The sequence below is a fragment of the Ochotona curzoniae genome, unplaced genomic scaffold (genome assembly GCF_017591425.1).
Source record: "Ochotona curzoniae isolate NIBS_2020 unplaced genomic scaffold, NIBS_Ocur_1.0 contig_517, whole genome shotgun sequence".
NCBI classification, from domain to species: Eukaryota; Metazoa; Chordata; class Mammalia; order Lagomorpha; family Ochotonidae; genus Ochotona; species Ochotona curzoniae.
This window is the reverse complement of record NW_024466454.1, coordinates 3,729,037-3,801,125: the sequence shown is the minus strand read 5'-3', so window position 1 is coordinate 3,801,125 and position 72,089 is coordinate 3,729,037. Positions and strand designations below refer to the sequence as shown.

The following is a 72,089-nucleotide window of genomic DNA, read 5'->3' as shown; positions in this document are numbered from 1 at the left end:
TTCCCTGCCTCCGAATAGCCTTCAGAATTTTCTTATGTGCTACCAGTCCAGTGGTCGTCCAGTGAATTCTTTGGCACAGGAGGCAAACTTATGTAAGTTTAAGAAAACTGAAAGAGAGGTGTGAAATTGGGTGACTTGGGGTGATGCAACTGGTAGGGGAGTAGCTGGCCCTTGCTGGGGGCCAGGGTTGGGCACCAGATTAAGAGGGAGGGAAGGAAGGAAGCAGGAGGCCCAATCCTGCTTTTCACGGTCCTCAGGCTCCAGGGCATGTCCACCCTGTGGGGAATGCCCTAGCCCCCAGGTGAATACTGTGGTGACCCCCATGTAGAGGACCCTGAGGTTGTGTGGGTGGGGCTGGCACACAGCAGAGGCCACAGCCCTCGCAGCCTCCTCTGTCAACAGGAGGGAGCTGATGTGTCATTTGTTGCTTCAGTCTCCTGGGCTGGCACAGAACTGGGTAGAGAAAGTGGGAAGGAGGGCGGGTGGAGGAAAGCATTTGTCCCAGCTCCAGAGCTGGCTAGGAAACATTGCTGGATGCAAGCAGTGGGCGTGCCCGCACCCAGCACTACCTCCACCCCCTTTGGAAGGCCTGCACGACTGCGTTAAAAAGACTCTGAGGAGACAGAAGGTCCTAAGGGTCTACCCTACGAGGACAAACGAGCTCCAGGCTGCACGCAATCCTAGGTAACTTCAAGATGGATACCTGGTGCCAAGTGACTCAGCCTAATCTAAGGGAAGGGAAGGGAAGGGAAGGGAAGGGAAGGGAAGGGAAGGGAAGGGAAGGGAAGGGAAGGGAAGGGAAGGGAAGGACACAGGAATTCTAAAGCTGTCATGTTCCAGACCCTTTCAGACTTGCAAGAAGAGCATTTCTATTTTTACAAAATCTAACATATGAAGTAAAACATTCAATGGTCCATTAAATTGTAATGTACTGTTTTTATAAGATGTAAAGAGGACTCAACTTCAGCACTTTGTAAACTATTGTTAGAGAAAACTTCCAGTCCCCGTTGGGGAATCAAGATGGGTCAGGAGTCCTGGAAGATTCCTGGCTCCAACAGGCGAGAGGCTGTCTTGGGAGACAAGGTGAGTGCTTCCTGAGAATTGTTGTCTAAGGGTTTATGGGCTGTGAACCTACAGTGGTGAATGCAAGCTGGGATAAGCCTGAGGAAGTTCACACTTTATTTCTATCACCCCTCATGACTATGTAGGACAGTCAGGATTTAGGAGATGGTTCTTAAATAAAGTGCATTTAAAAAATTGTTTACATGAAAGGCAGAACAACAGAGAGAGAGGGGAGATGAGGGCGTGGAAAGAGAGTCTTCCACTTACTGGTTGACTCACCAAATGGCTGCAACAGCTGGGGCTGGGGCAACATGAAGCCAGGAGCCAGGAACACTGTCTGGATCTTCCATAAGGATGTAGGGGTCTACGTGCTTAGGCTCCTTAAGTCTCAGGTGCATTAGGAGGGAGCTGGATTGGAAGTGGAGCAACCAGGATGAGAACCAGCAAATCCCCAAATGGGACGCAGGTGTCCCAAAAGGTGTCTTAATCTGCTGCATCACAATGCCAGTCCCTAGAATGCAAAGACAAAGCAAAGGTAGTTCAAGGATCTGGTTCCAACTTGAGCATGCCAGTTTTGAAAGAAGAGGGTGAATAAGGAAAAGAGAAGAAGGAAGAGAAAGAGGAAGGAAGAAAAAGAGAAAATAATATAATAAAATATTTAAGTATGGAGTTGTTACTAAGTGACTCAAGAAACTGTTGCCAAGTTTGGTGGATATAAAAATGGTCCCATGCTTGGGTTAAAAATGGTTAATATTTTAAAAAAAGATGCAAGCTAATGTGAGGGAGTGCGTTGACAGGAAAGCAAGGAATTGCATGAAAAAATAATAGATGAATCTGGTGAGCCACTGTCTGTGCTGATTGTTGAGCACACAAGCTCGGAATGTGTTAGTATCTGTTACAACTATACTGCTATAGTTGTATGTTTACATTTTTTGTTTCATTCTCAATTTTCACAGAAATGAACAGAAAACAGAACACCCAACATACAAGATTTCTCCCTTGATCTTTCTCGTTTCTCTTTCTAGCTGCTGTCAGACTGGGGTCACTTGGAGCCCAAATGTCAGCACTATGAAGCCAAAATGGAATGGTGAATTTCATTGCTGATCTCTAAGGCTGCTCTGTGATCCCTTACTGTAGATATTTTCAACTGTGTCTGAAAATAATGAAAACTTTAAATCTCCTTATCCTGGAGCTAAGCATGGTTTAGTCTGGTCAGAGGGGCAAGAAAAGGAAGAGAGGCAACTAAGGTCGGGGAGCAATAAGAGAGGTGGGCAGATTACTGAGCTTCCTGCTCTGGAGAGGCTGGCACAGGGTCCTCCGGGCAGTGTCTCAGAGGCTGGCTCTCAGAGAGGAGAAATAATAAGAAAAAGGACAAACACAAAGCCAGGTAGCTGTGAGACAGTGCAAAGGCACTGGTGTTGGGATGGGCAGTTGGGTTGGCTCCCACCTTGCCTGTCTGCAGCTGGGTGACTTAACCTCCCTCTGCTTCAGTTCCTTCACCTGTCAAGCTTAGACAAGACCACCCCCTCTCCAAGGAAAGCTGGGTGAGTGTGAATCCCTAGCCTGGGGCTGGACACTTGCAGCTACTCACTGAAGAGGAGTTGGTATGGAGGAAGCAAATATTTATTTACCAAGCTTCTCTCTTTTGCCAGACATTGGAGATTTTCTTTCTGCCATGGAAAGGCAACTATAGCTTCCTGAGAGCAGCTTTTAATTGAAGACGTGTTTGTAAATCCACTGTGCTGTCCCAGAACTCAATAGTAATCAGCACTTATGTTCACTGTGTCTTGAGTCTGCTCCTGTTGGAGCATGCCCGCAGACAGCGAAGCATGGGCCACACTTCAGGAAGAGATGGTGCTGAACACATCCCAGCAGTGGATCTCCCTAACTGCCCACTATCTCGGTGAGACTCAAGCCCGCCTTCCCTTTTCTTCTAAAGCTGCTACAGGTGTATCAAAAACTGCCCTTCAACGGGGTCCATACCAATCAATCTGGAGGTAAATCCAGTCCTCTTCTCCCTAATTATCTTGTGATTCTTGATGTATGTGTTTGGATGCGTTTAATTCGTGCTAAATCCCTTATCTTTGTTGACGTCTAGCCTCGATGCTAGGAATGCTGAGCAACGAAGAAGGGACCCAGAGCTGTGGAGAGGAGATGAGACCCTCTCAATCAGGACAACACAGGTCTCACAGTGGAGTTGAAGGTTCTGGGGGTTCCATGCCTTCCTGCCCTTTTTTCCCACGCATGTAATCTGTCAATTGAGAATCAGGCAGATGGGGTCAGCATTATCTTTATAGTCTTGATATGAGTGAAGCTGATCTTTGCAGAATAATCATTTCTCCAACAGCATGGGGGCCACCAGAGACCATTCTCAGCTGACAGCCCTCTCTGGGGACTTTTGGGTGAAGAAGACTGTCTCAGCCCAGCTCGTATCTTGCACAGGCAGTCTGCATCCAGGGTTTGATCCAATGTTGAACACAGCTGTGGGTGCCGAGTTCTCTGTTGGGGCTGAGTGGTTCTCCAGCGTTTCCTGCTGCCCTGTTTGCTTTTTGTCTTCCTTCTGTGGGCGTAAATCCTAAGGCATCCTGAGGAAGCCCCTACATACTCATTTCTGAATTTGTCTCCAAAGGGATTGAACCTGAGAAGTGTCCAGACAGGGCGGTAGTCCTGGAGGGAAGGTATCTTTGGCTGAGTTTTGAAATTCTCAGTGAGATAGGAAAGCAAATCATGTGGAATTTATTCAAAAAAATCTACATAAGTAAAGGGCCAGAGAGCTTCAACACTCAATTCCAGTAGCTCGTGCAGACCCTCCCCGAACCATCTGGCATACGGCCAGATAAAGTCCTTGTTAAGTGAGTTAATAACGGTGGGTGCACGTTTTTCATCTATTTCCGATTGTGGGTTGCATTTGTTTTTATTATTATTATTATTATTTTACAACAAAATCCCAGGAACAAGCCGTTTCCTGTAGGAATAATAACAGCTATGATGGGAGAATAAATTATCCTACTCCAGAAACATTTTCTTGGTATCTTTAAAATTTTTTTTCTCACACTGCTAGATATGTTTGTCTTTTATTTTTCCTTGACTAAACCCTTCTGAAATTAAAAGGGAAACTGCAGGGCTGAGATTTACAACTCATTAAAATCAGCAATATGTTGTAAAAACCATACACAATAAAAAAACAAAAACCAAAAACCAAAAATCAGGGCTGGTTAAATTGTCTACATCATTCCAAGTCCATATACCCAAAAAAGGTAAGGTCTCCAAGAAGGCTTTCCAGGGTCTGGGAAAGGCAGAAGTGAACTCTGGGGCTCATAAAACCAACCAACCAACCAACCAACCAACCAACCAAGAAACAAAACACGTGACATCAAAGCATAGCCTAGAAATTTAGCTGAGAACAAAAGAACATTCTGGAAATATTCACAGGAACAGCAGCAGCAGGGGGATTGTAAGGATGGAGAGCGATACTCTATAGAGACATGGAAGCAAAACTTTCCATTAAAATACCAAGTGCTGAATTTGAAAGTGTCCATGAGAGTGTGTACCCCATGACTCTCAGATGGTCAGAAACTGATCATAGGTAATGATTCTAAGGCAAAAACAGCCCTGACCTTTTTTCTACCTACCAAGCCCGACTTCATTGATGGAGTGCCCTCCTAAGGAGGTAGATGGAAGATGTTTCATTAGTACTGAATTCTGCACCAATAGAGATGATTTAGGCTGTTATGGGAGAGTGACGCACCCCAACCCCAGAGATTTCTTTGGCATATTTTTGGTTTGGTTATCCTGTGAAATGGCAGACCCCTGCAAAGACCACAATGGCTCTGAGAAGCAGTGATTTTGTAAAAATTTGTCTATACTAGTAAGCATCAGAAAAGCAGATGTTGGGCCCAGCACGGTGGCCTAGCGGCTAAAGTCCTTACCTCGCACACCCTGGGATCCCATATGGGCACTGGTTCTTAATCCCGGCAGCCCCGTTTCCCATCCACCTCCTTGCCTGTGCCCTGGGAAGCCAGTTGAAGATGACCCAAAGCCTTGGGACCCTGTACCCTCGTGGGAGACCTGAAAGAAACTCCTGGCTTCCGGCTTTGGATTGGCTCAGCTCTGGCCGTTGTAGCTGCTTGGCGAGTGAACCAGTGGATGGAAGATCTTCCTCTCTGTCTCTCCTCCTCTCTGTATATCTGACTTTGCAATAAGAACAAATAAATCTAATAAATACATAAATCACTAATATACATTAAAAGAAGAAGGAGAACAGAGATTTTGGTTTGTGATGGCCCACTCTCTGCCTAGGAAGATTTCTTCTCACCACCAGGAGGAAAAGGTTAGCCAGGGCCGGTGGGATGGGGGGAGGTGACACCTGACCTGACGAGATCTGTCACCAGTGACCCACCTGAGCAACTTCATCTGCATCGTGAGACAACCCTTACTGATGGGGCCTTGTGTTTGCTTGGTGTGTGACTCCTGTGTTTCCGCATGTCAATATGGTTGTATTTCCTGTTTATTTCACAGAGACTCAAATGATTACAAGTCTAGAGGGAAAAGATACCATTTAAAACTTGCCTGTGCTGTCACGTATGGAGCGCTCAGGATGTAGCAAGCACTTACACACACTCTTATTTATGTCTTGTAATGAGCCAATGAGGTAGATTTACTGTTACTCTAATTTTGTAGATAAGAGAGTTGAAGAATAGCCAAGTTAGGAAACTCAGGGTATGGTTCAAGGAGTCAGGGAGACTCCTGGCCTCGCATGGTGAACAGATTACTTGGGACAAACAGGCTCCGGCCATTGCGAGTTGCTGGGGCACTTGAAGGATTCATAGCCTCACTCCTGAGGGTCGCCAGCTCCTGACTCCACACTGGATCTGCCTGAGGCAGCCTGAGGCTGGGAGGTCTGAGCCCAGCTCCTTTCAGGGCAGTGGCACAAGGTGAGACAGCTGTGGTTCCAAAGCTGCAGACAGTTGCTTCAAGTCAAAGGACCAGAAACCTGACAGACAAGTTTTTCTGGCCTTTGGAGAAAAAAGTGCCAGCAGAAGGGCAATGCTTGGAGAATCAGGCAAAATGGTTTTTCCCCCTACCCTCTCCTCTCTTTTTTCAGGAAATGATTTTGAAGAAGAGTCTAGAACTGGGGAGGTCTAAAGGAATCCCTTCAAAGGAAGAAGGCATATATGGAATTTTGTGTTTTCCTACTCCTCCATTCAGCCCTCTATTCAGCATGTATCTATGAGGTACCTCCTGTATTCTTGCACAGTTCAAGGCACTGGGACCCAGCAGTGAACAAGGCATTCTAGCTCCCAGCTTTCTCTAGGGCTCATGTTCTAGTCAGAGAGGAAAGTATTCCCTGGGTCCCAGCTGTCTCTAGGATTTGCCCCGGTTCTGTAATAAATGGCCCCATTGCTTTCTCAAAGGATCATGACCGGAATTCTGCTTAGTCATGTTCAAGGATAAGCATGGCATACTTTCTGCCCCAACTACAGCCTCTTCATCTTGAGAAGACTGGGTTCCATCTTACCCCCTAACAAATGGTTAATGTCAAAACCATTGGCCTGAGAGGTCCCTGCCTTCAGTCCTTGGGCTTCAGATCCCATCAAACCCATGGCCAGAGTAGTGAGATGAGCCCAGATTTCCCTGCCATGAGTATCAGAAACTACTTTGGTGAATTTTTCTGTAATATAGGCAACAAGCTGGAGTCCTTCTGGGCTGCTACCTGTCTGGTGCTGTGGTCTCCACACTTAGTCTTATAGAGCTAGAGTTCTTTTGCTCTCCATATCAAGGACTTCTCTGGCTCAGGTAAATCAGCTTGTCTCAGAATTGCTCTAAGTCAAGCCCTACCTTGGGAAAATGCAAAGGTGGTATAGACAAGGGTGCTGTACCCCAGGAAGCAGGCTCTCTGGCCGGCCTTGCCACCTGTAGCTGGGTGACTGGTCAAGTCACTGAACTTCTCTGAATCACTCTTTTCTGTAAAGCTGATAATACCCTGTAGGCCTTAACTCCCAAGGTGGTTGTGAAGACTAAATGAGATAAGAAAGACTCAGAACCCTTGGCAAACATTTGGTCAACAGTGGGTAGATAACAAATATGAAGCACAAGGAAAATGATCCCCTATCAAAGTAGTAACCACTGTTGCTTGGCAGAGAAGGAACTGGAAGAATTGTAAAGCACCAACCCCACCCTCAAGGAATTTTCCGGAGATTTGTGTTGCAATCTCACAGTATGTTGTTCATGACAATGTCAAGTGCTCAGAATTGCCAACAGTAAGCATGTGGCTAAACGTGCAAATACAAGAACTTAATCTACATGTGTAGAGGGCAATTATAGAACAAAGCTGAAAGACCATTGAGTGAGCATGTGGGCCATTTCATAATGAGTGTTCCTCTGCTTTGCCTGCTAGGATTCTTTATTTTTAAAGATTTAATTATTTTTATTTTAAAGACAAAGTTAGAGTTACAGAAAGAGAACACACACACACACACGCACACACACACAGGTCTTCCATCTGCTGGCTCACTCCCCAAACAGCCTCAGTGGCCACAGCTGGGTCAGACCAAAATTCGGAGCCAGGAGCTTCTTTTCAGGTCTTCCATGTGAGTGCAGATGGCCCAAGGACTTGGGTAATCTGTTGCTGTTGGAACTTGAATTGGCACCCATATGGGATGCTGGCACCACAGTGGAGGATTAGCATACTCTGCCACAGCACTAGACACCCCTGTTAGGACTCTGAGGTTGTGTTCATAGAAGAAAATTTCTGAACAGTGAGGAGGGGAGGAGGCACCCACACTAATGGCCATCCTCTTCCCACAGGCAGTACAAGAGGACTCCAAAGCCTATCCTCAGAGCACGAGGAAAGCTGATCTCTGCCCTTTGGCAGGAGCCACTTGGCTAAGTGGTTTCCAACTGGAGGAGAAACACAGCCTATGAATTCATTTTTGTGTGTGTGGTTGGAGACACGAAGAGGGATGGCCAAACCCAGGGGAGATGAAGACGTTTCAAGCAGAAGGACCGAGAACTCACGAGTACTGTTTTGGTGCAGATACAATGGAAAGTGGGCTACCTTAGGGACCAGCCAGGTCATGGTTGGCACACTACCCGGCCCAGCACGCAGGATGAACTGCAAGGAATACTAGCAGAGAATCCATTACACACGAAAGAAAGAAAATAAAAGAAAAAAAAATAGAGCACAGACTGCCACAGTGCTTCCTGCTTCTGCTGGGGACAGACAAGCCACGACCACCAAACATGTGTGGTTGCTTTAATTGTATACTATCATTCTCCTGCTAGAACTAGATTTATGATTAAGTGTACCATGGTTTCTTTTTAATATGGCAATGACGCATCATATATTGTGAACTTAGTTCTTTTAAAGCAGTCCTTTTTTAAAAAGGAGACACAAAGGGCAAGCCCACCTCAATGAAAGTCTCTGGGTGTCCACTGTGGAGAGTGAGCCTGAAGATGAAGATGGGACCCCCTCTCTAACGCGGAGAACGATCAGCTGCAGGGGGAATTCACCATCCTGGCTCACTCCTAGAATTTCCTCATGTATTTTCTTTTCCTGGGGAAGCTATGATCAGCCCTGTTTGTGGGAGCTTGAGGATTTTCACTCAACAGAGTTTGCAGCAACTGACTGCTTGTTTTCTCTCTTTCTTTCTTTCTTTCTTTCTTTCTTTCTTTCTTTCTTTCTTTCTTTCTTTCTTCTCTTTCTCTCTTTCTCTCTTTCTCTCTTTCTTACTTTTTGTAATTGCTGAAACGTTTGACAAGTGATTTAACACCCCTTTGTTCCCTCAACACCAGAGACAAAACATCAACTTCATATATGATTCTGGATATGCACAGAAAATATACTTTTTCCTACATCCAATAAAACTTTCTTTCCAAGCTTATACTCAACTGGTTAACAAAGAAAAATGTAAGTGTTCAAATGAAAACTCAGTGTTACACCCAGTTTCAAAGTACATCTAGGTTCATCTCTCCGTTTAAAATGGCCCAGTTTTTCTCTTAACATTTTTATTAGTAATATTCCTATTTTCCTCCCAAGAAATGTGTTGCATTTTAAGCAACCTCAGGCATGGTTTGAAATCTTTGCTCCTGTGCCTTCTACTTTCTCTGGTCTCTGCTCAAGTGGCACTTACAACTTGGCCCCCAACAGCTGATCTGGGGACCAGGAGCATCCTTGGACCAACTCTCCCTGCAATTGGCTCCCTCTTGCATCAGGCACTCCTCTGATGTGATTTCTGTCTTACTTTGGCCTGGGTGCCGAGAGATATCCCTCATACCCATTGTGCTGCAAGCTCTCCTGGGCTCTCAGGTTTTCCTGAAACCTGTCCAGAAGTCTCTGAACCAAAGGTGACTCTGCCCAGTTGAGCATTAGGGCCTGCCCCTGCCTCTTATGCTGCAGCCACCTGCCATCTGCCAGCATGCTGTGGGCAGCTGCCAGTAGGCCTCCTGCTCCCAGCTTTCAGAGGGCTGCAGAACTGAGCTTCCAGGCGCCTCCGTTCTCCCAGACTTCTCTAACACATCTGCCCACCTTGGTCTGCCTGACCCACAGCTTTGATCTCCTACCTGGGCTAGAAAGTGGAAGGCTTATCTTTGACTTTGCCTGCTTCATGTCCTTCTTCTTCTAGCAGAAAGTGCAACTGGCTCTCATGAAGGAAACTGTCAATCAGGGCCTTGGTACTTGGACCCTCATAGCTAAAGAGGGAGACAAAAGCATTTGGAAAACGAATTCTCTAGACAGTAGGCTTGTGTGCAAAGCTAATGTCCTGCTGCCCAAATGGCGACTGCCAGAATGAAATGCCACCTTAGATAGCCTCTTTGTATTCCTCCTATCACCAAATCTCATCTTCCTCAGGCATTCTGTAGTAAACATCATACATCTGGAAAGCTACAAAAGGGTAACATTTTTAAAGAGTTCAGAGCATTCCTTATTTCTGTTGTATCCACCTCTCTAAATGTTTTCTTCCAGTGCTGTACTGTAGTTCTGGGTGAGGGAAATGCCAACACCTCTAGCTTCAGTCAGGCCGGATAAATCTGGGATGAATGACCATGGCTATAGCTGATGACACATGGAAAAGGAGCCCCTCAGGTAGAACTACACAGCGGGGAGGGATCTCACCCAACACATGGCAGAAAGGGACAAAAGGAAGCCGTAGGAAGCACAGCATATATGTGGCTAAGATAGAGTTCATCAAATAACTCCCACTTTCATCTACTCAAGTACTAACATGGACCGGCAATCAGACTTCATTGGATAGAAACACAGTGTTTTGATCACATCTTGCCTAGATCTAACATCCCCTAGCCACAACCTGCTCTAAATAGCTACCTTTGTGTCCTTGGCCTATTTCCACTGTTCTGTCTTACTAGGTATTGTTCACATGAATAGGACATCCTTTCTTCTTTAGGTGTAAAGGGTAAATGTGTTAAGTTTACCGGCCAGGTTCTAGGGAGGAGTCTGGTTGTTGGATCACAGGAGGATTCACCGCCAGGAGAGTAATTTAGTCCTGGTTCGCCCTGCATGATGCAAAGCCTGGGATGGAAGTGATCTGCTGGAAATATACTGTGCAGCCTGGGAATATCTTAAGGATCAATGTCAGAAACCATTAGCTGGGACTTAAACTCTGTACCTTCCATGCTTCCTTCCATTGCCTTGAGTAGTCTGAAGAGCACTGTAGCTCCTGGAAATAGGTACACCCAAGATGTCAAGACCACAAGGAAGGATCAGACTCATGGCTTAATAGAAGTTTTCAGAAACTGTTCATTTAATATGTGCTTTTTAGGCACCTTGTCTGTGCTAAGTCTTTGTTCAGCACTAGAAGTTCAGTTGTGTGCCCAGAAGCACAGGCTCTGCCCTCATGCGGCTTGTGGGAAGAAGCAAGAAGCAGCTGTGTTCAAAGATTTACTCTAAAAGATTACATATACAGTCACAAGTGGTGATAGAAGTTCTGAAAGAAAGTGCAGGTTTAATGAGTGGGCCAACTGACCTAGCTTGAGGGGTGAGCAGTGTAGAACTCTCTAGCAGGTGGTGGGGAGCATCCAACATGTGGGCATCCAGCATATAAGGCTGCCAAATAATTTGGTCCTGCCCTGCTGAGAAACCATGGGCAAAACTTGAAACTCAAGGCTAATTTTTAAGTTTGTACTTACGTATGGGCTCTGAATAGTGTCATGAATATCCTAATGGCCCTTGGCATAGAAGGGCCCATTTTAAACTGGGACTGAGAAAGTGAAGCACTTGGATAAGAGGAGAAAGGTATGAGGGCCTGGAGATAGGACACACAACAGCCCGAAGCAGGATGAGCAGGTCTTGAACAAATACTGGTGTTATTGGTTTGAATGATGTCTCTCCCCAGAAAAGCCAGGTTGAGATCCTCACCTCCAGGGGCTCAGCAGGTGACTTTATTTGGAGATAGGGTCATTGCAGATCTCATTAGATTGGATGAGTCACCAGGGATGTGGGGAGGGCCCCAACCCAGTATGAAGAAGGTTGCATGAGGATAGAGACACAGCAAAAGCAACAATGTGACAATGGACTCTGGGGTGATGCATCTAGATACCAAAGTGTACCAAAGGTCAGTGGCAAAAACTAGAAGCTAGGAAGAAGCAACGAGGAGTCTCTTTGAGGTGTGAGAGGAAGCATGGTCAGATGCACACATTGGTTGTTGGCTTCTAGCCTCCAGACCTGAGCGACAATCTACACCTATGCTTAAAGTCCTCTAGTTGACAACACAGCCTAGCAAACTCATAGAGCCAGGGAGATTGAGTGTGGAGAGGGAGGGAGGAGTGTGAAGTGAGAGAGGAATGATAGGAAGGGCTAGGCTAGTCATGCTCATGAGTTTGGTCTTTAATCTTAAAGAAATGATGTAGTACTGATGAGTTTGAAGCAGCACAGTGGTGGCTCTACTTCCACTGGGGGAAGATTGCCATGGCTGAGGCATGTGGGAAAGGAGTGGAAGGGAAGAGATATGTAGGGGGTTAGGCTCTCTTGGAGCAAAGCAACAGCTAAACCTCCACCAACCTGGGAAGTACCCTGCAGGACTGCTGGTTCACTTAAGATTCCAAAGTTGTGCTTTGACTGGCAGAAACGACCAGGCTTTCAGAATGCCACAGTGGTTAGGCACCTTCTAGGGGATCTCCTGGAGTAGAACATGACCCAAGGCAAGGAGGATACCTGCAGCTGATGAAGCAAGCTGTGAGGGAGCTGTCTACACTCTCCATAGCTAGGAAGCAAGTCTTTCCTCCAAAGGGAAACCTGGACAGCATGTTCCCTGTATTGTCTGCCACAAGAGGTGCTAGGAAGCCCAGTGAACATGGGGTGCAAGGGAAAGACAATGGTGAATTGACCCAGTGAATGGCAGAGATAGAGATGAGCAAGCTGACTCAGAATTGGTTAGGAATTGAGATGAAATGCGAGGGGACTTGATGAACTGAATGCAGAGAAGGGGGTGCTGAGGACAAGGAGATATCCAGAATGGCTCTTAGGATTCTGCTTTGCCCACTTGGATGGATGGTGGTAGCATCCACTGGCTTAGGGCACTCTGAAGAAAATATGAGAAAGTGAAAGAAGATGAATTTGCCTTTTGAACATGGATTATTGTTGGATAGATCAGATTCAAAAACCCTGAGAGAAAACACACATGTGTGTCCCCACCATTTGCTTCCATGAAGAGCTCTGCATACCTACATTTCAGTCTTAGAAACACCACGTGCTGTTGTAGTTTAACGGATTTTATCATTTCGTCTTCTTTGGCTGTAACTTCAATCAATATCCTTTACTTGCATGTTAAACACATGGGGAAGCTGGAGTGCAGAAAGATGTGAGAGAAGCCAGAGCATCTGGGCTTCAGAACAGGCCCACACACTACACAGGAAATGATTAACAAACACCCCAGCCAGCAACACCACCCTCTGATGCTATCATCTCTAATAAGGCATTGCAGCAACCCTAGAGGTGATGGTGGTGAGTCTGGGGTTGGGGGGAAGGGATAGGGAGAGACTGAAGGTTAATTTAAAACCAGGACACGGGTTTCACTGGAAAACAACTTTACTGCATGAAATCTGCCAACAAGTCTCAGCAGATCTTCAGGTCTCATCTAAATTCATCAGCTGAGTTTGGGCTCTTATAATTACGCTTCAATCTGCCACCATCTGGACTGCCTCTGCATCACCCCTTCCAGGTGTTGATTTTGCCTTGGATATGTTCACTTTGACTTAGTGAGTCTGATCTTTGAAGTTGATGCTTAAGAAACTATCCAACTATGGGAAGAAGCTATGGCCATGATGTTTGTTTGGAAGGTCAAATTTCAGAAAACTCCCATTCCATTCACTCATGTGGACTATTAATTGTGATCATTATAAAAGCTATATATTAGGGAAAGTGCTAGGATATTCCCTTTAGTGAACTGCCACAGCCATGACACCATGGCTAAACATGAAACCGTGCTAAGATGTAGACAATGAGTTGCTGAGATGACTCTAACTTCTAGAGGGCACACAGTAGGAGGGAGCTGTAATCTGAGCTCAGGTCTGTCTTTCTGTAAAGCTCAAGCATCTATCCAGTCATACATTCAATTAGCAACTGTTTTCATGCTCTTAGGAAGTACCAAGGACTATGCTAGCCGTGTTCTTTTGATATTACATGCCTTGGAAAACAAAATGAAACTGTAGCTCTTCACTCTCAGAGAACCAGAGCAAGAAGAGCAAGACCAAGTGAATTAGGTGTGCCTCACAGGTTTTAGAAACACATTCTGCTCTACTCACGGTCTGCTCATATGCCACATTTTCAAGATTTCTCTCCAGCTCCCTTCCCAGTTCCCCTAGCTTTAGCTGTATCTCTCCTTACTAACCCCTATGCCATATGATTCACACCTTACTTGCTGAGTATTGATTGTCAGCTGCTGCTTTTTGGTGTATACTTTAAGATACTCTGTCTTGCCCTACCCTGGTACATTATTTATCTACTTATCTTGGTATTCAAGCCACCTATATACCGAAGTATATCTATATATCCATATTTATGTATCTATATATCTATATCTATATCTATATCTATATCTATATCTATATCTATATCTATATCTATATCTATATCTATATCTATATCTATATCTATATCTATATCTATATCTATATCTATATCTATATCTATCTGTACATACTCACAACCAAGTAGCCTTACTTATCTTCTTAAAGGTCCCATGTCTAAATATAGTCACATAGGGTTTGAACTTCAGTGTATGAATTCATGAAGAGGAGACCACCATTCAGTCTATAAGACCAAGGAAGACATAGGATTTGAACTGAGGTGTAGGGCACAGTGGAGTCTCTGCTCTTTCTGGTCTACCTCACTGCTCCTGCTCCCAGAAAGGATGTCTTGACTCACCTTAGTTATTATTCTCAATAACTCTTCCCAAAGCTGATAGCTTCCTGATCTTCAATCTCTGATCCAGTTCAAATGAAGCCTTTTCAGGTATCATGTCGTCTGCATTTCTACAAGTCCATTTACGGCTGTAAAAAAACTATTTAAAAGACAGACAAGGAGAGTGAGGAGGAGGAGAGAGAGATATTGTTCAATTGATTCCATTCTAATTCACTCTCAAATAGCAGCAACAGCTAGGTCTGGGCCAGGCTAAAGCTAGGACCCGCAAACCACATCCTGGTTTCCTATATGAATAGCATGGGCCCAGCATTTAGACCATCCTCTTGTGCCTTCCCAGTCCCATTAGCAGAACAGCTAGATTCTAAGCAAAGCAGCTGGGACTTTGACCAGGGTTCTGATATAGAATACCTGGCATGGTAAGCAGTGGCTTAACCCACTGTGCACCATGCTGCCCCTTTCATTGCTCCTTTGTTCAAAAAATCCTACTATGTTTCCGTCAACCGAGCAAGACGTTGAGAATCCCGAGGTGAGCAACATACAACACAAGCCATTAACAGTTTTCCTTTGTGGTGGAGAAATGAATACAAAAGAAAATGTTCCCAAATCAGTGCAAAATGGAACAAGAGGGAGGAGACTACTACAGAGGCAGAAAATTTAAGTGACATTTCAGAAAGGGAGGTATTTTGGACATTACTCTGTCACATGAGACGTAATGCTTTCAAAAGACCTAGAAAAACACAGGTGGGAAAAACAGAGGCTGAGAGAGATAGAGACAAAGAGGGAAGGAGAGAAATTAAGAGAGAGAAAGATGGATGTGTCCCAGCTCATATTCAGCAAAGGGCAATGTGGGGATTTCACCTGAGGGCTGTCTTCCTTGCAAATCTAAGGCCCATGCGTGTTCTTGCAGCTCCACCAGCCACCTGAAGCCCTTGCCCTGCAGCTGCCCATGGGCAGACACCTTGATGGAGCATGCAGGGACCCAGGAAAGCACCAGTGTCAGGAGCACCAGCTGCCACCTTGGACCGTTGAAACTAAGATTACATCTGCCTTACTCTCTTTGGAGCTGCTGCTCTCATTCTCTGAAGATAAGCATCACGGGTTTATGACTGTATTTGTCAGCCTGTCTTTTGAAATCTCCCAAATCTATGGATGAATGCACTGGATTGTGTGCCCCTTCCAGGCTCCACCCTACCCTTCTCTTAGCCTGCAGGCTACAGGGAGAGAAGCAACATTAATTTTTCAACAGTTAGGATGACAGACTAGTCAGTCTTCCTAGAGTACCTTAACAACCATAGCCCCCTTTTATACTCTGAGTGCCTGAAGGTCCATAGACAACTGGTATATCTTTTTAAAGTCCTCCAGACTTCCAGAAGAGCCAAGAAGTAATTATTTATCTGTTTATTAGAAAGGCAGAGATTAGGGCAGATAATACACACACACACACACACACACACACACACACACACACACACACACAATTGGGGTCTTTAGTTCACTGATTCATTCCACAAATGTCTGCAACAGCAGGGGCTGGGCCATGCAGGTGATGGGCCAGACCCAACAGGTGTCAGGAATTCGACCTGGGACTCTCCCATGCGGGTGGCAGGGATCCTGCCTCTTGAGCCCTCACCTGCTGTCTCGCAGGGTGTGCATGAACAGGACGCTGGAGTTGACAATGGAGCTGAGAATCAAGGGTAGGGACTCTGAGATTGGATGTGAATTTTTACAAGTGGCATCTTTTTTTTTTTTTTTTAAAGATTTATTTTTATTATTATTTTTTCATTGGAAAGGCGGATATACAGAGAGGAGAGACAGAGAGGAAGATCTTCCATCCGATGATTCACTCCCCAAGTGAGCGCAACGGGCCGATGCTATGCCGATCCGAAGCCAGGAGCCTCTTCCGGGTCTCCCACGTGGGTGCAGGGTCCCAAAGCTTTGGGCCGTCCTCGACTGCTTTCCCAGGCCACAAGCAGGGAGCTGGAAGGGAAGCGGGGCTGCCGGGATTAGAACCGGCGCCCATATGGGATCCCGGGCGTGCAAGGCGAGGACCTTAACCACTGCGCCACCGCGCCGGGCCCTACAAGTGGCATCTTAACCACTGCACCAAACACCCACCCCTAAGAGATAATTTACTTTTAAAATAAGATGTAATGATAATATTAAGGTGATTTGGACCAATGGGAGGAATCATGGTCCTTTAGGTAGCCTATGAGTACTTTCTAATCAATCAGTCCTATGTATAACATAAATCTCATTACAGAGAGAGGAAGATGGAAAAACATGAACTGGAGATAGTCACCTGCTTGAAACAAGCAAGACAAGGAAAAAGATACACAAACATTTTTAAGCTACTAAGAGTGAACATCAAGATGCTGGGTCTAAGTCTAGGTAATCACATTGCCTGTCAATGTTTTAACATTCTTAGCTTAAAAGTAGAAATGTTCAAATATCTTAGAAAAAGGAAAGAGGCAAACTCACAGCCATCTTACTGAACATATTTCAATTATAAATACACAAACGGATCCAAGATAGAAGAATGGAAATGTAACCCAGGCTAATTCTAGTTTTAAAGCCAGAGTGGCTGTGCTGAATCAGAACAAGGAACATCACTAGGAATGAAGAAGGTCATTTCAGAATGATTAAAGAGGTCAGTAACTAAGAGAAAATTGAAATTATCAATATTTACAAATACAGATAGAAAATATATGAAGTAAAGCTGCTCAAAATTAGCAGAGAAAAAGATCAACTCACTAGTAGAGTTGGAGGTTTTACTGTAACTCTATCTTAGTAATTGACAGAAGATCCCAGAAAATGAGGTTCCAGATACAAAACCAATGTTCAAAAATCAGTTGTAGTTCTACAACTTGCAACAATTTGGAAAACACTAACAACCAACTGGATTCAATTAGCATTTGCGGAACATTCCACCCAGAAATAGTAGTATAAACATTCTTTTCAAGTAAGAACAAAACATTTGCCCAGGTACATCATATTTCGAGCAATAAAACAAGTCTCAATGTACTTAAAACCATACAGTTGTACAAAGTATGTTTTTCAAACATAACAAAAATTAAAACTAACAATCAATAACAAATTAGATAAATAGATCCTAAATATGTGGAGACACAATACCTTTGAGTGACTTATAGGACAAAAAAGAAATCAAAAGGCGACATTAGAATGTAACTTTTAAAAACTAAATGAAAGTAAGACACATCAAACTCCATGAAATTCTGCCAAAATAGCACTTGGGAAATTCGTGATACAAGATGCCTCTAAGGGATTACTTCAAAAACTGGAATTGAAAAGCAACTCTGGGGTAGGCATTTGATTCAGAGGTGAAGACATCACTTGGGTTACAAACGTCCCACAGCAAGAGGACTGCCTTGAGTCCTGGGTTCACTTCCTATCCCCACTTTCAACAAATGCATAACCTGGGAGGCAAGAGGTGACAGCTGAAGTACTTGAGTTCCTGCCACACACATGGGAGACCCACTGCTTTCTGGACTCTTGGCTTCAGGATGATCCAGCCTTGAATGCTGCCAGCATTGAGTGAGCTAGCAGATAGCAGATTCTCTCTCTCCCTCCCTCTCTCTCTTATTCTGTCTCTCCCTCTCTCGCCCCTCTGTTTTTATTTTTGTGTGTCTCTTTCTTAAGAAGTAAGCTTTAGTGGGTCCAGTGCAGTAGCCTTGTGTCTATATGCTCACCTTGCATGTGCCAGATCCCATATGGGTGACAGTTCATATCCCAGTTACTCCACTTCCTTTCCAGCTCCCTGCTTGTGGCCTGGAAAAGCAGTCGAGGATGACCCAAAGCCTCGGAACCCTGCTCCTGCGTGGGAGACCTGGAAGAAACTCCTAGCTCCTGGCTTCAGATCAGCTCAGCTTTGTTCATTGTAGCCACTTGGGGAGTGAACCAATGGATGAAAAATCTTTCTGTTTATCCTTTTCTCTGTAAATCTGACTTTTCAATGTAAAAAAATATATCTTTCTAAAAAAGTAAGTTTCAATGCAAAAAAAATTTGGAATGCATGCATAGTTAGAAAGTTCAAAAATTTATGTAAATAAATATTATACAAAAAACTATGTGTGAATTAAAAAGCCGTACCAAAATAAACACGGTAAAATTTAGTTTTCTATGAGCTTTTTGCATTACTCTTGAAAAAAATGAACAAGAAGTTTAAAATCAATGACTTAAGTTTTCATCTATATATATGTTAGGAAATACGTTAGGAAAATGCAAATTAAAATGCAAATGTGATAACACTGCAAATTTATTTTAAAAAGGTTAAACACTCACACAAAGAAACAGAAAATGATCTTACTAAATATTGTCAAGAATGTAGAGAGACTGAAACTCTCATATATTTTTGGTAAGGATGCAAAATGACACAAACGCTTTGGTAAAAATTTGGTAGTTTCTTAAAAAGAAAACACTCTTCCTTATAAGGTCTTTATCCATGAAAAAACAAAATTGTAAGTCCATATAAAGTCTTCTACATGAATGTTTATGGCAATCATATTTGTAACATTTCTAAACAAGAAATATCAAAGATATATCCACAGTTGGAACAAGTAAGTTAACTGTAGGGTAATCATACAATGGAATACTACTGAGTAGTGAAAAAGAATGAATCCACAACATAAATGAAGCTCAAAATAATTATAATTAGTGAAAGGAGCCAGACAAAAGATGAATGTGTACTCTTTTATTCCACTTGTGTAAGTTATAGAAAATGTAAACTATTGAATGGATATGGAAAAATGTATCAGTGGTTGCTTGGGGATGGAGAAGAGAGAGAAGGGTAGACCAAAAAAAAAAAAAAAAAAAAGGATCAAAATAGAGCAGTGGGGAAAACTTTAAGATAATTTAATGTGTTTCTTCACCTTGACGGTGATGGTTGTTTCACAGGAACACGGTCATATCAAAGGCAGTGCGATTTAAATATGTGCATTTGTTGCATGTTGATTACACTTTCAAAGCCATAGAGAAAAGTGAATCCTAATAATGTTTTTACCTATTCTCCAAAGGATTTGCTGCCCGGCTGCCCAGCACACAATAAGGTGATTGGTTGGGAAAAAGAAAGAAGACAGTTATTTTATCCAAGTGCTTTCAATTCAATTTTGGCCAGAGGTACGATGCACAGATGAGGCTGTCCGCACAGAGAAAACACTATGTAATTATCTGAAGAATGCACAGATCACTTGTAAGACGCCAAGGCAATCACCTTTTTTTCACATTGAAATTAAGATTTAGTCTCCTTTGTAGTTCTGAAATTGCCTGATGATCTAACTTGTCTTTGAGATGAGGCATCATTCTTTAATTAAAGTGGCTGTGGAACCCATGGTTTCACCTATTTGTTTAGCCAATGCCTTGATCCTCTATTGTGCTCCAGGTGGAATACTGGCCATCAGAGTTGGAAGGAGGGGTGGGCGCGGGAAGGGGCAGGGTGAGAATGAGCTAAAGCTCCCACCTCCTTAGAGCATGCCAAGACTCCAAGTTTCTTAAGAGATGAATAATCCCCAACTCCCCTGTGGCCCTGTGGAGCACCTGTGGTGGATGGTGAAAGGAGGAGGTTAGATGAGATCCATATCTTTCAGACTGTGGATCACAGTCCATTAGTGGGTTGACATAGGCACTTAACACTTAAATACGTGGAACAGAATATATCAGAATAATTTTCATATATGATTTTCAAGTATGCGTATATGCATGCATACACCTGTACTAAATTGTGCTGCAAAAAATGCTTAATGTAGGTTATAACCAAAAGAGTTTGAGCCATATTTGCTGAATTCATTCTTGGGTCCCTTCATTTTATATTTCTAAGGATATCTAATCATGATTAATTCATTTCAAGCAGTTGGGGCTTATTCTTAGAACCATGATTTGGATGCAATTTGGACTTTAGTGTGAACAGGCTGGGTACTCTAATTTAACAAAGTAAACTTTTAGCAATAATTTATATATCTTAGTTGTCTGGTTTTTTTTAAATCTCTCTTACATCTAACCTAGGTACATATAGAAGGGTTTCAATGCATACTAGATTTCATTTTTTAAAAAGGTTTCAGTGTAAGAATTAAAGTCTGAGTACCAAATGTCTCCTGCATATAGGATAAGCATGTTTTTACTGCTGGACAGAAGACGTGCTATGAACATAAACAACTGGGCCAACATTTATTTACTATTCTTCCAACTGTACTTTACAAAACTTCACAAATTCTACTTACACTGTAAAAGTCCAGGCACCCTCCTGGACCACAACAGCACCACTGACACAGCAATGTCACCTGTTCATGGGCAGGTGTACTGCAGCTGTAGATGTACTATAGTCTACAGTACAAAACTGAGCAGTAGGATAGTGTCTGTCATTTAGGAAAAAAGCCTCCTGTACTTCCTCCTACCCATTCTCCTTGGGCTGTTGGAGAAGTCCCACCATCTGGTTCCCTTGTGCTTTGACCCTCCTGAGTCTGACCTTAGGAGTCTCCTACCTGAACTTCCATCCTGATTCTCTGCAAAGACTGCCCCCTCCTTAGCCTGTCAGGCTGCTATCAATGTGGGTGGAGAGACCTCCCTACAGTAACCTTGCTCTTTGTGAGATGCCCTCCTCTGCTTCCACACTCCCCTCATCAGGAGGCCTGAGGGGATGCATGAAACTCCCACCCTGCGAACCCCCTCCACACCCTGACTTTGTCCCCATTGCTTGCCTTAAGGACGTCAGAGTGAATCTCACAGGTCCTGTTCATATCAGTTACCACAAGAGACCCAGAGTCTCAGATACTTCCTCATTCCCTAGACTCTCCCTTCCACTAGCTCAGGTGTCACTTTCCAGGGAAATCCTGAGCTGGGACATAAACTCTGGCAATCCCGTATGGGATATAGGAATCTTAACTAGCATCTTAACATCTGTGCCAAATACCTGCTTCTCCCCTAGTACACCCTGAACCTAAATGCTTTCCATCCTGGTTCAAGCCAACACTGTTACCAGGCAGTCCTCCTTCTGCTCTTGGTCTTCAGAACCCAGTTCCACAGGAGTAATGGGATTTTCATCTGTTTGAGTCTCACATTTTCGAAGAATATTTTAGTGACATAAGGAACAAATACTAGAAGGGCCTAGTGATGAGGTGCAGTGTGTTAAGCTACTACTTGTAATGCTGTCATCCCACATCTGAGTGCTAGTTCAAACCTCAGCTTCTCTGTTTCTGATCTGGCTCCCCACGAATAAGCTTAGAAAAGCAGCAGGTGGGCCTGGTGTGATAGAGTAGCGGTTATAGTCCTCGCCTTGAATGCGCCAGCATCCCATATGGATGCTGGTTCTAATCCTGGTAGCTCCACTTCCCATCCAGCTCCCTGCTTGTGGCCTGGGAAAGCAGTGGAGGATGCCCAAAGCTTGGGACCCTGCACCCTCGTGGGAGACCCTGAAGAATTTGGCTCCTGGCTTCGGATTGGCTCAACTCCAGCTGTTGCAGACGTTTGGGGAGTGAACCATCAGACGGAAAATCTTCCTCTCTGTCTCTCCTCTTCTCTGTATATCTGCCTGTCCAATAAAAATAAATAAATATTTTAAAAAAGAAAAAGAAAAGCAGCAGGCGATGACCCAAGTACCTGGACCCCTTTCACCCACGAGGGAGACCTGGGTAGAGTTTCAGGTTCTTGACTTTGGCCTGGCCCTGCCTTGGGAAGTGAACCAGTGGATGGAAGATCTCATTCGCTTTTTCACCTTTCATTCTCTCTGTTGTCTTTTGAATACAAAAATAGACAAATCTTTAAAATGAAACTCTTGAAAAAAGCTAATACAAAGAAAATAATAGCGTTATTCAAATATGAAAAACATACAGAGGAAAAAAAAGCCTGGAAGAAAACACAGGAGTATTTTATAGGTAGCTATTACTAAGTGGATCATTCAGGATGATTTTATTTCTTTATATCACTTAATATTTCACAAAAGCTCTACAGTGAGTGTGAAGTCATTTGAAAAATTAAGAAAAGTATTGATAAGTCAAGGATCCAGCACAAAGGATGATGTAATCTATGTCCTTTAACAGATAATGCTTTAACATAAAAGTGAAATTACAGTTACTCAGTTCACTCTTGTTGCTTATCTCTTGCTTTTCCCATATTTTATTTCTGAAGGAAGGATTTACAGTCACGTGTTGCATAATGGTGTTTGGCCAATGGTGGGTCACAGATGAGATGAACATCCCAGAGGTTGATTACAGAGCTATACATTTCCTATTGCTTAAAGGAGCACTGTCACTGTATAGTACATGGTGCAATATGCCACTACTGTGCCTTTGGTGATACTGGTGCAAGCACACAGACCACTGTGCCAGTCAGATAAAAGCACAACCCACACAAATGACGGGCAGTCCCTACGAGGGGACTCAAAAAGCTCATGGAAAACGGAATTCAAAACTGATTTAGATGAAAAACATTTTGCAAATTCATGCATAGTTTTGTTGTAATGTGTATTTTCCATGAATTTTTGGAAGACCTATCATGATGTTTAATGATAATTTTAAAAAGCAACTTTGGGGCTGGTGTATGTATTTATCAACTATATATTTTATCATTAATCTGGCAGGTATTCCTACTTAGGAAGCAATTACTGCAAAGCAGCACACTTGCCTCTCTCATCTTGTGTCAACTTCATCTCTCAGATGCATCAGGAGCTGCAGAGTGGCAGGCTTATGCTGTGAGTATACTGTGAGGTCTGCGCAAAGATGAAATGTTGCCTAACCATGTGCTTCAGATTATGACTCCCTTGTTAAGTGGTGTATGACTGTATTCTTGTTTTTGAAATGAGAATGTGCGGTAAGAGAGGTTGAGTGGTTAGTCCAATCATGCAGGTGATAAGAGACAAAGTGGGCACCCAAAGCCAGGTCTCCAGACAATCCTTTTCACACCAGTGTGTCCTCCCATCCTGGGGACAGGTGTGCAGGCAGACACCTCTGGAGTCCCACTGGGGTGCTGAACTCAGATACTGAGACACAAAGGTCATTAGCTTAGTTGAGGGGTGACGATTGAGGCCCAGGATAAGTCAAGTGACTGGAACCAAGTTTCAGACACATGTCCCCTTGAAAGATATGAGCACCGCAGACTGAGTCATTACAGACAACCTCTGCATCAGGGAAAGACTTGACTCCTCTGCTTACTCCCTCTTTGAAAGCACAAGTCCAAGCTCTGAGAGTAGAAGTGTCTGAAAAGAGGGAAATGAGCTGATTGATGGCATGTCCATGGAAGGCTGACCATTTGCCTTGCCACACCCAACCCCACTCTTCCAACCACAGCCTCTCACTGGGAAAGGAGCAAAAAGGAATGGCAAGCCAAGGGTTCATCAGGTTCCTCTGGCACTCCCAAGAGCTTCATTTTTTCCCAACCAAACCCACTCCCTATCTCACTTAGAACAACACCCCCAGACCACACCTTGCCTGCTCTACACTGTGCTGTCTTCCTTCTGTCCCCTCGCTCCTCCCACCCAGCGTCACTTTTTACTACTCTTGCAGCTCATGGCAGGGGATCTTCCCTGCTGTCTGTGCTCTGTGTCCCCTGGAGCCCCACATTCAGCACCCTCTGGCTTCCTCCTTGTATCCTCCTGCAGCCTCCTCTGGCTGTTTCTGCATCAGCTGGAATATGCATGAGATCTCCTGTAAAGTCACCTGAAAATGACTGCATCCCATCGTAAGGATCACTCTGTACTTCTCAATCCCAACCTTGGAATAAGCAAATGTTTTATTACATAGCATTATGCTCCAAGAATAAAGAAAGAATATACATAAAGAATACATAAAGCAAGGCAAGTCCTAGCTCTGTGCTGTCCAATTGCAGGTACTTGCTGATGCACGTCACGGGAGGCAGGAGGTAGGTGATGTTTCAAGCAGTCGAATCCCTGCCACCAAGATTTGAGACCTAGATTGAAATCCAGCTTCTTAGTTTGCTGGTCCAGTCCAACCTGCAGCAGGCACTTGGGGAATTAATCAACAGATGGAAGAAGGTCCTCTTTCTGTCTTTCAAATACAATAAATTTGAAAATCAGAAAAAGAGCAGCTATATTTTGAAACATGATGCAATGTGCACTTCTGAACCCATCAGCAATTTATGATCTAGTGTATTAACGGTACCTGATTTATTTTTTGCACAGCACGTGTTATGTGAAATCAGGCATGTATTTTATGTATTTATTTTCTATTAACTCTCATGAAATGTTAGTTGCGATGTCTGTCTTGAGCATTGCTGTATTTTCTGGAGCTTAGAAAATAAATGAATGAATGAATAGCAGGAGGTGATGCACAGGGTCTGAGGAGGGCGATCAGAGCAGTAGTTGAGCCAACTGTGCATAGCCGTCTCTCCTTTTTGTTCTCCAATGTCTAGTTAACATGCAGTTCCCTAAAGCAGCATGTAGCTTTGCAGACACAAGCATGTTAACCTGTTTTGTCTCCAGTTTCAGTCTCCAGTAAAATAGTCCTGGATGCCTGGGCTGGTAAAGCCCAATGCTGCCATTTTAGCAGGTGCACTGGTCAGGATGGGCTTGCAGCTGGTGTGACCGAGAGCTGGCAGAGGGCAGAAAATGAGGAATGGTGTGGGTAGTGATGCCAACACCTGCTGTCCACTGTCTCCTCCCCAGGAACACATAGCTGTCAACATCTCTGCCATCCACCCTCTTCTCCACAAATGCTGACTTCACAAGCGGCTCCATGTGGTCCTGTCCTGAGGTCCTGTTAGGTCCCAAGCACGAGGGCTGTTGTGCTACCAAAGCCACCTGACAGGCACAAAGGGTGCTTTAACTAGGCCTTTCCGTGAACTTCTTGAATTCCCTTTTGTAATTTGTGCTAGACACAGTGAAGGGAGCAATGCTGCCTCCTGGCCCATCTCAATTCCACCTGGTGCAATGTGCAAACTCTACACATTCCTCATTTTTTTTTCCAGAACAGGAAGGTTTTTATTAGGTTTATTTTATTTCATCTGACTTAAAACTGTAGTGATGATCTAGTGATTTTTCCTCTGATTTTTAGTTAAAGCCATGTATTTAATATCAACATTACGAAGAGTGATAACTTAGGGGCGATGTGCCTACATCTCATATGGGTGCAAGTTCGTGTCCTGGCTGCTCCACTTCTGATCCAGCTCCCTACCGGTGCAGCTGGAAAAGCAGTACAGGTAGTCCTTTGGCCCCTCCACCCACTTGGGAGACCTGGAAGAAGCTCCTGGCTCTCAGCATTGGACAAGCCTAGCTCTGAATGTGACAGTCATTTGTGGTATGAACTAGGGTTTATGTGATTGTTACAGCTAGCCAAACACTTTTGTGCTCATTTGGCTAAATCCTTCCACTATCTTGAATCACAAGAAAGGAGGTGTCAGACCTCAAAACATTTCACCTTTCAGGTGCCTGAGGTTCAGTGAGTTTAGGGCCAAGTGAGATCATCTGGTTATAAATGTTGGGGCTGGGAGTCAAGCTTGGTCCACCTGCCTCCCAATCAAGTCTCTTCACCAATCCAGAGAGGGCAGAGACCTTGTTCTGTCTTGCTTACAATGACATACCCATTCATTTACTGCTGAGTGAATGTGCAGTTAATTGCCACCTCCGAACTCTGCAACGAGGCACTGCAAAGCAAAGCTGTAGCTCCGCACAGAAAAGGAGACCAGGCAGGACAGTTGGAGAGCAGGTGCACCTTGGAGCACAGCATCGCAGGGACTGGTCAGCAGCCCAGTCCCCAGCAGTTGCAATGACTGATCTCTTTGCAGGTAAAAGGAATAAGTCGGGATTCTGTATCTCCAAACTGAAGGTTTCCCACTCCTAGGGGCCTTGTGCACTTAGCATGTGCCATACTAGGATTTTCCCCAGGGACACCCGGATTATTTCGTGCCACCTTGGATTTTTGGTAGGAATTTGTACCCCAGAGAGAAGCTGCTTCTCTCAAAGATGGAGCCTTCTCCTAACCAGTCTGTGCTGAACTAGTTGATGCTGAGAAGATGCCAGAGGATCCTACAAAAAAAGACGCAATCTTAGGCAGCCATGAGGACCTTTTCAGATGGGTTCTGGAGGACTCAGTGAGGGCTTGCTTGGCTGGCAATGGAGAGCTTTGTCTTTCTGCTTGACTTGTCAAGGTAGCTGATGGTTGAGCTTGGATGGTTGGGTTTCACTATAGGGTAAAATCACCAAAGATGTCCTGTTTTCTGAGTTTGCCTTTTTCTCTCCAGAGGCCAGACATAGAGGAATCAGATACTCTTTTGGAAAAGAGCCTTGGGTCTGGAATTCACAGATCTGAATGCAAAATCCCATTTCTGCCATTCACCACATTGCTGTCTCAAGTACCAAGTTCCTTATCTGACAAATGGAAATCTCACAAGGCTGGAGTGAGAGAAGCAACTGACCCAAGGCCCATAGCTAGTACCAGACAGAGCTTGGATATGGGCCCCTGTCTCTGAACTCTGCATGTTGTTGGATGTGTTGGATAAGAGCTATGTAAACTGCATGCACAAGTGTCCTCTCTAACAACTGCAGGCGCCTCTCCCAGGGGAGCAGATGATGTCTGTGTGTCCCGTTAGTCAGAACAGGGTGTGCACCCCATGCCCTGGGAGTGTTTATGACTTGGAAGAGTTTCTGCTTCACACCCCTGGCCATGGGAGAGGCTGGGCTCTGACTCCAGATACACGGAGGGGCTGCTCGGGCACCCGGCCTGCCCTAGCACATCCTAGACCTGACTCCCTTGCTTTTACAACCATTGTAGTGATCAGAACACATTGAGGAGGAATGGCAGACAGTGATCCTGTTTCCCCAGCATGGCTGGTCTGCATTGTTTACAGCCAAAACACATTTCATTTCTTGAGCAATTCCATCTTGAAGGCCATTTTCTGATTTGGACAGTTCATGCAGGGATGGTTGATGCTGTCCATCCACAGACAGGAAGCTTTATGTGACTGAGAGGATGAGAATCAGGTGTCCAGACTTCGGAGTCAGATGGACCCCTATTGACTTGGGGCTCCCTGATGATTTCTGTATGACCCACAGTCATGCAAATAACCCCTCTGTATTTTACTGTGCAGTGTCTGTGAAGTAAGGGTGAGGGCACCTCCTCTTTCCAGGTCTCAGAAATTCTACCAGCTACTCGGATGCTTTGCAGTCCTCACTAGCTAAGAGCTCCTTTCTCCTTCTTGGTTCCTATTCCTGCAATCCCTCCAACCCCAAGGCTGTATTGCGGCATTGTTGTCAAATAGAAATGGTATAATATGGGGGCTGGTGTTGTGGCACAGTGGGTTAAGAGAGTCTGGCATCCTGAGTTCCACATGCTCTGCTGGTGATCCAGATCCCTGCTAATGTGTTTGAGAAGGCAGCGGGTGATAGCTCAAGTCCTTGGACTCTGCCACCTCTGTGGGAGACCCAGATGGAGTTCCAGGTTCTTGGTTTCTGCCTGGCCTAAACACAGTTGTAATGTCATTGGGAAGTGAACCACTGGACTAAAGAGTCTGTCTCTCCCCATCTCTGTGTGAAACTCATTCAAAGGAAAAATCTCTTAAAACATGTGTGAATTTAAGGCATGCATAGGTATACGATGATTACCAAAACCAAGCTAATAAACGTATCTCTCACTTCATTATGTTAGTGTGTGTGTGTGTGTGTGTGTGTGTGTGTGTGAGCACTTATGGTCTGCTCTCTTAAATTTCCAGTATCAATGCAGGGACATCAAGTACAGTCAGTGCATTGTATATCATACCTCCAGAAATTACAGATCTTGTGCAGCTGAAGCCTTGTAACTTTCAATCAGCATCTCTCTATTTCTCTCACCCTGCTTGTTGCCTATGACCTCTGCTGTAAGAGTAACATTTTTAAATTCCACATATAAGTGATATTTGATGATATTTTTCTTCTTGCAGTTGGTTTATTTAATTTAATATAATGTCTTCCTCCTATTCCACCCATGTTGCTGCAAATGACTTTTAAGGTTGAATAATCTTCCACCATGGCTGTGAATGTGTGTTATCACATATTCTCATCTATTCATCTGTGGATGGACACTTAGGTTTGGTCCACATCTTGGCAACTGTTAAAAGTGGTGCTAATGAACACACAAGCAGAGATGTCTGAGATTCTCGGATAATTTCCTTTGGAGGTATACTTAGGAGTGAGATGAATGGATTATGTGTGAGTTGTATTTTAGGTTTTTTCTGAGAGTCTTCACATCACTTCCCATAATGGCTGTACCAACACTATACAAGGGTCTCTTTTCTCCATATCTAGGTCAATCCTTGCTTTGTCTAACAACAGCCATCCTAACAGGTGAGTGCTCATAGATCATGGTGGTTTCAATGTACATTTCCCTAATTACTAGAGGTGTAAAGCACCTTTTCATATACCTGTTGGAAATATTTACTCTTCTTCTTTTGAGAAATGCTGTTTCAGTCATTTGCTTATTTTAAAATATTGTTATTTGTGTAGTGATGCTGTTTCTTTTAAATAATATTTATCCATATATTTGAAATTCAGGGTTACATAGAGAGGAAGATGCGCACACGCACATGCACACACAAACAGCGAGAAGTGGGGTTGGTATCTCCTATCTACTGATTCACTCTGGATGGCTGCAGTGGGCCAGACTGAACCAGGCTCAGGTCAGGAGCTTTATCTGGGTCTCCCACATGAGTGGCAGGGCCCCAAACACCTGGGTCAGCCTCTCCTGTTTTTCCCAGGCCATTAGCAGGAAACTTAGATGTTGAGGAGCCAACACACAAGCTGGGATCCATATGGGGTGCCAGCATTGCTGGCAGTGGCAGTTCCCTGTGAAGTTTCTTACTTATTTGGGTACTAACCCCTTGTCAGATGTATGGTTACAATAGTCCTTTCCACTCCTCAGGTTGGCTGTTTGTACCACTGTTTCCTATGCTGTACAGAAGTTCTGTCATTTGATGTCATGCCACTTGTCTGTTTTGCTTAGAGAGGCAAGCAGCCTCCACACACTGTGAACCCCAAGGGCACTGAGTCTTCTGGAGCTTATGTGGGAGAAGGTGATTGTGTCTTGGATGACTTCAGAGGGAGAAAGAAGATGGGGAAGTGTTGGAAGTAAAGGCAAGAAAAAAAAAGAGAGGGGCAGTATGTTGCCTCAACTGACTTATCCTCCATCTGCAAATGCCTGCATCTCTTATGGGTGCTGGTTTGTGTCTCAATTGCTCCATTTTCCTTCTAACTCCTTGTCTGTAGCCTGAGAAAGCAACAATAGAGGATAGCCCAATTCCTTGGGACCCTGCATCCATGTGGGAGACACAGAAGAAGCTCCTGGCTCCTGGTTTAGGATTGGTTCAGGTACAGCTATTGCAGCCATTTGGGGAGTGAGCCAGCAGGTAAAAGATCTTTGTCTTTCTACCTGCTCTCTGCAAGTCTGCCTTTCCAATAAAAATAAACAAATCTTTAAAAAAAATTTTAAATCAAAATATAATAGTAAATAAGAGATACAGACGGGATGTAACAATAACAATACTAGCAGTAATGGCCATAGTCATAGTGACTGTTTAAGTGAACACTTACTATATGCTGGGCACTGTGCGAGGAGTTTTTCATGCTATTTAACTTATTCCTCCTTGTCTTATTACCCCCACCTTACAAATGAACCAATTTGCTGATGCATGTTTTGATAAACCAGTAATGGAGAATTGGGCCTCTGCAGCAGCGTGGTTTGCTGAGGAAGGGTGTCAGGGTGAAGGGGGGAATGGCAGGCTGGTCTGACCAAGAGGTCCCCCTCCTGGGAGAAGCTTGGGTCCTGTCTGGTTCTTAAATGCAATTGTGCAGGAAGGCGTCAGGCAGAAGGGTCTCCAACTTTGAGTTCTGCAAAAGCGGGGGATGGAAGGTGGGGATGATGTGGGGGGAGGAGGACGGTGGAACCCCATGGGCCTGCTCTTGGGATCTACAGCCCCCATCTCAGGCTCAGTCTGTGTGTGTCAGTTTGTCAACAGAATGGCCCAAGATTACAGGTTCACTCTTCAGCTCCTAGGGTCTCCCCATAGCGAAGGATACTTGGCCAAGCCTTTTCCCATCCGCTGCCTGCAAACCTCTGGGTCAACCCAATCTCTAGGATCTTCCTCCACATCTGTTCCTCCTGTACCCTCCCTGCTGCTACCTGCCAGCTCCTTCTGCAACCGCACTGGGGCTATTCTCCTTACTCCCTGTCTCGCCCTAAGCCATGTTTTCCCAAGAGATGTGTCAGGAAGGAACAGCTAGCTACCCACGACCCTTCTCTCTGCCCTGGGGAACAACCTGCTTGCTCCACAGGGCACCCCAACCTCAGCTCCTCACTGCACTTCCCTTTCTCTCAACAGAGACTGGCACTCCCTACCCCATGCCTGGTCATAGCGCCAGGAGTGACCCATGATGCCACCGGGTTGAGTCATCTGGATAGGCCACGTACACATCAAAGGGCAGAGGTACAAGGCCCTGGGGCACACTCCACTCCTCCCCTTATGTCATCATCCTCTTGCCCGCACAAACATGCCTGTCTCGCCAGGTGATGTCACTGGTCTGAGTGCATGTGGGGCCACAGAAAGTGACTCCCCCCAGGGCGGCCTGCCTGGTTTCAGGGTGGCAGGAGATGATTATGACACTAGAGAAAGAGAAGCAAGACCTGGCATGAGGCATAATGCATTTCTAGAAGGTAGGGTTCGCCTGAGCAGAAATGATCATGGCACCTTGGATAATGGATGTCACTGGCAGCAAACATGGCACTTGTTCAGCAAAATCCTCAGGGCATCCCTTAGACTATACTGCAGTCAACAGTGCACATGAACTTCTCTGATTCAATCCTCACAACAACTTCATGTAGAATGACTCCTGTCATTCCCATTTCACAGACAAGAAAACCAAGGCACAGAGATATTAAGTAGTATAGTCAATAGCAACACAGCTAGGAGGTAAAGAAGATGATATCTAGCTCACTGACTCTGTGCTCTGAATCTCCGGGCTGTTTTGCCCCCTAGCCACACTCAGGCATGCCGCCCCACTGGTGGCACTGTCATCCTCCTGAACACCTGCAGTTACTGGCACACGGGAATTGTCCATGATACCTCTAGTCCCAGCTGCACCTGCTTGGTCTCTTCCTTTATTATTTCCTCACAGCGAGTCCTTGCACTATTTCTGTGTCGGGTTTCATCACTTACATTTGATGGATGAACAAACGAAGGCAGGAAGATTGCTGCAAGATGATGCACTCACAGCCTCACCAGGGGTTGCACCCAAAGTTGTCTTCCCATTGGACCTATGCTTCTCTTACTAGAACAGAGATCGAGGTGGAAGTTAAGGTGAGGCATGATGCCACCTCCTCTTGGACATGAGCATTTGACATACCATGGAGTTACCCAGGCAGGTAAGCCTGGCAGTGGAGGGCTCCGTAGAGCATGAGCTAGGCTCAAAAGGAAACCCCATGTATCTCCCAAAACCTTAAGCTGTCTTCCTGGGCAAAGCAGAGGTTCTCTAGAACAAAAGACATGCTCCCAGATGCCTGTGCGAAGGTGTCAGGTAGAGAAGAGACAGGAGAAGGGAGCTATGCACTTATAGACTCTGCCCAGCACACCCAGCAAGGTGCTGAACAATAATTGCTGTCGATGAAGACATGCAAATAACTCATCCTGCTTGGCAGCAAAAATCCCAGTGCGTTGGCAAAATGTGCAGGTAGGCAAGGCAACCCGCTGGCAACTGAGCTCTGAAAACAGCTGTGTATGGAGCCATCCTGTGAAGACTGGGACAGGGGCCTTGCTGCTATGGAGCTGACCTGTGGCACTGCCCCCTTCTTTTATCTCCATCCTGCTCTGAGGCCCAGCCCCATATATGGAGTGGAAATGAGTCACTCTACAAGTCACTCAATGAATGGACATCAGACACCACCTCCCAGGCAGCTGGCTGTGTCTCAACCTCCCCTTTATCCCTTTGCTCTCTTCCATGGTGGTGAGGTCTAGGCAGCCCCAATGGCTTTAAATGGGTGTGACTACAGCAGGGCCAAGCCCTTCCCCATTTGCATCACCTGCTAGGATTTGGCATACACTGATGCACCCATTCAAGTTGGCAGGAAGGAAGGCAGCGACACCTTCATACAGCTCCAGTACTGCCACAGTGTACAGTTTCACAGGCCTCCTCTGCAGCCCTCAAGTCCCTTTTGCTGATATTCTACAAGGAATTAGTTACCTTCTTGACACAGCTGACGATGAAGTTTCCTCATATCCAATAAGAGACACAAAAACAGTTGGCTGAGTTTGACTTTGGCTTTACTTCCTAGCACCAGATTCTTCCATCAGGGAATCCTTTTGGAAACTTTCTTGCCAAAGGCCTGAGATAATGGTTGGCACCCACTGGGATTGGGCCTGTGGATGATGGTCTATAGGCTGCTTGGGAGGGTCATTCGCAGAGTTTGGAGAAAGGAGAAAAGACACTCTAGCTAGCTGGGTTCTCAGCCGGGAGTCTCAGTGGTACTTGCATAGGACAAGGCAGTGGAAGAGGTGAGCAGGAGAGAGAGTAGAAAGAAGGAGGAGGCAGAGGAACAGCGAAGGGACTTCTGTTCACCTTATCCTGGGGGTCTGCTTCCTCCCCCCACCCTAGTCCCAAGATGTTCTACTCAAGTACAGCTTCCTATTGAGATGTAAGATTGGGACTTGGCATCTGCCTGGAAAGGTTGCTCAGTCCTGGGTCAGACTACAGTGGTCAACCTGTTCATGATATGTTGATTTCTTGCTCAGGAAGCTTTCTTAGTTTGGGTTTCCATAGCAAAACAGGCAGGAAAATGTGTACTTTTGCTGCTTTTCCTGTCAGTCTTTGGTAAGAGCTGCTTCTGTTTGTTAGCAGCTAGCTGGTTGGCAGGCATGGGATCCGGTGCTGTACTCGGAAAATGCTGGTATGCAAACAGAAAAGAGCAGAGAGATTAAAATGAGGACATCAATAGCCTTTGCCAAAATGGCTTGGGCATGGACATGGCCCAAAGGAGGGCATGCAGTCTCCCATCCAGCAAGAAGCAGCAGAACCTTAAGAATTTGGAATCAGGGCCTGGCGGCGTGGCCTAGTGGCTCAAGTCCTCGCCTTGAACGCACTGGGATCCCATAGGGGCTCCGGTTCTAATCCCAGCAGCTCCACTTCCCATCCAGCTCCCTGCTTGTGGCCTGGAAAAGCAGTCGAGGATGGCCCAAAGCTTTGGGACCCTGCCCCTGTGTGGGATACCTGGAAGAGGTTCCTGGTTCCTGGCTCCAGATCGTCACAGCACCGGCCGTTGCAGTCACTCGGGGAGTGAATCATTGGACGGAAGATCTTCCTCTCTGTCTCTCCTCCTCTCTGCATATCTGACTTTCCAATAAATAGATAAGTCTTAAAAAAAAAAAGAATTTGGACTTACAGATGCCATCATTTCCGAACTTATAGTCAGAGCTCAGAAACTTCTGCAGTTTGCAGGGTTCCCAGTGTAACAGAGCTACAGGTGAGAAGATAAGGGGAAGAAGTCAAAAAGACGATCAATCTGAAAGCAAGTGGGAGGACCAGGACAGAAAGAAGAGCAAATAATCTGTAACCTCTGGAAAAGTGGGCATGAAAGATCCCACTAACAAAACACAAGTAAGACAGGAGGTGGGTTGCACAGGTGCTGCTGCTGATAGTCACTTAGGGAGGTGAAATAGGATGCAACCCAAGTGGTGAGTTTCAGAGGAATTGATGAATAGAGGCCAGACAGCATTCAGAACGGGACATTGCTAGTCTTCTTTTTTTTGGCTAAACCCAAGACGGTGTATTAATGTTTGTTACAGAGGGCTACAGATGCCTGTACCATATTTATGAGGAGACAAACAGCAATTAAGGATAGAAAGTGTTAGAGCCATTGACTCACTAAATGTACGCAGTTGAGAAGCCTGGCAGCAGCATTTCGGCTCAGTCTTGGCAGACAGCAGTGGCTATGTCAGATGCATCCTAGAAGTGGCCCAGCCAGCATATCACCTAGGGAAGAGGTCTCGGTAGCTCCACACTGAAGAAAAAGCAAAAGAACATAGCATACCCTCTCTTCTCCACTGCCTGTTCAGGCCACAGATCAGAGCTAGGTTTTAAGGCAGTGAAGTCGATGGTAGGCACTTTAAACTGGGAGTAAAATCAAATATTTTAAGTTTTAAATATTATCAGATGTATAATCATGGACAGGATAGCATGGGGTGGAGGTGGCAGCATGGTTGCAAGTGATGATAAGAGAGAAACTGAACTGTTTCCTGTTTGTGCAGCTGTTTAATGGAGCCCATCCAATAAACCACCTAACAGAGTGGGAACCAGATCTATGCCACAGGTGTGTCCCTGGTGAGGATGTGTGTGTCCGTAGGTGTGCATGCATTTGTAAATACAGCACATAGCTCATCCCAGAGTGTGGGCTTATTTCTTAGCAATAAGCAGTTTTGCTGTCTTTAATGTCTTGTCCTGTGTAAAGAATCATTAAGAGTGAGGACCTCACCGAGGTGAACCTAATTCATACTGCAGCCTTTATTGGATTTCAAGTGGGAAGGGCAGGTGCAGAGCAGTCTTCAATGAGCTAGCACCAACGTGAAGGTTTAACATCTATTTCTGGAAAAGGATTGTGGGGGCATATTTTTAAAGCTGCTCTTGTGATTCTTAAATTTTATTTTATTTTATTTGAAAAGCAGTGAGAGGGCCTTGCGGTGTGGCCTAGCGGCTAAAAGTCCTCGCCTTGAATGCACTGGGATTTCATATGGGTGCCGATTCTAATCCCGGCAACTCCACTTCCCATCCAGCTCCCTGCTTGTGGCCTGGAAAAGCAGTTGAGGATGACCCAAAGCCTTGGGATCCTGCACCTGTGTGGGAGACCCGAAAGAAGTTCCTGGTTCCTGGCTTTGGATCAGCGCAGTACTGGCCTTTACAGTCACTTGGGGAGTGAATCATCAGACGGAAGATCTTTGTCTCTCCTCCTCTCTGCATATCTGACTTTGTAATAAAAAATAAAATAAATCTTAAAAAAAAAAAAGAAAAGCAGTGAGAGAAACAGAAATCATTCTTGCATCTGCTCTCCAAATGCTGACAGCAGGCAGGGTTAGGCCTGGTCAAAGCCTGGAGGCCAAATTTAATCTCCAGTGTGGGTGATGAGAACCCAAGTGCTTGAGCCATCCCCTACTGCCTCCCAAGGTCCCCATTAACAAAAAGTCGGGGGTTGGGAGCGGAATTAGGATTCCAACCCAGGCACTCTGTAGGGAATGAAAGATTCCTGCATGGAGGCTCCACTACTGCACCAAACAACTACTCTTGGTGATTCTTTGATATAGTTAAGCTCTAAAATCTTGAATAGAATGTCAAGCAGTGGCTGACCAAGTCCATTTATGAGACAAGGGAGGTCAAGATCTACTATACTCAAGGGAGGACAACTCCAGGTCACCCCTTCTGAGCCTGGCCAGGAGAAGGGCAGAAATGCGTACATTTGTTCATCAGGTATTTATTGAATGTGTACTATACACCTTGACCTTTGGATAGGGCAAAGACGTGGCACAGGATTCTCCCTGATGGATCTTGCATTCTGGGAGAAAGGACATTGGGGATGGTGAGACACAGGTGAGACTTGAGGAAGGTCCTCCCTGGCTCTCAGGTGAGTGACATCTGGGGAGCTTGGAAAGTTCGCTCAATGCTGCTTGCATGTACAGCTGACCCACGGCTAGCTGGCAAACACCTGATGCCCTAAGGCTCTGAGTGTTGTGGGGAATCTGGGATGTGGAATCCAACTGTAATATGTCATCTCCCAGCTTCCATCCACAAAGGCTTCTTAAACCAGTGTGGTGTGGAGAGAATCTATGGGGTAGAGGCTAACAGTCCTGAAGACTGGGATGATTCCACAGCTGTGGGATGATGTTACATCAACTTGTGTCTCTTTTCTTCACAGCAGGGGTCTGAGGTAGCAGCAGTCCTTGACCTCAAGTCTCATGGTCACTCATCCACACAGGGTCTTCTGTTGCCACTGACCATAGCAGTTGTTAGAAAACTCCCCAGATGAGTGCTATAGAAGTTGACCTTCTCCAGAACAAAGGACGGAGATTCTAGAAGCTTGTTTAGTGTCTACTAGCCCCAGGCTTGCTAGCTTGGCAGATCCCTTTTGCTTGTTTTCCTCAGTGGGAGGGAGTGCAGGGCTTGCAGAGGCTAGGTTGAGAGGCAGTGTTGACCCAAGGCCAGGGCTAATTGTCTTTATCACTGTCTCCATCTTTGAAGGACAGAAGTGTGCTTCTGGTGAGAAGTACAATTAGATGTGCAATTATCTGATGCCTTGGAGGGCTGATGAAAGCCAGGCAAGGGCTGAGAAGAGCGCAAAGGTGGTTCAGGCATCTTCCCAGCTCAGCCTCGCCCACGAGATTTGAAACAGTGGAACAGTGAAACAGTCACTGACCTTGGGGTGCTGGCCATGTCCACTTTGTCCCGGCATGTAGGAGCACTTTAGCTTTCATCCTCTTCCTCCTTTGCTGGGTGTTTCCTTTTCCCATGTTACAGTTTGCCCCTCTGCCTCTATCCTCTCCCCCTACCTACTCTTCTGAGGGTTATACTTACACCTTCATCCTTCAAACTGAAGTCCTAGACAAGAATCTGTACCTTCGGCTACCTAGAGATGGCTGACCCAATGCAGTGCCTGGAAGCACCAAGTCTGCCTTATCCATGTCAGAGGTTTTCAGATGTTCTTCTACCCCTCAGCCTTGGGCTCTCAGTGCTGGTTGGTGATGGTGAAAGCTGTGCAAGGAAGAAGGTATTGTGACACCTTTTAAAGGCACAATGATGGATGTGTCACTATCCCCCAAAACCCAAATGCCTTTTCATTCCATTGCTCTAACCTCTTTATGTTCCTTTTAATTGATAACTTACTATGTGTCAAGCATTGTGCTGGTTTACAAATATTGCCTCATTTAAACTTCTCCACAGGCCTTTGAGATCATTGTTATTTCCCATTTTATGCCTGGGAAGACAGGGCTTAGACATTTTAAATAATTTTCCCAAACCTATAAAGAAACATTGGATTCTGAAGATTTATTTTATTTTTTTTTTTTGGTAGATAGATCCGATTTATAGAGAGAAGGAGAGACAGAGAGAAAGATTTTTATCTGCTGATTTATTCCCCAAATGGCTGCAACAGTTAGAGCTAAGCCAACACAAAGCCAAGAGCTTCTTCCAGGTCTCCCACATAGGTACAGGGTCCCAAGGCTTTGGGCCATCCTCTTCTGTTTTCCTAGGCCACAAGCAGGAAGCTGGAAGGGAAGCAGAGCAGCTGAGACATGAACCAGCACCCATTTGGGATCCTGGTGCTTGCAAGGTGAGGATAGAGCCATGGAGCCATTGCATCTGGCCCAAGCATTGGATTCTAAAGCCCACAAACTGCATTGAGTGGGCTAGGGGTTGAAGAAACTCCGTTGACACAAACACTCAAGTGATTCATTCAGCTCCAAGAATGACAGAGAATCTGATGGGAGGTAGGTAATTTCCAAATTCATTCTGGGTGGTGGACAGGAATGAGCCTAACCCCATACCCAGGTCAATGGCATGCAAATAGAACAAGTGGGCAAAAGAATGGGAAGGAGATTTCAGCCTTGAGAGGGAGAACTCAGAATCTAGGTCAGGAATTCAGGCCATGGCCACTAGAGAAGATGCAAAGCAGGATCTGTGGGCTAGGTAAGAGGTGTGACTCTATGTGGAATGAAGGAGAGAGAAATAACCCAAGGCTCAGTGCGTGGAGTGGTATGACCCAGAGAGTTTCAGGTGAAATATTGTGCCATGGCATATAGAAGATACCTAGGAGCCTAGAACTGACTCCAGTTCAGCATATCCTGGCTCTCAGTGACATAAAGGGAGAGGCTCCCTTACATTGGGCTGGAGAGCAGATCAAAATATGGGTTAACAACTTTACTTTCAGCCCCTCAGATTAGGGCCACTAGTAAATATTTTTTTTCTAGATGAGCTTGAGTTCTGGGGTAGCATGGAAGTGCCCATTCTGAGAAGCTAGAAAGGGCAAGGTATAGAGCAGTGGAGAAGCTAGTGCCTGCTGAGGTCCCAAAAGAAAGTTCCTGTGAAAGTCTCTTTCATTCTTCTTAAAACAGTGGAGTTCATTGGTTCCCTTTCTGATAAAATTGAAAGCAAGTTGGGGAACAGAGTGAACAGCAGCGACAATCTCAGTGGACACAGAGATGTCTTGTTGCTTTATGGACAGACTCCCTTATTTTATGGTAGAGGAATGGCTGATAACCCAAATGGGATCAGCAAAAGACAAAATAATAGTTAATAGCTATTAAGCAGTTACTATAACAAAAGCATGGATGAGGAGACTGAAGCTCAGAAAGTCAACACCACACATGTCATGAGGAGTAACCCCAAAAACTTTAATTTAGGTGCAGGTCTGTACACATAGTATGGTATGGTATAATGCTAGCGTTTGTAAGAGTGGGTCATTGAAATTACTTATTGAATGAAGAGATTAAAGAATAGATGGGTAAATCTTCCATCTCAAAGATCACTAACTGGTCTCTGGGGTCCCAGGCAGGTCTAGGAATCAATGTAATGGAAATGAAGAGTGAATGTTCAGTCCTCTGTACACATCAGGATTCACTGGAGGATGTCCCAGTGAGGTCAAAGATATGTCCTTTCTTGCAAATGAAATGAGGAACCCCAGGCACTCCATATCAGCCATGTTTTTTGAGTATGTTTCTATTAAGATTTATTTTATTTATTTGAAAGGCAGAGTGACAGAGGAAGAAACATGCACACACATGGAAAAAGAGAAAGAGGCGGAGGCAGAGAAAAAAATTTGTCATCTATTGATTCACTGTCCAAATGACTTCAATAGCCAAGGTTGGGCCAAGCTGAAACCAGGATCCAGGAACTCTGGGTCTCCCATATGAGTGACAGGGACTCACATACCCAAGTCATTACCTATGGCTTCCTAGGTACATTGGCACGGAGCTGGAGCAGAAGAAGAGTAACTGGAATTTGAATCAATTACTTCAATATGGGTGCAGGTATGCCAGGTGATAGCTTAACTCACTGTACCACAATGATATAATTCCTCTTTCCTGATTTTGATTTCTTCAGAAATGTAGCCCAACTGGAAGAGATTTGCAATGTCACATGTGCTTAGCACTTCTCTATGATGCTGCCTCTTGCCAGTTCTCTGCTGTCTTCAGATCTCTGTCCTCTCTGGTCTATGTCTCATAGGACACATGATGCTAATGGAGAGAGGGTTTTACTTTTTAATTAGGAAGGATCACTTCCTCTTTGGAGATGGAGCTGAAAATGGCTTCCCCCAGCACCTCAGTGCCTTGCTGATGCAGAGGCATGTGTAAAGAAGAGGTCTACTTGACTCATGATTCCGGTGGCTGCAGAGTTCCAGCTGTTCTGCACTGGCTGTGTCATGGCACACAGCGGAGAAGTGGAAAGGGAATCAGTCGTGTGTAGAACTGGCCAAGGCATGAGACAGCCTTGCTTTACCACTTTCTGGAGAACTAATCCAGTCCTGGAAGACCTGACCCTCTCCTGCGAGGCACCAGTAATCCATGGGTGATAGTGGGACACCTACACACACCCCCTCCATGGTCTAATTCCCTTGTACTGTACCCCTTAAAGTCTCCAACACCTCAACACAGTCACATTGGCCAAACCTCCAGAAAATGAGTATCAGGGAACAAACCATACCTACACCATGGATCTGTCAGAATCCATTTCCTTCCTTTTTAATTCTTCTATACTGATTGAAACCTCTTAGTTTCCCATTTTACTAATTCTCATAATTTACAAAGTATCCAGATTATTTGTTCAGAAAGGTAACACCTCCCTACCCTTTCCTCCTCTTTCTGGTCTCCTTGTAACCCCCAGGAGAATCTCCTCTCTGGGTTGGATGATGGAGAAGAAATATCCAAATACCCAGGTTGGGCAATTGCGCACGTGAAAACTCCCACAAGGAGCTAAAGAATTGGCAAGCCCCAAATTTTTGTTTTATCTCACAGCTAACATCATATAACTTGATTTAGATGATTTGCTAATTTCAATCCAATTGGCATGGTTAATTACAGACTGGGCTATTCAGGTCAGAACACAAACAGATAATCAAGGTGTTGGGGCAATTGCTCTGAGAACTATCCCTGATTCCAAACAAACCCAGTATTACTTGCACAGCGTGCTGTCAGGCCAGACTCCCTGTGTGGTCTTGAGTATGTCATGGTGGGAATTGTCCCTTTCTCTGAGTCAGTTTGCATGTAGACGGCATCCAAATGCTGAGGGAAGAGACTTAATACATTCTAGATTTTAGGGAGAGAGACAGCCTCATTTGTGTGTATAATTTAACAAGCCTTAATCTTAGCAAAAATGCCTGCATAGCGGGACAGAGGGTACTCACCAGGAATGAAGCGCTTCAAGGACATACAGTTTGGGAAAGGAACTTGGAACCTAAAGTTTCTCTTGGCTTCACCAGCCAGGGTGGGACAGAGCCCTGATTTTATTCCTGTACTGATGAGACTCCCTACTGCCTGCTGGGTCAACCTGGTTCTTTAGCTGACCTGCTTTTGAAGGCTCCGTGGCTGTTCCACTTTTCTTGGTCTGTCTCTTGTTCTCTTTCTATTCTCCTGAGACCACCTCATATCCTCACAGATTTTTTTTATTCTTTACAATCTATGAAGAAGACTGAGGGGGGAAACAGTTCTCTTTTCTTCTGGCCTCTCCCTCACTCCTTTCTCTCTCTCTTCCCCTAGTTATAAAACATTAGCAGGAAAGTGCAATTGTGCAGGTGCCTGGAAGGAGAGCCAGGCTATTTGCAGGCAGCTTATGTCCCCGTACCTAGAAACCATCTCCCCTGTGATGCAGCTAAGTCCACCCAGCCTTCCAGAACCACCACAAGGCCCTTTTTAGATAAGATCACCCTTCTTGCACCAGGCTGAGGTTCCTTTCTTATTTCAAAGGCAGTTTACATATATACTGTGGCCAAAGGGATGCATTTGAATGTGTTGTAAGCCCCCCTCAGAAGAGGGTAACTGAACATGAAGGTCAGAGTGGAAATCTGTAAGGGCACCAGATGGAGTGGATAGGGGAGGGAAGATGGATGAAGACGGACGAAGTAATGGAGGGAGATGCATTTATCAGCTTTGTTATGACAATTACAAATCTGAGAGAAAATGATTTTAGAATGAGAACAGGTTTGTTCTAACTCATGGTTCAGGAGGCTCAAGTCCAAAATTAGGTGGCTCTATTACCTGGGCATTTGGGGAAGCTAGAGGATGACAAAGGCAGAACATATGCAAAGGAAGGATCCCCTGGAAAGCCTGGAAGCAGGGACCAGCTGGGTTAGGCTCAGGCTGCTGTAGCCACCCCCAGCCCCCTGAGGACACAGTTCCAATGGCCAGAGCACCTTCCAGTCACCCCTCCTCCTGAATGCCATCATTGGATGAAATTTCTCCTACTCTCCTGGTGTCAGGGACTTAACGATTTTGGATATTCACCTGCATGGGCTCAGGAACCAAGTGTTGTTCAAACTATAGCGGATAACCCTGAAGAGCTGAGCCACAGAAGGCTGGGGAACATCCATGGTTAGAGAAGTCCTGTGGCCTCCTGGATTTGCCAACCAAGCCTTGAGTTCTGGGTGCAGTGCCTCTTGATCTTCACATTTTATACATTCCCTTGTCGATCCAGGCTTCTTGGTCCCAGAGGCCATCTTTCCATTGCCCACTTTGCTAGGATCTCTGTCCTCTCCCAGAGCTCACAGGCATCCATCAATGTCAGACAGTAGGAATCCAACATCAATGTAATGGTCTTGTCTCTTCTAGAGAGCCTGTCTCCCTTTTGATAGAAGCTTCTTCATGCCCTAACTCAAAGGTTTAGTTCAATTCCCATTTGGAAACACAAGGATTTATGGGTACTTCAACATGAGCTATCAACTGAGACATTACTTAAACCTTTCATATGATGCTCAGAACAAATCTACGAAATGGGTCTAATTGTCTCCCTTTTAATATGGAGAGTCCAAACTTGAAAGACATTCAGATGTTTAGATTCCTTTCCATACTCTATATGACAGCCTTCATTTTCTCCACAATGCCTGTGCTGTGCCCTGGTATATTCCAGCTTTGTTTAAGTCTAGGCCACTGTTAAATGAGGCAAGGCCATTGCTTTTGATTCAACTTCAGCAAATCTGATGATACACACCCTACACACTGGCCTCAGGCTTGGCTTTGTGTGATGCTCATAGCGTCCCTGTGATGGACCTCTTCCATCCAAACTTTGCAACCCAGATGTGCAGTGGTGGGAGAAGGCATGCAATGCCAAAGACAGCCGCTCTACAATCTTCCTAGCCTGTCAATTTTATTTAAATACCATTTTATAATGCCCTCTTAAGCACATTCAGGCAATTTCCCAGCAGGCTTCCTGGCCCCACCCTGGGGCTCTGATCACTCCTGGCACCTGGGCTGTTGGTCCCGCCACCTGCCTTGGGCAGCTGGAAGCCCTGAGATCCAGCTGCTCCCTGCAGGTTGGCATGCAAAGATTAGATTCCGCCAGACAGAAAGTGCTCTGTTCTCTTGTGACGTGTCTGCACCTGTGAGAGGGTTTCTTGAAAAGTGTTTGCTTCCCCCCGCGGGGCCTCCTGGGTTTCCGCAGTCTCTCAGTGTGTGTAGTGTAAGTTCCTGCCAACCTCCTAGGACATCCTGGGGCCCTGGTGTTTGACTGCTAGGGAGATTCCCCTGCTACCCCATTCCCCCAAGGAGGAGGTGGAGGTGCCAGGACCTATGTGGACCGGCTTCTCCTGGCTCCTTGCAAGAGCTTCAAAGGCCCCTCCTCAGCTGTGGCCTGGGGCAGGAACACAAAGGGCAGCCTCCCCACCCCCACCATTGTCCAAATATGTAAGTCACAGAGCAGGTTGGCAAACAGTGTGTGAATGCGCTTTTATCTCCGACTTGGACAAGCACACATTCACAAAGACCTCTATAGGTCAGGCCCAAAAGCAGATTTCTCAGTTCCACATTGAGCATGTGATATGCGCAGTGCTGGCCTCTGGCCTCCACACTGCAACCGGAGCCCTTCTCTTCCCACTGGGGCTCCATCCTGCACACACACAGGAGTATGTTGTACACTGGCCTTCATGTCCTTGCACCTGCTCCAGAGGCCTGCAGCAGCGCAGACCCTCAGTGTAGGCCAGTCGGCAGAGAATGGACCCTGATAACCTAGCCACTCAGAGAATGCTCTGGGTGGGCACATTCATTTGGCACATTGGATTTAACAAGCTGGAAGTAAAGGGCCGGTGTGGGCCACAGCCCGAGAAAGGTAGAAGCAAGCCCAGAGCCAGGGTCCCTTTTGCCTCTAAGAATGCTACTGTTTACAAATGAAATCTTTCTAGCATATTCCACTGTGCTGCTTCTCCTACGCTTTTAAAATTTTGTACTTAAAAGTTTCTTCAGAGCCTGGCGCAATAGCCTACTGGTAAAATTCTCACCATGCATGCACCAGGATCCCATATAGGTGCCGGTTCTAATCCTGGCAGGCCTGCTTCCCATCCACCTCCCTGCCTGTGGCCTGGGAAAGCAGTTGAGGACAGCCCAAAGCTTTGGGACCCTGCACCTGTGCAGGAGACCTGGAAAACACTCCAGGCTCCTGGCTTTGGATTGGCTCAGTTCTGGCCATTGTGGCCACTTAGGGAGTGAATCATTGGACGGGAGATCTTCCTCTCTGTCTCTCCTGCTCTCTGTATATCTGACTGTCCAATAAAAAATAAATCTTTTTTAAAAAAGTTTCTTTAAAAGATGTTTTATTCTCAAACATTTCAGATTTACACAGAAAATGCATCTTCACTTACTTTGTATCTTTACATATAAGAGCATGTATGCAGAGACCCATGGTAGCCTTTGAACCATTGAAGAATAAGGTGAATGGAGACAGTATGAATCTTTAGCTCCTTCAGGGTAGACTTTCTGTGGCAAGGATACTCAACTACAACACAATGATCAAGATTGGGGATTTTAATATTAAAAGAAATAGATTACCTATCATATGATCCTGACTCAGATTTTACCAGTTGTCCAAGTATGGTTCTTCATGACAATTAAAGCAGGTGGCATTTAGGTGTTCTGTGTCTTTAAGCCTCTTTAATCTACAACTCCATCTGTCTTTGCTTTTTATGATGCTAATATATTTGTAGAGTACAGGTGTGAACTTGTAAAAATACCTATTTGGTTTTCATCTCATTTTTTGCTATCTTCAAACTGACCAGGTGCTTCTTCTTCTTTTTTTTTTTTTTTTCCTTAAGGTGGTCCTCAAGAATTTATTGTTTGCCTTGGGCCAGTAGATAAGCAAAGCCTGAAGCAGCATAGAGGAGAGAGGTTTTTGCTGGAGGCAACACATATCCTTCCCCGGTCTCACTTTCTCCTCTCTGTCTGTAAAATCCCTCCATTTGCTGCACAACCTGCCCCGTGTGAGCACATGGTAATAACTCTACAGGCAAAGTTAATTCTGCTGAAGTGAACCACCTGTTAAGTATACATTCTAGTTGTAAGAAAATTGTAGTCATTTTGCTCCTTTGCAGAAATGGCGTGTTAGGACCCAAAGAGTAAGAAGACAATTCCCACAATCAAAAAGTAGAGAATCTAACAGGAAGAAAGCAGAGAATAGGGTTGTGGCGCTTACACTAGAGAATTGGGAGGTTGGCATCTTGGTGAAAAGGTTAAGCTGCTGCTCCAGACTCCAGCATCTTGTATCAGAGTCCTGGTTCTTTTGTATGTTAATGAATATTGACCAGTGTCTGACAGCCCCTAGGCAGTTTCAGGATAGGGACGGGTCACCTCCAAGACCAAGGCTAGCTTAGAGGATCAGGACTTTCACATCCATTACCCAATCTCCACAGAGGGTGCTGGGCTAGAGGTTAGTTTGGCCAGTGATTCAACTGATCATACTTATGTAATGAAGCCTCTATAAAACCTGCACGCTGGGATGGGGAGAAGTTTTGGGTAACTAAATACACTGAGGGTAGTTCCCAGAGAGGCCACGCCCCTTCCTCTGAGCCTCCGCCACTGCATCTCTGTTTTCATTTGCTTATGGTAAACTGGTTAAGTGTGTGTTTTCCTGAGTTCTGTTAGCCACTGGAATACCTGAACTCCAGAAGGGAGTCATGGAAATCTGGTTTATTATTTCTTCCATGCTGAAGGACAGGTAAAAGTCCTGAGGTATGTGATGGGCATCTGCAGGGGACCAAGTGGACAATCTTGGAGCCAGAGCCCTCAGCCTGTGGGATGTGACACCATCCCCTGACAGATAGCATCATAACCAGATTGAATTCATCCCATTGCAGAATGAGGTGAGTCAGGGGTTGGTGGGAAGCCCTGCATATCTGGTGTCAGAGATGATTCATGGAGTGCGTAGAGTAGGAGAAACTGTCACAGAACAGGTTGGTGTTTTTCCGTGTGTCCCTCAATTTGTGTTTGTCTGATGTTGACTGCTGATTAGGTTCTGGTCATGTGTGCAGGGCAGGAACGCTTCCTGAGTGATGTGTGTGCTCTTGGTGATTAGCATCAGGGGGCCCATGATGTCAGTTTGCCCCATTAGCCGTTTGCCTGCTGATTTGTATGTGACGTTAAACCATAAACACATCCTGTCTCATGAAATTGTTTGGAAATATGCTTTTCAGGGAGGGAATTTAGCATAGTGACTGAGAAGCAGGTATGTCCTGTATCAGAATCCATGGTTTCAATTCCTTCCTCTGGCTCCTGACTGCAGCTTCCTGCCAATGCCAGGTGGGAGGCAGCACGTGATGGCTCCACTAATCAGGTTTCTGTCACCTGTGTGGGAGAAGGACTTGGGTTCCTGGGTTGGACTGCTGTGCAGCCCCAACCAGTGCAACCAGCAGAAAAAAGATCTCTCTCTCTCTCTCTCTCATTCTCTCTCTCTCCTCAAGTTAAAAAAAAAAAAAAGCTTTATCCTTTCTTATAATTGTTTTTCAAGAGCAATATTATTTAGTGGATACATACTGCAAAGCCACATTTTGTTTTAAATTTCCTAATAGACCAAATTAATTTCAGCAATACATTTTTTAACCCACATATCCGAAGTATTATCAGTTGAACATGCAATCCATAGTAAAAAATAGCAAATATAATATATTTATACATATAAATACAAATACAAATGCTCACCTTGCAAGCCCAGGATCCCAGATGGGTGCCAGTTCTTGTCCTGGCTGCTTCATTTCCATCCAGCTCCATGCTTGTGGCCTGGGAAAGCAGTAGAGGGTTACCAAAAGCCTTAGGACCCTGCACCCATGTGGGAGACGCGGAAGAATCTCCTGGCTTCCCATTGGCCATTTGGGGAGTTAACCAACGAATGCAAGATCTTTCTCTCTGTCTGTCCTTCTCTCTGTAAATTTTCCTTTACAAGAAAAGTCAATAAATCTCTTAAAAATATTTTAAAGGTTGTATGAAAAAAAATCCAGAAAATCTATAAAAAAAAAAACGAATATTAGATTATAGCAAATATAAGTGAAAACAAAGGAGACAGAATTTCAGATAGGTCTACTGTCCCAGAGGCCCTGGAGAGCACAGCAAAGCCAAGAAGTAGATAACTTATAAAGAAACTTTAAAATAAATTTTGTAACTTTGTATATTTTTAAAAGTGTTCTATTTTCCTTTTTACAAACCCTCGTGTTGAGGGCTGTCTTCCAGTAGACTGCAGTGAAGGAGCTGCTCTGCAGCATACCAAACCCTGACCCAGAAGGTGGTTGTCTATGAATGGCTTAGTATAAAGAAACATTTTTTTTAAACAAAATTTCTTTCTTTATTTGAAAGGCAGAGTTATAGAGAAGCCCAGAGATGGCCTCACTGGTCAAGGTTGGGCCAAGCTGAAGCCTGGAACCTGGCATTTCACCTCAGTTATCCATGTGGGTGACAAAGGCATAAATTATTGCACCATCCTCTGTTACCTTCCCAGGTATATTAGCAGAGAGCTGGATGGGATGTAGAACAGCTAGGGCTCAAATCAGTGCTCATATGGTATTTCGGTGTTATATGGTAGAGGTTTAACTCACTATACCACAACTCCAATCCAGGAAAGAAATCCATAAACTCTGAGCAAGACAGAAACCAAAATCTTACATCTAGAGACATTACACAAACTTTTGAAGGATTGAAAGAGTCATGGATGAAAGAATGAAAAATCAGTCCAGTATAAGTCTTCTCCATAGCAGCAATGAATGCAGAAGAAAATGTACTTGACATTTAGTAGAAAACTGTTCATTTTTATGCAAGAGATAATGCCAGTCCCACCCACCCCATTCCCACAGCCTGTCAAAGTTAATGGCAGCAAGGTATTAAAACTTAACTAACCTCTACTCTCTGCCTGGTTGTTCCTCTTCTGGGGGGTCCCTTCTTGATAAAAACCACCACTTTATATCTGGTTCCCCAATTCAGAGTCACCAATATCAACTCCCCTTAGCTTTAGTGTTCAAAGCAACACTGATTCCCATAGCTTTGACCTTTTAAAACTTCAAGCAATTGTTCTTCACTTCTCACTCAGCGTTTGTCCTCTGGATTACAGCAAGAAGGTAACATTAGACTCTAGTCTCTCTTCCACCAAGCTGTGATGCTAGGGCTGGAGGAAGATCTAGCTCCCACACTCATGCAGGCATTTATACCCTGAAATTAATGCACAAGACTGTGGACACTTAATCCAATTGTGGTATTTAATGGACAATTCTGTGGGAGCTCCTTATGTCACCAATGAGCATGAGTTAAAGAAGATAGTTCTTGAGAGAGGGTCTGTTATAAAAGCTGAGTTGAGCCCCCCCTCCCTCTCTCTCCCTCTCCTCCTTCCCTCCCTTCTTCTCTCACTCTCCTTCCTCTCTCCTCCATATCCAGCTGTGTGATCCTCTGCCCAAGCCCCACGCTCTAACATTGCTACCTTCATCACAGATGAAAGCAATAGGATCACTCAATATTGAACTTGAACCTCCAAAAAATAAATATAAATACAAATGCACATTTTTATGAAGTTAGTTTCTTCAGCTATTTTCTTATAACAATGGCAAGCTAACAGAGTGACCATTTAAAAAATATCACCTGCTTACAGACTTGCAATGATCCTCTCCAGGTTTACAGTGAGCTCTGGAGTCTTCCGTGTAGTGCCTAGACACTGCCATCTGGCCAGCCCAGAATCTGTGCCTCTTCAGCCTTTGCTTCTTGATGGGGCTCTTCGTAGCTAGTGGACACATCATGCTGTGTAATTCCTTGATGCATCTGCACGTGCTACTTTGTTTTCCCATCAAATGAATCACTACTTGGTCTTCATGCTATAGACATCGTGATTCAAGCAGCATCTTTTCTGTGACACTTTCCCTGCTTTATTTCACTTAAACCAGTACCCAGGGATCCAGAACTCACACTCACCATTTGTATGGAAGAACAATTTGTGGAGCTTTATTCAATGTCAAGTTTGTGCAAAGAGTATTGGGGATATAGAGCTTCCCTAGCTTCTCTGAACAACTTGACAGTTTGATTGGTACTCCCAAAAGGCAAAGTATGGTGGGGTTCATGCAAAAATATTTGGTACTTTGGAATATGGAAGTGGAAACCTGGATTGGTCTGAATAATCATGACTGTGAAGAGTACATTTGGGCTGATTTTGAAGTAGGTTTGGGCAAATTTTAATTAGGAGATTGGAGACATTGACCTGGGTCATACAAAGGAAAAGTTGCATTCTGTGGTCTGGTAGATCATGCTCAATACCATGTTGTCTTTCCAGGCTCATGCATCTCTCTCAAGTCAGCAACATGGAGCCCAAATGTGGACTGAAACCTCCTCTTTTCATGAGTGCTCCAGTCAGTGACCATTGGCTGACCACAGTTTCTTCAGTAGATGAAGCTCACCAATATCCCTGCAAGATTTGCAGTTGGGAATAGATCCTTCTGGCATGCATACGGAAGATGAATTCCCTATGGGCCATAGGTGTATGACTGGCCTCAGTCTTAAAATACCATCTTCCCTTGGCATCTGGGGTTACAGAGATCAGCTATGCTGATAACCACAGATGGACAGCCACCCTGGAAGGAATTATAGCCCTAGTGGCCAGGTTTATTTTGTTCAATTCCTGAATGGTGCTTCCTATCGGATCAAGCTTAATCTGAAACTGTCGTGAGAATTTTGAGTCACCTGGGTGGATGACTTGTTTTTCTTGTTTGGGATCCAGAAGGGTCACCACTATTCCTTCACCAGATTATTGGGGCTGATATTTCACATTCAAGGCAGCTCAAGGGCAGAATTCAGTGAGATGATTACAAGGGAACCTCAGCTAACATATCAGAGACTCCTGGGACTTATACAAAAGCTTAAAATTCCACCCTGATGCTGTGGTTTCTTTTTGCACCACCACCGCACGCTCCCTCAGATACAGTGAGAACCATTTCCTCTTGGTGTTATTGCTTGGACAGGTTCCCTTTCCCTTTCACTGCAAGCTGAGGGCATGGAATAGAGATTACTTCATGCAGCCTTCTCACCTTACTTCTTTCCTCCCAAGGAGCCCAAGAAGAGACCAATGAAATCTGAGGAGATTTCTTGCTGTCCTAATGAGCAGAAAATGATGAGAAAATAATGAGGTTAGGAGATTAAACCGTTACCCTGCAGCTGTCACGGCTGGTGCTCAGCAAAGTCTGAAAGCTGGATAGAATGTTCTTGTTCCAGTAAATTCCTTCCTAACTTAGATTTTTTTTTTCCCCCTTTCTTAGTGGAACGTGTGCATTTAAACAACTTGATCTCTTCAGAGTAGGAGCTGTTGCTCATAGATCATTGGTTGCCATATAGCTTTAAAAGAGCCAGTCTTGGTAGCAAGAAAAACCTCTGGGTCTAAAACTCTTCCTCAAGTTTCAACTCCCATCCCTCTCTAACACATGTGTTCACACACACATGCTCAATTCTAGCTGCTTTGGGAAAATTTGCTTCTAGAATCAGAGAAAGAAACTGAAACACAAATAGAAGGAAACTGGACACATAAGAGTGGTGATGTGACAAGAGTAGAAAGGAAGGAGTAGTCAATGAATGGACTGCTACGTTTTCTAAGTAGAAAAACAAACAAAAACCACCAAAAATTAGATTTCTATTTCACCTTTTATACAAAGAAATAGCTAGAAGGATTAAAGACTCAAATGTAAAACACAGACCTGCAAACCTATTAAAAGAAAATATATGATAATCTCTTTATGTCCTTGGGGTAGGAAGAAATTTCTCAACAAGATGTACTATCAGAAAAGTTATAAATACAACTACATGAAAATGAAAATCTTTGACACATCAAAAGATATCATAATTAAGACATGAAACGATAAACCAAAGTATTGGAGGAAAAATCTTTGTACATACATGAGGCTAGTTCAAAAACAAAGTCACAGGAAAATGAACTTGAAAGTGTATAAAATTTATTTTGATGTAAAGTTTTTATAGTGAACAGAAAATGTGTATTTTGAAAAACTATGTATGGATTTCAAATTTTTGCCCCCAAATAAATGCAATTTTTAAAAGATGTACTTATTTTTGTTGGAAAACCAGATTTACAAAGAGAAGGAGAGACAGAGAAATATCTTCTGCCTGCTGGTTCACTCCCCAAGTAGACGCATCAGCCAAAGCTCAGCCAATCCAAAGGCAGGAGCTTCTTCCGGGTCCCCACATGGGTCCAGGGTTTAGCTATTCTTTACTTCTTTGCTGGGCCACAAGCAGAGAGCTGGATGGCAAACGAAGCAGCTGGGATATGAGCTAGAGACCATATGGCATCCTGTCACGTACAAGGGGAGGATTTAGCCAACAGGCCAACGAGTTGAGCCCTACGTGCATGTTTTTGCCCATTTCTTGTACTGGAGTGTGTGGTTTAAGTGCCAGCTCTGCTCTTATTTCAGCTTCCCTGGGAGGCAGCTGCTGACGGCTCTAATCATCAGGTCCCTGCCACTCACACAACGGTTTTGTTTGCAGCCCTGGGGAGCAAACCAACAGATGAGAGATCTCTATCTTTCTGCCTCTTAAATAGACAAAATTAATACATTTAAGAAAGTTATCAGATCTACAGAAAATAAATAAAATTATATCCTGATCTAGCACCCTATATGCATGTATTTCAGATAGACATGAGAAATTCCACAAAGTGGAATTTCACTCTAAAGGATTACTCAAAGGAAGTCAGGGTAATCACACTTCCCTGGGGACAGCTAGGGAAAGACATGAAAGGTGTGCTGAAACTTTGGGGAAAAGTTTCCTATCTCTAAGAAAAGGATCAAGGAAGACACAGTCCTTTCTGTTGCTCTGGTTTTCAATGAAACCTGTGTAATTAGTCTGAATCTGCTGCTGGATGAAGGGAGACTAAAAAGATAAACACCAACATTAAATGTTTAGTTCTATTTCATACTATAGTGCTTCAATCTTTTATAACGAGAATATTTTCATTAGCTAGTTACGGCAACTTAAAAAAAAAAAATCTAATTGCTTTATCTAATCCTTAAGACCTTAATTCTTTCCTTGTTTTCTTTGTTTACCTTTGCCTGGCATATCCTTCCCTATCCTTTAATTTTTAACCTTTCAGTGTGATTTTAAGGCATTTTCAGTAAGCAGTCATTGGATTGTTTGCTGTTTTTATTGCAGGGGAAAATCTTTGCCTATTATTAGAGGGGATTTAAAAGTGTTGACACTTGTTGAAATAAGGCTTTTATTTCATGTTACCTCTCTCATCTTGTTTTATGCCTGAATTTTCTTTGTTGTCTTTTGCTGTATGGATAGTATTTTTGTTTGCATTTATCTTTCTGGAGTGATTTGAAAACTGTACTCATGCTTTAAATTTTGTGAGTGGTAGTGGTGACTGAACTGTGAATGAATTATTATTTTATTTAAAAATTTTGATTTAAAATGTATTGATTTTATTTTCTTTTTTATGAGAGACAGATACAGACATACAGAAAATTTTGTGGGATAATTCATTGCCCAAATGCCCATACCATCCAGAGTTGAGCTAAGATAAAGCCAGGAGCTAAGAATTCAATCTAGGCATCCCAGGAGGGAGGCAGGAATCTAACCACTGAACCATCTTCTAGTACTCCCCAGGGTGCACATTTGCAGGAAGCTGGAATCTGAACTGGAGAGTCAACCTTAGCTGTCCAACATGGGATGAAGCCAAACCGAGTGGCAACTTCACACTACATGCTCACCCCTGACTTGATTCTCAAATGCAAGATTCAACTAGCAAAAGAACTGTGCAATTGTTCTAGGAAGCAAAGGTTTATTACAGGAGCTAAGGACTGGCACAGAAGAACAGAAATGGGAGGGCCAGCAGGTGCACCATCAAGATTTGAGCCTGAAATTCTGAACAAGTGATTGTGGAGACTTGCTCAGAAGGCACTGTGAAATTAATAATGGCCAATTTTCAGGCAGCAAAAGCTGTTACAGAGAGAAATGACTTCCCTTCCCAGACCTTTCCCCTGGGAAAAAAGCAACCCAGAACTGTATGGGAACATGCATCTGGGAAAGGTCTCCTGTGATCCAGGGTGGTCATAAGTTGATAGTAGGTAGCAGAAAAGCGTAACTTGTTTTGTTTAAAATGGACATTAACTTCTTACTCTTCTTTATATGGAATGAGAAATCAAATGTTCTTGCTTTCTCAGTTATCCATATTTCCAGTAATTTTGCCGAAACAACTTCAGATATACTATCCAATTTTAGTTTATTTTGTAATAATTCCTGGAGGGTTAAACAGTTGCCTGTGATGTTGGCATCTTGGATGAGTACCAGTTTAAATTCTGGCTGTTCCATTTCTGATCTGGTTTCCTGCTAATACGCAGGAAAAGTAATGGATTATGGCCTAAGTAAGTTCCAGGTTCCTAGTTGTGGCCTGACCAAGCCCTGTCCATTCTATCCATTTGTTCAGTGGATCCGCAGATGGAAGGTATCTCTCTCTCTCTCTGTAACTCTGCCTTTCAAATTAATAAAATTAAATTTAAAGAGTTAAGTAAACAATGGGATTTCCCCATTTGTACTGTAATCCTTCAAAATAAACTTCTTTTCTTCACAAGTAGCCTGCATTGTTACTTTGTTATAGTGATGGAGTGCTGACCAATTCACCCTCAGCACTGATCGAAAACATGAAGTAGAAAATTCTAGAAATGAGCAATGCACATGTTTTAAATTGTGCATCATTCTGAAAAGCATGGTAAAGCTTTGTACCATACTGCTTAAGATGAGCATCATTCTTTTGTCTGGTGTATCCGTGCTGTGCTAGATATTCTGCTTTTTTAGCTGTCTCAGTTACAGAGCGGTTGGATGGTGTCACAGTCCTCATGTTCAAGTAAACCTCATCTTAGTTGATAATGGCTCCAAAGCACAAAACGGTGCTGCAAGCAGCTCAGATATGCCAGAGGGAAGTCACAAACTTCTTTTTTTACATGAAAATGATACTTTGAGACATAGACCATGTTCATAATACCCATGATTTCAGGCATTCATTTGGAATAATTTCTAATGAAAAGGGGGAAACTACTGCTTATTTCTACTTCTTTCCTTCAACTTGCCTTATCATCTCACTTTGGACTCAATTCGTGGTACCCTGGCAGACAATTTGAGAGAACCTTCCCAAGGAGTATGTGAGCATACATCCTCTTAGTTCTTGCATTTCTAAACATGTCCTTCCATTATTAAGTCATGGAAATGAATAATGCTCCTGACCATAAAGGTCATGGCCTCATCTCTAGAGAGCTCGCTGCTCTTTCTTCTCACTTCTTGTTTATCATTCATTGTTAAGAAAGAAAGGACTAGAGAATGCCCATCTTCAGTTTTTGTTTTGTCAATAGAATATGCACTCAATTAGATTGATTTTGTTTGTAGCCAAGAATATTTTCATTTCTTATTGCCTTACTCTTTTTCCTTTTGCAGTAATAAAATATTCTTATCTCTATTTTCATATTAGTTTATTTTCCCTAATCTATACCTATATTTTTTGTTTTCTAGTACATTTTCTCCAGTTTATCCTTTCATTAATGCTTATGCAACTATAGTTATACTTTGGGGGAAGAAAAAATAAATAAACTTCAGAATGTTGACACGTTTTTTCCTATTATTTTGAGTCCAAGTTTATTTTCATAAGCCTGTGTTAATTCTCCTCTCTTTGCTCAAGCTTTTAAAGTGAATTTTGTTCAGACTAGGACTGCAGACATAGGTATAATTCACCCGGTTGCATGAAGAAAAAGAGAGAGGCTAGTACATTTTCTGTTGAATAAATGAGCAGATGCTGGACAAGCACTGTTCTGGCATCTGTATATTTGTCTTACCATAAGCAGTCTTGGACACTGTTGTAGATGGATGCTGAGGGCAAAGACTTACAGTGAGATAATTATTTCTTAAATACTCTTGACTAAAATGGTGTTTTCTGTCCTGGAATAGAAATTAGAATATCTTGAGAGATTGGAGCTGGATGACCACAATAGCCTGCAGTGAGACATTGCCAAAAGAATTCAGAGCTGACTGCTCTTTCTTCCAGGTCTAACTAACGTCAATTCAGACCCACTGATGCAGAGATCAGTTCATTTTCTCCAGAATCTGAAGAACATTTGTATCTTACTCACGTGCAGGCAACACAGACTGGAGTAGTATAATGTCTAAATTCTAGGGTCAAATGTGATAAAGATGGAATTACCCTGAAAGCGATGTATGGCCATTTGTTCATGCTCCTAGACATATGAAAAAAAAGACAAAACAGGATTACAAATAAAAAAGGAATCATTTCCAGGCAGGGACTGAGCCAAGAAAGGTCCTCCCCCTTACCCAGAGCACCTTTCAGCCTTGGCGTCCTGTCCCTTGAATCAGAGGCATTGTCTGGCTCAAATGCAAACACTGGCTCCATTGTGACTCTGCAGGGACCAGCCCCACACGCACTGTTTTCTGCCTGCCTGGGGCTTCTTTGAGCTTATCCCGTTGAGCTGTGACTTAGGCAGCCAGCCAGAAGGGCTTCTATCCAGGGTGGTGCCAGAAGAGTTATGCTGATTTATTACACAAGAGCTGCCAGGTGAAACCCTTTGCTGTCCCATGGGAAATGTCAAGTCAGGGGCAAAGTTTGGGTGCTTCCTGTTTGAATTCAGAGGTTTGGGTCAGAGTAGATGGTAGCAGGAGCTTTCCTTATTTATAGTACTCTGAGGATACTTGAACCTTAAAACTCTATGTGAAGTCCTAGAAAATTTTAGATTCTGCAAGTATCCAAAGGAGTTCTCACGAAGTCCAGGGGATAGGGCAGTGCAGTCAGAAGTCAATGAAGTCATAGACACAGGGTGATACTTCTAAAACTTACTATGCATTAGATTTATCTATATAGCTTATTAGCATGCAGGGTTTTAAGCTACATTCTTTGGTGTTCTGATCCACAGGTATGGAATGGGGACTAGGAATTTGCATTTTTATTAGCACTCCAAACTAAGTGTATCAAGAAGCTTACATAATAAATCTCACTTGGGAATGGGGAGAGTAGAAGGGGAAATCTCTGAGCCTCTGGAACTGTATCATGAGAAGTTTTAAAAATTAACAAAAATAAGCACCCTAACAAAACACTGATTTATGCAGCTGTTGGAGCTCTGGGGGTGTGGGATCTGGTGGGGCTCGGATCGCCTGGCTCAGGTCCTTGGCTCTCACCCCTGTGAGAGGGGTGCTGGGTTAGTAAGCTCCAGGGAGCGGGGGATCTGGTGGGGCTTTGGTTACCTGGCCCAGGTCCTTGGGCTTACCTGAAAAATTATGTCCTCCTCAGCGAAAAAGGCAGAGCAGTGGGCACAGACCTTAATGCACATGGAGAATATGGGCAGACCATTTGGTACTATAGCAGAAGAAGAACAGAGCAAATTGGATAACTACCCCAGCCAAACAATGATAGCAAAAATATGGGTGATTAGAGACTTGAGGTTGACTATGTCAACCAATGGACATTGGGAGGGTTACGTCATTCTTGGATTGGCAAAATCGGTAGCATTTCAGAACTGTCTAAACCACTTGGGCAGAACCCTCAAAACATGCACACAACAGGACCCTGGGTTGATATCAGGTGGTTGTTCCCTTCCTTGGGTACTGGGACATTTGGGAAGCTGGGTGTGGCTTCTCCCTTTATCTCTTCCCTTCCCCCAGAAACAAGAAGAAGAAATAACAAATTTGGAAACAATGATCCCATCTACTTTTCCCCCAATCCTTCCCATTCTGGTCAACCATGTAATCATCATGAAGAATTTTAAAAAATTAAAAATATATGCTCCAACAAAAACACTGATTTATGCAGCTGTTGGCAAAGCATTTAGGTCCATTTTTTTTTCTTGATATTTGGGCCAAGAAATGACTTTTCAGAAACAAGAAGTGGATGCCTGCAATCATTCTCTTGGTACTGGCTGAACATAACCTTGTATATAGCAGGACTTCCTCAGCAACCAAGGCTTCCAATGCAAGTTGTATGCATTGTTGCTAGACTAAGTGGTGAGAGTCCAAGGACAGTAGCAAGTAAGGACAGGAAACCTGCCTTCTATGTGGGCCAGAGAGATGAGCTCAGTTGGGAAGTCCCAGTGACAGTGACAGGGAACACTGTGATATCAGCTAATATCTATCTGACCACTCTCCCTCCAAAGGAAACTGCTCCACCCATGGCTAATGATTTCCAGGTGGCCATACTAAGTACCATATCAAGATCCTTCCCCACTCACAGCTAAACAGACCGAGAAAAACAGGCCAAAAATGGACCAGACTGAGGCAGCCAACTGTACACTGATACAGAATGTGAACTGCCAAGAAGAGATGAACCAGCACCCATATGGGATGCTGATGCTTTTGCAAGGAGAGGATTAGCCTGGTGAGCCACAGTGACAGCCCCTCTCAGGGTCATGTGTTCATGGTGCTAACAAGGTGGGGACTTGTTCTGATTGTGGTGTTTAAAATGTGTGCCTTATGGAAGGTCTTAGCTGCCTAGTGACGTGTCCTTGGAAGGTAGCTCCCATGAAAGGTTGGTTATGTGAGCCTGGGATGGACCTAGCCATTGTCTCTCTGTCTCCTGTATCTACAGTGCTCCTCCCTCTATACGTGCTCTGTTATTGCCATCTTCCAGTATCAACAAATGCTTGAGTCCCTGGGGCCAGCCGATCTCCAAAAGCATGAACCAAAATAAACCTCTTCTTTTCATTAGTAGTTTGGCTTAGATATTCATTACAGTAATGGAAAGATAATGTAAATAGTTCAGATAAAATATAATATTAGCATTTATTTCACCTCTCTTTTTACTGATAGGATGTAGCTATTAGAAAATTTAAAATTATATACTTGACTCTATTTGTGATTTACATGTGTTTCTTTCAGACAGTGCTAGTCTAGTCTATTGGTTAATGAGACAAAAAAGACACGAAAGGAAGAATAAGTTTCAGTTGATGAGGTCATGCTTACCACTAGTCCTCATGTTGGGAAGCAATTTTAATATTGACCAACCACATGTGATAATCCAGCAATACAGCTGTTATCATTCTTCCACTCCCAACGTAAGCATGTTTCTGCACCCATCACAAGCCCTTTTTCCTGAATCTGGGTTAGTGTTGGAACCCACTGTGACCCATAGTGATGGTGAAGAGGTTCCTTTGCCAGTTTGCAGTGTAGCCTGCAGAAGTCCAGGCTACTTCCCCTTTTGCTCTTAAATACCAACACTCAGGCTGTAAAGCTCTCCTGAATGGAGAGAAAGAGAAACCATGTGGAGAAACACCTGAGTCCTAGACATCTGATGGAGGCTGCTTTAAACTGTCCCGCACAGCCCAGCCAGTGATGCAACCTAGTAAGTGGCCCTAGCAAGTGCCAGGCGAATCAGACGGATTGCTCAAACACAGTCCAAACTTCAGAACAATGAGGAATTATAAATGACTGTCTCTTCAAGCTGCTCAGTTTTGAACTGCTCTGTTACACAGCAAGAGAGAATTCAAGTGTACCTTCTGTAGGCAGAAGCCTGTAATGGACCATGAAAGGAAGACACGATCAAGAATACATCCTATGGAGAACACTTAAACAACTCAAAATCTGCATACCATATGACCCAGCAACAGCACTCCTAGGAATAAACCCAAAACACCTGTTTCATGAGAAACCAACATGCACCCCTATGTTCATAGCAGCACAATCAGTAATTGCAAAAACATGGAAGCAACCAAAATGCCCATCAGCAGAAGATTGGATAAGAAAGCTATGGTTTATCTACTCCATGGAATACTACTCAGGTGTTAAAAAAAAATAAAATGCAGCTCTTTGTGGCTAAATGGGTCCAGCTGGAAACCATAATGCTAAGGGAAATGAGCCAATCCCAAAAGGTTAAATGACACATGTTTGCCTTAATTTAAGGTGAAATGATGTCAGTATGAAAAATACTACCTATAAAATGTAAATTTTTTTAACATATTGGTTACTCAATACTATGTCCGCTAATTCCATGATGTTGTGGATTGTTGCGGATGTTATGTGGGAGCTTTTGATTGATCGGGCTGACACTCTGCCGGCTCTACCTTCAGACCAGAGATGGTCTCCACAAGAAGCCATTGAACTTATCTGGACAATAAGATGCTGGACTCTATGCTTGGTATATGCTTGCAATGAAAGAACCTCAACTGAACTTGAACTGTGGCAATGCAGCAAGGTGGAGGAATCCACTATGGGGGGGAGGGGTAGGGGAGGGGTAAGGGGAATACAATGCCTAAAAAATGGTGTCACATAATGCAATGTAATAATAATAAAAAAAAGAATACATCCTGTCCTCAGTAACCTTTGACTCTCAAGATGGAAATGACACACATGTATGAAAATTACTTTTACATGGGGCATTGGAGTCCAAGGTAGGTATTTTAAGTTCAACACTATGGTGGTTGCTGAGGAGTCTGACACAGGACTTCATAGTCTGTAATACTTGAGATCTTCTCAAGCATTAATTAAGTTTCCACTGCTGGTTTATAGGCACTCCACAGATTCAGACCTGGCCTGGTTGGTCCAAGGCCTTGAGACCCAGTACCCCCATGGGAGACCTGAAAGAAGCTCCTGACTCCTGACTTTGGGTTGGCTCAGCTGTGGCCATTGCAGCCACATGGGGAGTGAACCCACAGAAGAAAGATCTTTCTCATTTCCTTCTCTTTGTAAATCTGCCTTTTCAGTAAAAATAAATAAATTTTTTTAAAAAGTAAATAAAATCAAAATTTTTATTCTCAATCAGGGCAAACTCCTAGACATCTTCCAAACTGCAGTAAATAAGTGCCTGGGGATAGCAACCACTTTTATTTCCAAGAATGGGACCCAACCCCCTTCCCTCTTTCCTTCTGACTCTGTATGGAGGGTTCTCTGGGCTGTCCCACATTTAGCTCAAAGGTGCCATTCTGGCACAACAATAGGTCACAATGTATAAGCAATGTTTCAGTGCAGTCATTTGCATCCCTGCAGCCTTCTTGCCTGGGTGACACCCACCCACTTCATTAGACATTTGCCCCATGCAAATTCAGAGTCCCTCATTTGCATTTTCCCAGAATATTGAGAAGCTTATGTACTGTTGAAATACAATGGCAAAACACTGAGTAATTCAGCCAGAAAGCTATCCCTTAAAGGCTTGAACTCAGAGTATTTCTGAGAGGTCTAAACCCATCAGCACTGGAAGTGTAGGCTACCACTGGAAACAGAGGCAGAGCAAGAAAACTAAGGGACACTCAACCGTGACCAGTGTAGGCCCTTGGACAATTCTCAGGACTCCAACAGTAGCCACAGGAGAAAGTTTTAGTAGTCTAAACTCAAACCACAGGGTCTGTATTGAAACAAAGAAGGTTAAGCCTCCACCTACAGCTCCAGCATCCCATATGGACACATTTGAGGTCCAGCTGCTCCACTTCCAATCCAGCTCCCTGCAAGTATACCTTGGAAGGCAGTGGAGAATGGTCCAAGTACTTGGCCCCTGTACCCAGATGAGAGAAACAAAAGAAACTCTTGGCCTTTGGCCTGGGACACTGTGGCCATCTGGAGAGTGAACCAGAGGATGGAAGACTTCTTTCTCTCTCTACTTCTACCTCTTTCTCTCTGTAACTGCCTTTTAAATAAATAAACTTTATGGGGGAAAAAAACCCACAAAGCCAAGTCACTGTTTTAACTTCTGAGTTCAGTGAGTGCATAAGACAAAGACCACTAATAACCAAATTATTCTTCAGCATCATATAATACGTGCAAGTAGTTCAGACCATGTATACTTACAAGCCTGGACAGTAATTTTGCCAACCACCAGTATCCTTTGCAGTGTCTTTTAAAAGAAACTAGGAAGTGTATGAATTTCCCTGCATTCTATGAGTCATTCCAGCAAATTAACCAAATCCCAGAAGAGGTTGTGGGAACCATGATTTATACTTAGTTGCTCAAAAGCACATATGCAGCACCCTGGAGTTTGCAAGTGACATCAGCTGAGCCTCCAGTCTGTGGAGTGTAACTCTGCAGGTATATAGTGTCAAATTGAACTGAATTGGAAAACGTCTTGCAGATGTAAACACTATAGATGTTTGGTTTCAGAAATCCACTCTGATTATTGAGTAGAAAAAACTGACTTTCTCAGTTTTCATGTATTCATCAGAGTACTTAACCTACCTCTTGTTATGCATAAGTTTCTTCAGCTTAGTATAGAAATAAAAAGCTTGGAATCAGTTGCAGACAGAGAAGTTTTAATTGTGAAGTGAACAGGTGAATAGGAAAAGAGAGAAAGGAAAAGCACCTCCCGAGAGAGGGGAGAGCCAGGAGATGGGGTACTCTGCCATTCTCTCTCTCTCTCCACATACATACATACATACATACATACATATAATATATACATACATGTATACATATGTATATATGCATATGTATGTACATGATGTTTACAAAATTGATCATGGTGGGAAGCATTTAGGGTTAGGGAAAAGTGGGTGTGATCATTGTTTCCAAATTCTCTATTTCTTCTTATTTTTTTTTTTTTGAGGGAAAAGAGGAAGATAAGGGGAGAAGCTATACCCAGCCTTCCACCCACCCCAGTACCTGGGGATGGGAAACAACCATCTGATATCAACTCATGGTCCTGATGTGGTGCATGCTCCAAGGGTTCTGTCCAGGGGGTTGCAATAGTTCTCAGATATTGTCAACCTCACTGATCCATGGATGAGGAAACCCTTCCAATGTCTATTGGCTGACATAGTCCACCTTAAAGTCTCCATTCACCCAGATACTTGCTGTAATCCTTTGGCTGGGGTGGTTGTCCAATGTGTTTTGTTCTCCTTCCACTGCTATAATACCAGACGTCCTCTGCAGGCCCCAGTGGGCTGCCATATCTTCTATGTGCATGTGGGCAGCCATTTATTGCTTGGTCTTTTCGACTGAAGGGGACCAGTTCTCATGGATGGGCCCAAGGATTGGGTGCAAGCAACCCGGGCCAGGCGATCTGGGCCCACTGGACCCCTGCCCCCACCAAACCCCTGCCTCCAGGGCTCACAGACCTGATACGCATCATGCCAGTGGGTCCAAGGACCCGGTGACCTGGGCCCTACGGGACCCCATCCCCAACCCCAGGGCTCACGGGCCTTGCACCCACTGTGACAGCATGCCCAAGGACCAAGGACAGGCTACTAGGACCCTACCAGACTTCCTGCCACCGGGGCTCATGAACCCGGCAGCTAATGTGTAGGCGGACCCAAGGTCCCAGGCCAAGTGCCCCAGGCCCCGCCCAACTGATGGGATGCCTCTTGAAAGGAGAGAGGGAGAGAAGACAATGAGGTTTCCAGAAGGATCTTGGAATTTTAAGCATTCTCTGATCACTACTCATCTGCGAAGCAACCTGAAAGGAAAGACATTCCTCATTAGTGGTCTCTCAACCAGTAAGGAAATGGCTCAGCAATTCCCATGCCACACACTTGAAGGTGTGGCCAAGATTTTAGTGGATTTGGATGGTCTCACTTCCCTCTTTTGGATGGTAGAGGAGGAAGAAGATTATAGCTTAGAGTCTTAAGGGCTTGTCTGGACCCTGAAGTCAGTAAATAGCACGCATACACGCACACACGCTAAAGGCCTTCTTAGGCTCTGACCTCCTTCCTTCCCAGTCTCATTCGCATCCAGGATGCAGTGCAACTGGTGAGGGGACAGAGCCCCTGGATATGGTCCAGCCACATTCCCTGACATAATGTCAGTGTCGGCTCCAAGCAGCCAGTGGTAGCTGCTCTGCACCTGCTCCTCTGTCCCCATTCTCTGCTGTCAAGTATATTAAGAGCAGCCTCTTCCCAAGAGTGGACCAGGAGCAAGGGACCCATTCTTCACAGCCTGGCCAACACTTCTCACTTATTCTCTTGGCATGGTTTTAGGATTTCCCATTCTCCTCCCTCCTGCATTTCCTGCTTCAAGTACCCTTTTCCCTAGATCCATTCAGATGCTCTCACATTCAGTCAACACTAAAAAGGCAAAGAAAAATGAAAACTGGTCAGGGCTGTTTTGCTCTATTGTTCACTGAGACCCTGGACACAGCCATTACGTAATTAGGCACCTCACCCATTCTGCCCCTGTCCCACGACCCTGGAAGTCAATGTTTGTCTCATTTGCATTGTTCAAAATTCTCTTAGGTTCACATGTGCTGCCTTGATGGAAAAGACAGGTGCAGGTAGCGCTGTGTCTCTTGTGCATCTACCACTCTACGCAGAAACCAGAGGCACGCACTTTGTTTCATTGCCCACTGTTTGTCTGCCTCCCCTCTTCTACCCTAGTTTTCTTTTCTGCTGTAAGTCCTTTCACTACCACCTGCCCCTATGGAATGTCCTCTTCTTTCTACTCAGCCAAGGCAGATATATTTCTCCCCTTTTCAACACCAAATACGGGTTGGCACTGGCGAGCACTTTCACACGTGTTATCTCATCCTGCAAGGCCCAGCAGAAATGTCTCGTTATCTGTAAAGCTTTCTGCGGCTACCCCAAGTGGAAGTAACCATTTCCTCCTTTCTCTTACACTTATTGTCTATACTACTCATTTGGCACTTAATACTTCCTAGTACCTTAGAATTAATGAATTAATTAATGGATAATTAAAATTGGGCACTCATTTATTTAGCAAGTGCTTGCTGAGAGATTATTGTTTTCCAAACACTGTGGAGGATGCAGCAGATACATGATGAAGAGGATACCTTGGTTGTCCCCAGGAAATTCTCCACTGTTCTCATCTGACACAGAGGTGCTAATCCTAATACTAGGATAAGTTCAGATGCCTTTAAAAGTGCAGCAGGGGTCCTTGTGATGGATGTGTGGAAGGCAGACCTGAAAAGACAGAGGCAGAGATTTGAAGTAGGAAACTAGCAGGAGGATGCAGCAATAATACAAGACAAGAGATGTGAGGAGACCCAAGTGTGTCTTCCCCAAGCACAAGGACTGTAGAACTGCAGATGCAGAAAACCTCTCTGCCCACCACTGCTGGCTTGCAAGCAGAACAGAAATTCAGAAAGGGGCCCTCTCCCACTCCCAGCCAGGAAGGACAGAAGCCCATTACTGAAGAGGCTCATTGACTGAGGGCAGCATCATAGAATCTGCATAACACACCTGACTCACTGGTCCCTTTTTATCATTAGTGTAACCATGTTTTTGCCTGCCCACCGTTTCCTTGCTTCTGAAAGTCTGAAACTGCTTTCTATTGCTTCTTGAAGCTACTGGTTTTGAGTTGCCTTTCACTGAGAGCGGGTTTTTACACAGCTCATCCAACCCCTTTTGTCTCTCCCTTTTCTTTTCATAAGGATTTAAAAAAAATACTCCTTTTTTATTTACATGAAAGGTAGAGTGATAGAAACAGAAAGGTGGTGATAGAAAGACACTTCCCACCCTCTCTAGTTCACTCCCCAAAGGGCCTCAACATCCAGGGCTAGTCCAGCCTGAAGCCAGGAGCCTAAAGCTCCATATCGATCTCCCACAGGAGAGCTTTAAGTTCAAATTCATACTGGAACCCCAGAAAAGCAAAACCAGGTTACCGATTTGTTTGAGCCATGGGTCCCACCCTCAAGGGAACAGCGATTGTTGTAAAAGATAGAAATTTTTGTGTGTCCTGCTCTCCCTTCTCCTCTCTTTAATCCTTCTTTTCCCTTGATGCACTCTAGTCCAAGGAAATACCACTTATTTACAAGGGCTGAAATCCACATATGATGACTTTGGGAATGTACATCTGCAGCCTTCACCTCTCTATGAACTTGGATCAATAAATCCAGCTGCCTACCTGACATCTTGACACATAAAATTATGCCTTGGACATTTCTCCCTAAATTTGCTGTCTTTAGAGTGGGACTCCTCTTATTGGTGACTTTGTAAGTCACATAGGTGCACAAGTCATTAAGCAGGGAGCCATTTTTTTTTTTTACACAAAAGAAATATTTATTCTATAGACAAAAAGACAGGGACAGAGAGAGTCCCACTGATTTGCTTCCCAAATGCTAATAAGGGCCGAGGCTAAGCCAGAGGCACAGCCAGGAGCTGGGAACTCCAAGTAGGTCTTCCACATGGGTGGCAGAAGGCCTATTCCTTGAGCCTTCACCTTCTGCCTCCCAGGCTCAGGAATCAAACATAGTTCTCCAATGTGACAGGTAGTGTCTTAACTGGGATTTTAACCCATTACTCCCCTGGGAATAATATACCATACACTTCTCCCTTACTTTTTAAGTCCAGTAACACCAGGTCTCCTACATAAATTGATTCTCTCCTCTTCTCCCCACTGCCATGGCCACTGTCCTTTTTTCAGTAGCCCTACTTTTATTCTAGTTTCCATTTTTATACAGAAACGGTGAAGTATTTGTACATTACTTGTTCATTTAAACATATTTAATGGTTTCTATAACACTTGGGAAAAGAATTCAAAATGCCCACTGTGACCTCACAATCCTGTGTGGTTGGATCTCCAGCTCCACCCCCATGGTCTCTAACACACACTCTCTCTGTTTCTTCATGGCCACACTGGTCTTCTTTCTGTTCTTCAAACTCCCTGTCCCTCTCCAACCCCATGGGCTCTGGGTCTGTTGTTTCTCATGGCAAGTTGTTATTCCTCTCTTCTCTTGAACATCTGACAAGTCCACTGGATCCATTAAATCCCAGTTCCAGTGTTCACTCACTAGAAAAAGATGTTTTTCCCTGGGCTTCCTTTAGAACACATACCATTGTTCTTTATGCCCTGTTCCTTTACAGCACTTGTCAGTATTTGCTAATGCGTGCTTACTCATGACTATTTAATGCTTGTCCCCACCCCCGCAAACATATGTACTCACAACTCTGCTGTCCACCCTGGCACCTGCAGAACCCAGCACAGAGGTTGTCCCATGGAACATGCATAGTAAGTCTTCACTGAAACAATGTAGCAATGCATGTGACAAAAAGGCAAACTAGAGGCTAGGGGAGGCCACTGGAGGAGAAATTATTTCTGGATGGTTATTTAGGGAAGACTGTAAAGGAAAAAAGCATTTGGTGGAAGACTTGAAAAGCATGTGGGATGAGACAGGCAGAGGGGAGTGGCAGCGAAGGAGTGGGTGGAAGGAGGGGCTTTCCAGGTAGATGGACAACTTGGTTGGATTAACTAAGGTGGTGTGTGAGCAATGATGACTAAGCCCATGTCTGGGACATAGTGCTGGGGAAGAGGAGAAGAATGAGGAAGGGCATGATGAGAGCTGGTCTCTGGACCTGTTCTTGAATCTCCAGCAGGAGGGGATGGTGGCCAAGAGGCTTCTCCCTGGACAGGTGGGCCTTCTCTGCCTAAAGTGAGGTTCCCTGGAATATTTCATGGGAAATGTATTTCCTTCTGGTAACTCTCATGCCGCAGGCAGAAGGCAGCAGGACCTATCACCTTTGCCCTCTGCTACTTCCTAACCCACTCCTAACCCAGGCACCTGGATGGCAGACATGAGTCAATTCTCATTTGCAGTGGAAAGGGAATGTTGCGTATATGATCACGTTATTGTTTTATGTAATTCCACATTAGCACACAGGAATTTGGAAAAACTTTAGGGCAAAACTTGGGACAGAACGCCAACAGAACTTTCATGAGCAGTCAACTCATTTTGTGAATCTCCTGACTCATACAGCCCCCCTCAACAATTTTTGCAGGGAGCAGGTCTTTGATGCAGTGGTTAAGACACTATACCCTACACTGGAGTTCTTGGGTGAAATTCCTGACTCTGGGATTCCTAACTCTAGATTCCCACCAGTGTAGACCCTCGTAGGCAATAGTTATTGCTTGAGGAAGTAGGCTCTGGCCAGGAGATAGACTTGAGTTCCCAGGTCCCAGTTTTGGCTTGCCCTAGCCCTGGATGCTGGGAGTGAATCTGTGAACGGCTGCTTCTCTCTGCCTCTCAAATATAAATGATATAAATACAAAAATATAAATGACAGTCTGTCAGTCACAGTTTTTCCAGCTTGTGATCCACGGTGGGAATACATGCATTCACGAGGTCACAGTGTGAAAGGGACCTCTATGAAGTTCCTGCCGTCCACACTGTCAGGTGCTTTCCATGGGTTACCTCATCAGTCCTCCTAGTCACCCCAGCTGGGAGGCACTAACAGCCGTCTTCTAGATAAGGAATCAGAAGATCAGAGGATTAAATAACTCACCCAAAGTCACACAGCTTGAAGGCGGTGCAGCTTACATTTGAATTGAGATCTGTCTGGCCTGAAGCCTATGCTCTCAACCATTATGCTTGTGGCTTTGCCAATGGCACGGCATACTAACTGGATTTGGGGAAATATTTTAAGATGACTTAAAAAAAAACTTCACATTTTTAAATAATTACAGATTTACATGAATTTAAAAAAAAAATGAAAGTCTTAACCATTTCTGCAATGTAAACATATCACCAAACCATGGTACTAATATCATGACTAGGGTACTGGCATTGCTACAACCCAGGGTATATTCAGATTTCAGCAGTTTTGCCATCAGGATTATTTTAATAAAGTTGGTGACAATGGGAACTCATCCTTACAGTCACACTGAACTCCACGGTTTCTTGATCCAGCAGCTGTGAAGCAGAGACACGTCAACGCATGCAGAGAGAACCATTTCTGTTCTTGTGGTCCCAAGGAAATGCTGTGTTCCCAAGGGAACTCACTGAATTCATGCTCCTTTAAAATAGCATGGAAAGGTCTCTGGAAAATGAAATTGCAACCCAGGCTGACCTGGTGAGGCTGCCCACATCAGTTGTTTGGAAACTTCTAGAACCTCTTGGGGCTACCTAAGGCTTGGCTCCGCCAAAATGCCTCTCTGTCCCTATTGTCTGTCTCTTGGCAGCTGAGGAGAACTGATAAGCAGTGGAGATAAAGCAGGGTCTGCCTCTGAATCACTCTTGCCCATCAAGAGCTCTGGGGCTGTGAACCTGCCCGAATCACTGGCAGCCAACCAAGCCTTTCTGATCTGGAAAAACTTCCCCCAGGACAGCCCACACCTGACGGAGGGAACAATGGCGGGAAATGGAGGCCCAGGCTTGGTGCTGGGGCCCTGCCACCCACACTCCTCTGCACTGTTATTTCTGGCCAACGCGGAGTTCTGCTGTCGTTGAGACAGACGCTGTGGGAAGATGTGCAAATGAAGTTTGGAAATGAAAAGGAAGTGGAATGATGACAAGGAAGCGATAGGAGATTATTTTCCCAACATTGGAGATTTCATTCTAGAAGATTCTGAGGACAGCCTGAGGGTTGCTGTGATAGTAACTGGGATAGCTCCTTGACCACCAGGGAAAATGCTAAAGCCACTTGGGGGTTGGGCTGCTTACCAAACCCTTTCATTTCTAAATATTAGAGCCCTGGAACAGATGAGAAACCAGACCTCACAGGTAGGCAGGCCAACCCCATCACCCTTGGGGGTGGCCCAGAAGGACTATTAGTCCTACCCAGTCTGGTTACTCAGCTTTAACTCCGTGACAGTAGGTAATCTGGTTAGACTGGCATGGTTTGTTACTTGTGAACTTATACTGTTTTCTAGAAACGAACAATTGTTTTGCTAACTGCTCAGAAGCTCTTGGCTATGATTGTGTTCCCCTGAAGTTCATGCATTGATATTGTAAACCCCAGTACCTTATTTGGAAATCAGGTCACTGAAGTTGGAATACATGAAGATGAGGTCATACTACAGTGGGATGGGCCCCTAATCCAATAGGGCCGGTGTCCTTATAGAAAGAGGAAAAGTGAACAGAAATACACACACAGGAGAGAGCAGAGAGCAGGATGGCACTCTCATAAGCCTGCATCTTAAAGTGCAGCAAGCCACTAGAGTCTAAAAGAGAGGCACAGAACAAATTCCATCACCCAACCCCCAGCCAACAGCTCTTAGTTGGAACAAGCTAACACTTTTAATGCAGACTACTTAGTTCTAACATTGGAGACAATGTGTTTCTACTGTTTCAGCCACCAATTTGGGCCATGTGATCATGGCAGCCTAGGAGACTCATTCACTTTCTCAAAAATTTTGGTTCACAATCTTCTCAGTCTTCATAGAGTGAAATCTGCTATTCCACTTTTAATATCACAGTGAATTATAAAGCGTTTATGATCTCAACACTTCCGCAATCCTTAATAATTCCTACAAGCAAAACAAATAAAAGATGTATAAAGCACTTGAAAGTAATTGTGCTCAAATTAGCACCAGCCTCTTTTTTTCTGTAAACAAAAACAAAAGCAAAACAAACATAATGCCTAACCACTCCCAACATTGCCAAATGATTCTTGGTCCAAACAGGTGAAGTAACTAATGGTGACAAAATCCCACTAGGTTCTATGCAGACGCATACCTGCATTGGGCACAAATGACTCCTTATGCTCAGATCTCAGATGAACAGAGAAAAGAATCCCATTAGAAATCTTGAAGAATGACTGCTGCAATTAGAAAGATGACCCTGAGAAGGTGACAGAAGCTGTATAAATGTGATCCACAGCTCTGTTGGAGAGAAGCCCTTTCCCTGCATTTGATACCAAGTACCCTCCAAACATCAGCAACCAGGCTTGCTGGGCTGTGGCTGCAATCCCTAACACCCAGTGGATCCTGGAACTTGTAGTACATGGTCTTCCCTGGTGATGGGATCCTGACAGACCCAAGCTCCACATCCTAATTGCTCTGGGATGCTGGCTGCTGTAGGTATGGATCTACTCATCCTTAAGACCTAGAAAGCCTAAAGCTTCCTCTCCTGCCCTGGAATTCTCCCGGAGCTCAGCCATGGCACAAAAGTTGGCTGCAAGGGGCAGCAGAAGGGAGGAAGGGGGCAAGATGTGCAGAAGGTGTAGGAGCTGCCGGAAGAGCCTAAATGCTAGATGCCCACCAAGCAGAAAACACGGCTTCTTAAAAGGTGCCACCTCCTTGGGTCGTGGATTCACTTACTGAGACAAAATGACCCACTTTTGGGTCCTCCAGAACCCCGTTTCTGTGTCATTTCTATCCCTACCCCTGCCCTTAACACCTCTTCTTAATCATCTCTGTTGTCTTCCAACTCACTCTTATCCTGTTTGGTCCCAGCCCTATTCTAGGTAGATGTGGATTACATCTAGAGATAACTGGGCATCCCTGGAAGAGGCTTGATACTACAGCTTTTTCAGAACATTGTCTTGAGAAAACAGCGCTTTTTGCTTGCTAACGTTGACCACTTTCCCCCAATCAGCTTGGCCAGCTTCCTTTGCTCACAGAAATTCATCTGCTTTAGCTGGCTTATAAGAAAGCCCAGACAGAAGTGAAAAGGGAAAAGAGATCTATTCTCTCAGAAAAGCAACATGACAGAAATGAAAGCCTTCACCCATCTTCTCTCCACAGAGCAGGGAGCTGCTACACCATGGGTTGGGTGGACACTGGGCTCTGGGCCCTGGCAACTACTGTGGGGCTTTCCTGGATGAGGACATAAATAGTTAAACAAATGCACTTGGCCTGGTTCTGTAGCCTGAAACCCAAGCTCCTGAGGTCTCTTTCAGAATGCAGAGCCAGCCAAGTGTCTATTGTCAACAAACACCACCAGTGGGACCAATGGCAAGCCGGAGTGTGCTTCTGAGAGAGGGGCCCCTGGGTGTCACCAGGCAACAGGCACAAAGGAGGCTGGATCAGCTGCCCAGCAGATGACTGCAACATCTCCCCCACCCCATTCACCCAGCCCTCCCTGGCAATTACTCTGGCTTATACCCCAGCCATGCCAGGTGGCAGAACTCCCTACCTCCACCCCAAGACCCCCAAGGTCAAATTACTGCTAGTCTCAGGATGTGGAGGGTGACAGGAGGTGGTATAGAAAAGGCTTTATTTTGGAAATTTTATTACCAGGTTTTTATTATCTAGCTTTTTGGAAAACTGGTCTGATGGCAAAGATGAAGATTTGCCAGTACAAAGAGCCATGGCTGCAAGTGACAGCTCGACTCCCACACCTATCCTCTATGCGTGTTCTCACAAGTCAGGAGCCGGGCACAACCCTAGGATCCCGCACCCTTGACCTCGTGGCTTTCCCTGGAGGGGCGTGTGAGTGGGAGGCTTTGGATAAGTGTACTAAATTAGACTCCAGGAGGATGTAAAATGAAACCTGGGATGCTTGTTTCTCATTCTTTCAAAGGACACTCCCTTTGGGTCTCAGAGCCAGAGAAGGGTGAGCAATCGTCCGTGCAAAGCCTTCTTATCTCAAACTAGTTGCGAGATGAAGAAACCTTTTCATTCCATCTGGCAGTTATTCCGTGAACATTTTTAGCAATGGCAGGTGGGTGCAGCCAGGGGCTGGGGGAGCAAAGATAAAGTGGGGGTGCAAAGATAAGCTGGTAATTTTCCCCAATGGTTTGGTCTATCCAAAGATTGACTAAAATCCTCCCTAAAGGCTGTAGACGCTCAAATCTACATTGCCAGCCCATCCGTGTCTTCCTTTTCCTAAACTCTGACCAGTGTATCTGCTATGGCTTGAATACAGTTTTTGCCCCTGATCTTGTGCAAGAATTGAACCCCCAAAAGTCTGAAGTGAAAAGGATGAAAAGGCTTTGGAAAGTGCTTAGGATAAGATAAGCTCATTAGGATAGAACCCTGATTGACTTTCAGTCTGGAGAGAGACCAGATAGACACACACAGACACACATGCACACATACACACACATTGCACACACTCCCTGTTTCTTGCCATATGATGCCCTCAGGACTCTGCCAGCAAGAAAGCCTCCTGTCACCAGAAGTGATCTCTTAAATTCCTGGAAGTGTGAGTTCAGCAAACCTCTTTTCTTCAGATAGGTTGCTTCAGGTATTTTGTCATGGTAACCAAAAAGCCAATACAATATTATATAGTTTTATTAGGCATCTCTTCAAGGGCTTTCCATAATGCTTCCTCCCCAAATTAGCCTGCCCTCAAATTCAAGGTGTCATCTTCCTTACCAAGCCAATTTCATTGTTTGAGCTATTTGTCTTAGCAAATGATAGTCCCTTTCACCCCCTTTTGTGAGCTGCATTGGAAGCTAGAGTTGCATTGGAAGCTAGCTGAGTAGCCTCTCACACCTTCAGTAGGTAGGCAGCTGTACTGACACCCAGAGTTTACACTTCTGCCCTCTGGGGCTATGCTGCAGTCAGTATCTGTGGCTCTAAGTCACCCACTGTGTAGTACTTTGTTACCACAGTCCCAGGAAAGGAATAGGTTCCCACTAGATGTTGTCCAAGAAAAGAGGCTGAGGCTTATCTCCCC

General features: G+C 44.5%; 1 long non-coding RNA gene across 1 annotated transcript; it reads left to right on the top strand.

The window, feature by feature from the left end:
• The first annotated feature begins 47,006 nt into the window (after positions 1-47,006).
• On the top strand, positions 47,007-56,431 carry LOC121162194. Its single transcript, XR_005884763.1, has 3 exons — positions 47,007-47,017; positions 53,255-53,257; positions 56,317-56,431. It is a non-coding gene; the product is annotated as an uncharacterized LOC121162194 (long non-coding RNA).
• Positions 56,432-72,089: the final 15,658 nt, after the last annotated feature.